We start from the raw sequence: 72,089 nt of genomic DNA on the forward strand, positions 1-72,089 counted from the left end.
CTTTTTCTTTGATTTTCGAAAACACTTTCGAGACCAATTTCCATTGGTTTTCTTTGAGATCTTGTTCTCATTATCTTCACTTACGTTAACTGAATCACTCATTAGATTCATTCTTATAGGTTGGATCGCACCAAACACAAATTGTTAGGTCTTTTCGTGTTTGCCTGCTATGATACCAATTGAAAAGGCGAGGGTAACCAAATATACCTCAAGCTAAAACTTTTCCTACATATAAGTCCTTTCTCCGAAAGTGATTGTCTATGGACTGAGTCTAGACAATAGAACTAATCGGTTCACACTTCGTGTGATCATCTATGGATACGAGATCGATACTTTACAACAACGAAGTATGTTTACTTGATACAAAGGTTCGGACTTAACCAAACACAATAGGATTGCTTATCAAGTAAATAGAAATTAACGTTTGTGTAATTTACTTTAATTATAATAAAACAATTATAATGCGTAATATAAAAGTAAATGACACAACAAGATTTTGTTGACGAGGAAAATTGCAAATGCAGAAAAACCTCGGGACCTGGTCCAGAATTGAATACTCTCAGGATTAAGCCGCTACACAAAATTACACTAACCTCGTATAGTTGAGACCAAGTAACTAACCCTATAGTTCACCTAGTTCCGTTTGTATTCCCAAGCCTCCAACTTATAAGTAAGTCACGTACTTGGATCAATCCCTTTGGTTCGTATTCCAAACAGTAGAGGAACAAGAAATTTGTTTGGTATCAACTCTATCCAACCAAGTGATATGAGTCGGACAAAGGCTCTTCCGTTTATCTCAACATAAACTCCTTCGTCAGGTTTAGATCTATCTTATGTTCAATCACCCAAAGGTAATAGATTAATATTAAGCCAAAAACACCTTTAATCCGAAGAACCGTGTTGATGCCGATATATTCGATTAATCAATCTAATCTACCACAAGGATAAACCGATTATTAATTGGATCCTCTTTTACCGAAACAAGTATTGTACACACCAAAGATTGTAAAACCCAAGTCAGATCTTCAATATCTTATTTGTCTTCAAATCTTCTTAAATATTCAATAAATACCCACACACAATCACTTGAATCTCTTGTGATCAATCACGCACAGAACGGAGTCTGTTAACAATGGATTATCACAAGATCGTCTTTAGAATTAACAACAATCTAAAGATCCATGTCGAAACTCTGAACTAGTTTGAGTGAATCTTATATGAGAAGATAAGATTCTCAAGAATAAACATACTAGGTGCAATCATATTTCATCACCGTTAGTCAATCAAATCAATCGAAAATAAAGATAAACCGCAATTATCTAGTTTCCCACCAATGGGTCGCGCTAGAGCTTCTCAATTTCAAAGAAGACTTTAAACTGAGCGGCCGTAAGAGATTTCACCTAATTAGATTACTCTCCTCTCTGATAGGCGTCTACACAAGTAACAACAACAAAAGAGTAAATCTGTTGTTACGAAGGACTAGTTTGCTAGAAAGGAAAACTTCGTGTATTTATATACAAGGAAGTTTGGACACCAAGGAATTTCCAAAAACGAAAATATTCTCAAGATATTCATTAAAGCACCAATTAGGTTTCCATAATTCCTGGAAATACTTTGTCCAGAAATAACGATCGAAATATCTCGGAAAAATCTAATTAGTAAATGCACATTACTAATGTAATTTCCCTACAAAATGAAATTAATAACCTTAATTAAAAGATTCTTAACTTACTTATGTTTCGATCCTGGGATTCTCTTCCCTTAGCCGCCAAGGAATATCTTTGAAAAATTATAGAAATAAACATTCACAGCACATGTTCAAAGTTTGCCGACATCTTTACTTTGTAAGTTCTCTTTCACACTTACAACATTGAAACCGATTTTCCACACTTCCAAACAAGTTTAAAATTGGTTCATCTAACTTTCAAGAACTATGTGATTGATCAAACCAACATTCAATCACAATTATGGGTTTAACGGTTCTACCAAAACAAGTTTCGGTTCTACCTCCATGTGAGTACTACGCATAGTCACACTAGCTTCCCAAAGATTCGGTTGACTAGGTACTAGGATCGGTTGTCCACATATATATGGTATTTAACTTATATGTGTTGCACATGTCCATAGGATCGGTTCCTGTTAGAGAATTGCTCGGTCGAACTCGCATGCGTTGCTATCTCAATCATGTTTGTCAATGTTAGTGATCAAAACTATAAGTCTTGATTTATAGTCTACTATAGCTAAGTCTCGGACTAGGATAGAAAGTGTAGTTGAGCTCAAGGACTTTATGGTGATTCATCATACAAGAAGAAGAACTACTCAAGGAACCGGTGGAACTTCTCGACAAAAAGGTATGTGAAGACTTGAACTTTTCTGTCACTCAAAAGTCTATCTACTTTATCTCCTACTTCTTGAGACAAAAAGTCGTATGTTATATATAGACTTAGATTATACACATTTGGTATTTCGAGCCGAGTATACCCCAACTATATATATCTCAAAATATGTGTTGGTAAGCGTTTCGCTTCGACCATGTTTATCTTTACCTAGTGACGAAAGTCATGATATGTTTCAATCACTTTGAAAATTGCTTTGACGAGAAATGATGTAACAACTATATAACGTCCTCTAAGAATGTTTCAATGGTTGGAATGAGAGTTTAGATTACATAACCAATGATGGACATAAGTATTGTTGTGGAAACACATATGTGCATAAGTCATATTCCTTGAACCAACGTTTGCGAACTTTGTTGATCAAGAGAAATCGGGAGAATGGATTTTTGCCAAGACCACGAACTCAGTCCGCGAACTGCCGAAATTCTCATCCCGAGAAATTCTAATGGAGTTGAAAAACTTGTTACGTGAGTACCAGTCCGCGAACCCAGTCCGCGAACCGGCGGAAAGTCTTTGCCGAGATTTTCTGCTGGAGTTTGTAAACTCTGAAGATGATTTCTGAACTTAAACTTATAAAGACTAAGGAATGCAAATTCCAAATCGTGGCTATAAATTTCATGAACCGATTCAAGTGAATCAAATCATATTTGCTTCAATTGTGTCTTGTGTAGTACATAAGGTTTCCTTGCAATTGAACAACTCTCTAACTAGTTCATTTGAAGTCATTTGAACTAGTTATGGTGAAGAAGAATATGGTTGGTATGAAATGCTCATATGGTTAACCTTTTGGTTAACTATTGTTGAACCAACAATGTACACGTTTGGGTACAGTTAACAAACCTAGAAGCGTACATTTCATTTGTGTATAACAAGCTAAGTTTTCTATGTAACGGTTGAGAAATATTAGTTTTCATCTAAATCATGTTTTCATCTAACAGTGGATATTGTTTGCTTTGTGACCAAGGCGAAACCCTGATTTGAAAAACTATATAAGGGGACATTTAGCAACTCTGCAAAACTAATCCCCACACCTCACGTGTGATACTAGCTTGCGTGCTAGAGTCGTTTCTCCTTTAACCTTTGGTTTTCTTCTTCTAAAACCAGGTTAACGACTTCATTAGGATTGTGAAGCCGGACCGATACTACTTTTATCGTAGTTGTGTGATCTGATCTTGCATCTTCTATCGTACGAGTACAATCAGATTAATATCTCCGATAGGCAAGATATAAAAAGTACTCACAAACATCTTCGTCTCATTGTTTGTAATTCCGAAACATCTTGCTTCGCTACCATACGATTAATATTGTTGTAAGGTGATTGATTTATCTAGGTTGTTCTTCGGGAATATAAGACCGGATTATCAATTGGTTCCTGTTCACCTTGATTATTATCAAAAGACGAAACAAAAACTTTAGGGTTTTTTCTGTGGGAGACAGATTGATCATTTGATAGATTTGTCTGTGTGCGACAGATTTGTTTATTGTTAAAGCCTGCGATTTTGGGTCGTAGCAACTCTTACTTGTGGGTGAGATCAGCTAAGGGAATCAAGTGCACAGTATCCTGCTGGGATTAGAGGCGTAGGGAGTACAACTGTACCTTGGATCAGTGGGAGACTGATTGGGGTTCAACTACAGTCTAGTCCGAAGTTAGCTTGGAGTAGGATAGTGTCTGTAGCGGCTCAATACAGTGTGTGTTCAATCTGGACTAGGTCCCGGGGTTTTTCTGCATTTGCGGTTTCCTCGTTAACAAAATTTCTGGTGTCTGTGTTATTTCAGTTTCCGCATTATATTGTTTTATCGTTATAATTGAAATAATACAGGTTGTGCGTTAGATCATCAATTAGAGTAATCCAACCTTTGGTTGTTGATTGTCATTGATTGATCCTTGGATATCGGTCTTTGGTACCATCCAAGTTATTTCTTGTGTTTGATTAAAGACTCGCTGATTTCTATTAGCTCGAGTAAATCAAAACAAGAGAGAGATATTAGCTCCTTGAGATACTTTTACCTAGATTGAGTGTGACTGTCTAGTTGATTCTCTAGAAAGTATTTCAGAGTTAGTACATACATATTGCTAAGCGAAATATTGGGTGGTGTTGTTAGACCCACGCTTTTTCAGTTCCTCTTTCTGTTATAAACCTTGCTGCACCCCATACAAGGATCGGTTCCCCTTGATGTACTACACCCCTTACAAGGATCGGTTCCCTTTCCCTTACTAGGATCGGTTCCCTTTCCCTTACAAGAATCGTTTGCCTTTCCCTTACTAGGATCGGTTCCCTTTCCCCAAGGTCAGACATAATCCGATCATACCACAGGTGATTACTTAAGATTGGTTTTACTAATAAAAGTTATACCAATACATAAGTCAGGACTTTGTGAATAGTTCTACCAAGAACACAACAAGTTGTGAGCGGTTATACTCTATCACACATATTAGTTGTTCATAAGATATGCAATGAATAACAAAACCAATAACTCCTGGAAATTTCTTTTTCGGTTCACAAACAAGTTTATGAACTTACTTCCTTAGAACACATGTAAACATTATTCCCTATGATGAAATCCTCACCTCATACCCATACATAATCACAATAGAATTCGAATGATTATGGCAATGTCTTATCTACAAATTTTAATGGTTATGCAATAAACCTCATATTGTATTCCTTAATAATATGTCTATCAAGAGTTCATATATGCTTCGAAGTTATGTTTTCAATATGCACGACTTGAAAGATACGTTAGGGAATGAAACAGTTCAAGTCAAATATCACTAACCTCAAGTGGAAGGATGATTGTTGTCGTTGTAGCTCCTTGCTTTTTCCAATCTTCAAGACTTCACAATACTTGTAATGTCTCATATCCTAATACTTTCAAGCTAACCTATACTAAGTTTAACTCTAGTACGTAATCAAGCGAATCTTAACATGAGTTTTGATTCACTAAAATATGACAACCAAACTTGACATACCAACGCTTGGTGGGTTCAACCGAGCAATGCTCTAACATGGTGAAAGAAAATGATCCGATCGGGGATCAATGGCTCAGTCACCAAACGGCTCAGTTACCAGTTATCACATGACAAGGAGTGACTGGGGACTTCTCGTGGTCAGGAAGGCGTCGCCCATAAAACTATGGCGGACATGCCTATGGCTAGGGTTTGCACCAACAACAGAAGAGCAAACAAAAAGAAGAAAAACGGAGATACGTACCTGGAATATTTCCGCCTGCTTTATTGCTACCACTCTGCCGCTAGCACCAAGACATAGAAACAAAGCCAATAATACGAGCGCTAACAACTTGCGTCCTTCCAGCGCCGACAGCTTGCATCTTTTTCAGCGCTAGCAGCTTGCGTCCTTCCAGCATCGACATCTTGCATCTTTTCCAGCGCTAACAGCTCGCGTCCTTCCAGCGCTGGTGGCTTGCATCTTTTCCAGCGCTAATAGCTTGCGTCCTTCCAGTGCCGACAGCTTGCATATTTTCCAGCGCTAACAGCTTGCATCCTTCCAGCGCCGACAACTTGCATCTTTTCCAATGCTAACAGCTTGCGTTCTTCCAGCGCCGACATCTTGCATCTTTTCCAGCGCTAACAGCTTGCGTCATTCCAGCGCCGGCAGCTTGCATCTCTTCCAGCGCTAACAGCTTGCATCCTTCCAGCGCCGACATCTTGCATCTTTTCCAGCGCTAACAGCTTACATCTTTACAGTGCCAGCAGCTTGCACCCTTCCAACGCAACTTCTCCGCCCATAGCCGATTGCACCAACATCTCTGTGTCCCAAGCCGAGCCAACATCGTTGATGGATCACCAAGCCAAGATGGCGCACGCCGAGCCAATGCTAGAGGCTCCACTTCAAAAACAACACCAGCGGCTCCATGTCAAGCCGACGCCAACAACTCGCGTCCTAGCCAGCAGCGCCATGGGCCATTCCTTAGCCGGCCGGGGCAGCGCCATCCCCCTTTCCAAAGCTAGTCAGAGCACCGTCTCACAGAACAAGTTGCAGTGCCATCGCTACCAATCAGTAGCCAAAGTTGCAGCGCTGACGCCAACATTCAATAGCCAAACCAAATTTATGCAAAGCCGCGAATGCAAGGATCACAGATTCTTCATGCCTCCTAAGAAAGTGACATTAATACGCCACCTGTCAACACCAGCGACGCAGAAAATGTCCCTTCAGGCGTTACACCTCCAATCACCAGATCCAGAGCCGCTTCCGCCACCCTCAACGTTTCTTCTAGTGTGACAGCTCCAACCGTTACCAGAGCCGCTGCTACTCCACCATCAGGACGAGAGATTGGAAAAGCCAGAAGAAGCCGACCTCCTTTTACCGCTGTTGATTTTATGGAAAGATGAAAGGATCTCGTAAGGCTCAGACAGACATGGATACAACTCAGAAAGAGATACCTATTTTCCTCAAGACACTAACGGAGCGTCCACCACAAGAGTCACGTCAACCCCATATGGAGATGGAAGGAATACTGTTAACATCCGGTGCATGCAATTTAGCAGGACGTGCATTTGTAGATGAAGAGGCTCGCGTTGCTCTTGTACGCCAAGTATAAGGGAGCCAGCAATCCAATTTCATCACACATAAAGATCAGGAACGACTTCTCCAAAATCGAGGCAAAGAAAATCAGCAACCCTCCTGAGTTCACAAAGACTCTCTTACTGTCAGGAGCTGCATGATTTCCGGGGACTTCACCCACAAAATCGTGATGTCTATGATGAAACACTTATATGAGATTCTATATTTCCCCAAGGCGCAGCGTCAAGACATATTTACATCCCTCAACCGCACTGCATCAAGAAAGCAGCTGTTTCCAGCCAGAGAAGCCGTTCCCAAACCCCAACCTCTCCTGGAAAGCACGATTTATAGATGAAACTGGGGACTCCTAACCACTATTCGCTTGAAGGGTTTCTAGTTTGACAGCATGATGATTGACGAAGCCGCTCCGCTTCAATGTCCTCCAGCAGCGTCTCCACTTCAACATTCGCTCTAGCAGCCGTTCCGCTTCAGCGTTCTCTCCATAAGCTGCTCCAGGATCCGAAACCGAAGCTTCAGCGTTTGGATCCTTAAGTTTCAACGTCCTCTCCAAGAGCCGAAGCCGCTTCAAAGCCGCTCCTTCCTGCCAAGGATCGTACCGTGGCCGCCACTCCTTCCTGCAAAGGGTCGTGCCACCACACTCCTCATGTCAAGGATCATGATCGCAGCCAGCGAATCTTCATAGTCATGGACACATTTTGATCCATTCCGCCAAAACTTGTGATCATGGACAGTTTGCTCGCTTACACATCCAGCCAATCCTTTTACTTCTGTGGATGCCCATACAATTCCAGCCAACCTACTTTGTTCCCACGACAATGTAGTCTCTTCTGATTACATCTGCTACCAAGAACTGTTGCCGCTCATTTTTTGATACCAGCCAGAGATTCACCGTAGCAGCAATCACTACAAAGGTAACCCGTACTCTTCCATATTTTAGTTTCATGTGGAAGAAGTAACAAAATCACCAGTATGAACGCACGATGGTGATGTCTTTATCATGGTCAACCCACTGACCATACAAGATGGAAACATGTAAACTATACTTGGGGACTGAGGATCTACACGGAATCCCTTCACTGTCAAAGCTCAGAAGACACAGTCAACCAAAGGCCATAGCCACAACAAGGTCATCTAATCTTCAAGGGTGTAGCGCAAGAATATCATCACCTCTCTGTCTAGATGACGTCTTCAACACTTTACGAGGCCGCGGTGGATCCCAAGCCTGCTCAGAGGAAAACAACTTCAGAAACTAAATAAAAATGCGACTGGGGACTGCTCATCGTAGTCCATCCCGACGACCACCAAAGACCCATGAGATAACTCCAGAGACGAGACTGAAACATTTTCTTGAAAAAACATAGGGATCCACGATAAACAACATAACTCTCTCATTCCTACCTCTTCTCTATCCAGAGTATTTCATCCATGTGTTATCCTGAGCATCCCAGCGTCACATCCAGAAGAGTATAATAAGCTTGTATCAAATCCCGTGGACATGGATTCAAGGCGATGCAATGAAAGTAGGATACACATGGGAACTACCAGCATGGGACGCTTTCACTCCCCTCAACCTAGTTATTTCTGATTTCAACATCATCACTGCCTAAATTTTACGAGTCGCAGGAATTTCTCAACATGAAGCCGTACATGTGCATCAAAGACTCTAGAAGAACGCCACAAAGATACGTTCACATATTCGGCCATGCCATCGGATCTAACAGAAATATAATTGGGGACTGCTCACCGCATCCCATTCCATGCGATAATCCAAGATTCAGAAGCTGGTTCGTTCGAAGGATGTATCTTGGAACAAAGTCCTTGAAGACTTGATAACAGCACATCGACAACATAATATCTCCCAACACATCTATTTCATCCACATCATATCATCATCGCGATCAGAAAGTCCAGACACTGAACAACCTAAAGTCAAGGATGGGCCGACAACGCAACCACAATCCCCAAGATTATCCCTGACATGATCGTTCCCGAGCATATATTTCATCCATCCATCCCAAGAATTCAATGGAGTTCGGCAAATTTTGGAATCTACTGGAGAGACACTACAGGCAAAAGCACGGATCCAGGCGAGCAATAGAAAACAGAAGAGGCTCGATACCTCTTTTCATGCGGATAGATTTATAGAGTTTGAACAGAATAAAGATTCCTTTTTGCTCCATGAACGGGAATAGATGACTGGGCGCGACTATGCCACCTCGGGCCCGCAACATCCCTCCTGAATTCTTCTTGAGTTTTGCCGTCAGACTGTTTTAACTTCCTAAATGAGCTCAAAACCTAAATATTCCCGAGGAGGGAGATAGGAAATTATTTTTCGTTCAGAATGGAGGGGCGGACCGTCAAAATCCGAGTTCGTACGAGAATTATACAACGATTTTAGTAAGGAGCGCTAATTAGGGTTTCAGCATGCCAAACCCTAATTTAGACAAAGTTGCTAGACGCCATCACCAACGTTTGGTAGCCGAAGTACTGAAATCAGTTCCCATCCTTCCACGGATCTGAAGCCAGTCGTCATCCTTCCATGGAACTAAAGCCAGTCGTCATCCTTCCACGGGACTGAAGCCAGTTTCCAACATTCCGCGGACTGAAGCCAGTTTCCACCTGGACCGAAGAAAGTTTCCACCTCTACCACTCTGCGGCCTAGCTAGCAGCACCACGAGCAGAATCTACATAAATCCACCAATACAAGAATCACGAATTCTCCTTACCTCTCGAAAAAGGTTAGCCGGATCTTCCTGACCATTTTTTTATGACTTGCCATTTTGATTTTGTCCTTTTCTGTCACCATCTTATGCTTACCTCGGAACAATGCCCCTGTCCGAGCTAAGAAGGGGCTTAATGTTGATGGTGGTTTTTAGCTTAGGGTTAAAATCGTAAAACCTTAGTCAGACAGTGATGTCACACTTGAGTAATAATGTCGCCACTATCACATTTATTGAACCATTCAACATGTCTGCGTAAAATTACTGGGGTACCTTTTTTATATGCCATGCTCCACGGCAGAGCCCTCGGTACTGACTGGAATCATCTCTGCACATGCCAGTCACGCATGCTACCCAAACGTGCCAATCACGCGTGCAACATATTTTAAACTAGAGTTTCGACACGCTAAACCCTAATAGCCATATCTCCGCGCCAAAGGCATGCGAACCATTCTAGCCGCACCACCGTGCCAATGGCATGCCATGTCAGCCACATCTCCGCGCCAAAGGTATTCCAACCATGCCAGCCCCACCATAGTGCCAATGGCATGCCATGCCATACACATCTCCGCGCCAAAGGCATGCCAACCATGCCAGCCGCACCACCGTACCAATGGCATGCCATGCCAGCCACATCTCCGCGCCAAAGGCATGCCAACCATGCCAACCGCACCAGCATGCCAATGGCATGCCATGCCAGCCACATCTTCGTGCCAAAGGCATGCCAACCATGCCAGCACCACCACCGTGCCAATGGCATGCCATGCCAGCCGCATCTCCGCGCCAAAGGCATGCCAACCATGCCAGCCGCATCACCGCGCCAAAGGCATGCCAGACGCACCACCGTGACAACGGCATGCCAGCCACACCTCCGCGCCAAAGGCATGCCAACCATGCAATCTGCACCACCATGCCTACGGCATGCCAACCATGCCAGCCACACCTCCGCGCCAAAGGCATGCCAACTATGCCAGCCGCACCACCGTGCCAACGGCATGCCAGCCACACCTCACGCGCCAAAGGCCCAACCATGCCAGCCGCACCGCCGTTTCAACGGCATGCCAAAGCCATGCCGGCCATGCCTCATGCCGCTGGCTTCCAAAACGGAGGGTTGCAACAATCAACGGCTACCCATCCCTCTGAGATGCAAATCTTAGCCGTACATGTTCGCCAACAAACGCGTGGAAACTTCTGGCCCAATGCAAAATTCCACGGTTTATGCCAAAACCCTAATTTGGCCGCGCCTAAAACATGCCAAAGCCATGCCGGCCATGCCTCCATGCCGCTGGCTGCCAAACAGAGGGTTGAAAAAATCAACGACTACCTTCCCTTGAGATGCAAATCTCAGCCGTACAAGTTCGCCACCAAATGCGTGGCAACTTCTGTCCCAATGCCAAATGCCACGGTTTATGCCAAAACCCTAATTTGGCTGCGCCTAAAACATGTCAAAGACATGCCGACCATGCCTCCATGCAGCTGGCTGCCAAACGAAGGGTTGTAACAATCAACGGTTACTCTTCCCTCTGAGATGCAAATCTCAGCCGTAGAAGTTGCCACCAAATGCGTGGAAACTTCTTTCCCAATGCCAAATTCCACGGTTTATGCCAAAACCCTAATTTGGCCGCGCCTAAAACATGCCAAAGCCGTACCGGCCACGCCTCCATGTCGCTGGCTGCCAAACGGAAGGTAGCCACAATCAATGGCTACCCTTCCTCCTGAGATGAAAATCTCAGTCGTCCGAGTTCGCCACCGAACTAAAAGACTTGTGACGACTATTTTTGCCACAACGCCAAATTCTTTGGCTTGTGCCACCAAAACCTAACTTTGGTCATGCCGCCATCCCTCCTGAATTCTTCCCGAGTTTTACTGTCGGGCTGTTTTTACCCGCTAAACGAGCCCAAACCTAAATATTCCTGCGTGGAGAGATAGAGAATTATTTTCCGATCAAAATGGAGGTCCGGACCGTGAAAATACGGGTCCGTACGGGAACTCTATAGCGATTCTAGTAAAGGGCGCTAATAAGGGTTTCGGCATGTCAAAACCTAATTTAGACGAAGCCGTAGGCTGTCAGTAGCTCCCTTCCAAGCCGCAAGCGATTACCTTCCAAGCCGCAAGGGATTCCCTTCCAAGATGCACCCTGCCAGCGTCTCTCTTCCAAGCCGGAAGTGACTCCCTTCCAAGCCGCAAGCGACTCCCTTCCAAGCCGTACACTGCCAGCGGCTCCACTTCACGCCAAAGTCATGCCATCCATGCAACCATGCCCATGGCATCCAAACGGAAGGTTGCAACAATAAACGGCTATCCTTCCTCCTGAGATGAAGATTTCAGCCGTACAAACTTGCCACCAAACGACTTGTGGCAATCTCTTGGTTACAGTGTCAATTCTTGGCCACGGTGCCAAAACCTTAATTTGGCCACGCCAAAGCCATGCCGGCCATGCCTCCATGCCGCTGGCTGCCAAACGGAAGGTTGCAACAATCAATGGCTATCCTTCCTTCAGAGATGCAAATCTCAGCCGTACGAGCTCTCCACTAAACCAAACGACTTGTGGCAACCTTTGGATACGCTGCCAACTCTTTGGCCACGACACACACTTAGCTATGCTAATTCTTTGGTCACGGCACCAAACCCTAATTAGCCACGCCAAGAGCATGCACAATCCATGCCAACACCGTGGCCACGCCACTGGCTACCAACGGAAGGTAACCACAATCAAAGGCTAACCTTCCTCTCAAGATGCAAAATCTCGGCCTTCGAAGGTCACCACCGAATCGGCAAGCCTCTCAATCTTAACTTGACAAATAATAGCAACATGTTACACGTTTTCCACGAAAACACTTGATACATCAAAACATGTCACAAACTGGGGGATGCTCATCAGGGTATTGGTCTGGCGGTTTACAGCGTACGGCGTACACTATGACCCTTACAAGAAAGTGTCATAAGAGTGAGGCGGTTAGTAAATACAAGGAGTAATGTTGAAACGTTCCCTTCATTATGGAAACATCAATTCCAGGCGTTACCCGTTACCGCTTTCTTCCATTTACTCAACTGTTTCCACTTCTTAAGAGACCAGGGTACGTTTCGTTGCGACTTGTATATATATGCCTCACCTATTTCCACCAAAGACAAGTTTTGGTCAGGAGAATACAACACTCGGGAATCACTTGTTAGCTTTCCCATCTGTTAGCTTTCCACTTTTTGATACAAGTCGTTAAACAACTAATCTTCCCGAATCAACTATTCTGGTCTCAACACTCTCTTCGGTTACCTCCCTAGACGAACCCTTCCCCTTCACTTTGTGACCGAAGCAAGTCTGGAACGGTCATTTCTTGGTTTAGGCCGGATTTGTACAGATTGATCTCTCGAATCAAAGTACTCACTTGCAGTACATTGTTTAGGTTTTAGACTCGTTTCTCACCCACACACTCAAAATTACTGAAATCAGCAGAAACTGTTTTCACCCTCAAACACCTGCTTTCCTGTAAGTTGTCACTGGTGATAATTTATCTCTTGATAAATTTTTTCCCTTTCTCATTTAAAAGAAATTCGTCAAGAAACGCATTGTGTGATCATCTGCCAAAATGTGGATTGGGTTGCGTAAATCCACCGATTTGGGTGTTTTTCTCACCCATTCCATATAGGGGTGAGAAAAAATTCCGGAACCGCGGATTTCACCCGTATCCTCTGTAAAATTACGGGTGAAACCCAGTCCGCAAGATCTATGGGATGGACACGGGTGAGATTAAATCTGCACTTTTAGCGATTTGGTTGTGGTTGGACTTTGAAATCTGCGGATTCACCCGCATCGGCTATTACCTTACCATATCGTGAAAACTTCTATAACCCCCCTACTATATGGGTTCAACATAGGGAAGCCCCACAAAATGGATCATTCACTATCAACTCCATACTTTTACTTTTTAATATTTCTAGGCCCAAAACTTTTAATTTTGGGGCCAGATTTTGAATTATCCCGGATTGCTGAGGTCATCATTTTTTTTAATAAATCTTTTAATTCCAAAAATAACCTCCAGTATTTATAGAAGTTTTATAATGAACAGAAACAAAAATCAAATCAGATTTCTCTCTACTCTCTCTCCGGTGATTTTTCACGAATTAAATCAAATTATCTTTGCAGCTTAATACCGGATATTTGTTTAATTCGCTGATGCACACCTATTTGATTTCGCTGTATTGAAGACTAAAGGAAGAACTACATATTCGTTATTTCCTAATTTGTTGAATTGATTCACTAGTTTTCAGATCTGAAAAGGAGGAAGACGCTGCATTGAAACACAACAAATAGGTGTGTTTCAGTTTATCTTTTATGTGTTCATTGTTTGTATTGAGCTTCGATATTTTGATTTGTATCTTTTATTGATTTTTTTTTAATTTTTTTTTGGATTTTGTTGAGTCTGAGAAGAGGAAGAAGACAGGTTTTGAAAGAGAGAAATCATTATAGGTGTTTTTCGATCTAGTTATGGATGTGAATGCTATTATTTTCTGAATTTTTTATTTCAATTTTTATGATTTGGATCTTACTGATTTTTTTTCCCGATTTGGTTGATACTAAGAACAGGAAGAAGAAATAACATTGTTTTAGAAGAAGTAAAACATCAAATCTAGGTACGAATTTTGTTTTGGTTTGATTTCAACTTTGTTTTCAAATTTTTTTTCGATTTATTGTTGTTTATTTTTTCTTGCATGTCCGATCTGAGGATTTGTTGTGATTTTCTTGTTTATTTGTTGTTGATACTGAGAAGAGGATGAAGAAATAATTTTGTTTCAGAAGAACAACTTCAAATTTAGCTAGACATGCTGTTTTTTATAAGATGTGTAACTTGAGGTTACACATAGTATTTTTAGCATGTGTAACCTGAAGTTACACATATATGTCCTGTAGCATGTGTATTTGTAAGCGGTTGTAGCATTTATATATTTTTAAGACATTTCTTTTATTTTTCTTTTGTTGATTATGTTGATTGAATGGCTGATGAGAAATAATTTGTTATTTTTCAGAGAAAAATCATAATTGATTTGATACTCATGGTTTTTGGAAAGATATATGTGTAATTTGATGCGTTGTAGAGTCGAAATGTATGAGCATTGGACATTTTATGGTGCATGATTCTTGCAAGTCTTAATTCTGGAATCGTTTGCATATGGAATTACCAATGACAAGTCAGGTAATGTTTTGGTATTTCATGTCTTTACTGCAATCTATTTATGAGTAGTAGTTGTTTTTGAAAAAATGTTGTTTGTAGCTTTTAGAAAAAAGAAAAAAAAAGTTTAGAAACCTTTATTCCGTGCATGTTGAGTAATTGTTGATTACATAAGTTAAATACCATGTGTAACTGCTGACTACAAAAGCATGCATAATCGCTGCTAAATGTCATGTATAACCGAGAAGCTAAATAGCATGTGTAACTCTTGGATACACAAGCTAAATAGCATGTCTAACTTCTGAGTTTTTATGAGCATGTGTAACTGCTGATTATAGAAGCGAAATATTATAGCATGCTTAACCGCTGCTTACAGAAGCAAAATAACATGCCTGAACCTAAAATCATACATGAAGTATTGCATATGAGTTTTTTTTATATTATAGCACAACTATGGGATGTAAAAACTAAACTCCAAGAACTTTGATTCTTTTTAAATTCTCAACATTCTCTGAACATCTGTAACTCTTAGTCACATGAGAAAAATGCATGTGTAACTCTTAGTCACATTTAAGAACATCTGGATTAAGATCTAGTTTTCTTGTCCACACTATCAACATATGTGACCTTATTATTGTCCACAAGCCTTCCTGGTTTGTATCCAACTCTCTGTATACGCTGCCCCCTCGTGAATTGCATCAATTTTATTTCGTATCACAGTATACTCAAAAATTTCTTATTACACAATTCATTTGCATGTGTATATGGAAGTTACACATGCTAATTGGATGTGTAGCTTATAGTTACACATGCTAATTGTGTTTCTTTCTTCTTCTTCTTCTTCTTCTAAATTACATTGTTTTTGTTTGGTCTTCTTATTCTTTTATGTCTTTGAGTGCAAGGTTAAAATATCTACTTTCTGAAGAGTAAAAGGAAGGTGTTGAAAGTGATGATGCAAGAGTTTCTATTGTATATAAGATTAGCAGGGACAATCAATCATGGAGATATCGTTACTGCTTTTTTTATGCAGACTTTTCGATCACCGGATATAGTAATTTTATGTTTTTTTCTTCTTGATCAATGAATCCGTTGACTATTTGTGTGTATGGATTTCAATAACAGTCAATTATTGTAAATGATTAATTGAGAAAATAATTGTAAACAAAGAGCAATGTGTGTATTCATCAAGTCATTTGCATTAGTGATTTCTAAGTACACAAGTCATATGCAGTGTAACTCCTAATTACACTACGTAGATGCATGTGTATCTGGAAGTCACACATGCTATATGTAAGTGTAGTTGCAAATTACACACGCTAATTGGATGTGTAGCTTATAGTTACACAAGCAAACTGAAAGAAAGAAAGAAACATACTCAGACCTGGAAGAACTTGAAATCAGGTACACAAGCTATATGGATTTTTTTTTTGCGAGTTACACATGTTATATGGATGTGTATCTGCATATTACACAAGCTATATGGATGTGTATCTACGAGTTACACATATAAACTGAAAAAAAAAACATACTTGGACCTGAAGAATCCGGAATATTGAGTTAGGTTAATGGATGTGTAGCTGCGAGTTACACATGCTATCTGGATGTGTAGATTCGAGTTACATATGATAACTGGATGTGTGGTACATAAACACAGAAAACAAACTGACAGAAAGGAAAATATCAAAGCTAAAAATTGAATTGAAACACTCCATTAACCCTGCAACCAAAATAGATTGTACCATTAAGCTAATTGTCACAACTTATGTACATCCTTCCAAAAGAAAGGTATCTACTCTCAAAATAATTAACGATTTACAAGAGTATCCTCAGCTCACTTCTCAATAAAAAAACACGGAGCTCACATTTGAGTTAAGCTTGTGAAGTTCAGGCACATGAAAACAAGTCGCAGATGCTACCCCACCATGTCTTGACGAGGTTTTAAACATCTTTTCAAATGTTGAGAAACTGAAGCATCTGAGCTGCAGTAAGATATGCATAGCACACAGAGGCAACTGGAACAAAAACAAAAATACAAGTCACATCATACCCAAAAGAAGTAACCACTAATTTTTAACTACTACATCAATATCATGTGAGATACATACTTCCAATACCTCCAAGATCGTGTACATACTTTCATTGCCATTCAAAATCAGGTAGATACTTTCAATATCATGCATTGAAGATACTTGTAGGTGTTTCAATGCCAATATATATGTTTAACTTCTAAGTGAACTCTAAAAACAAATTTTAGGGTTAGTATATACACATGCTAATTAAAAGAAAAAGGAAAAAAAATCAAAGCTGAAACAAGCTATATGAATGTGTAATTTCGAGTTACACATGCTAATTTGATGTGTAGACGGAAGTTACACATGCTAACTGGATGTGTAGACGCAAGTTACACACACAAATTGGATGCGTATACGTTAGTTACACATATTGTACATTATCACGTAGAAAAAGTCATCGTACAACATTGTTGATGGTGGTTTTTAGCTTAGGGTTAAAATCGTAAAACCTTGCATCCGACGTCACTCTGTAAGGAAACAGTGCCGTGAGTGCTAACCTCTCCACCAACATATTCATTGAGTCATTCAATATATTTACATGAAATTTATCCAGACTGGCAAATGTAGCAACTATCCCGAACACTCTGTAAATTTCGGCACCTCGCCAATACAAGACTCACTGAGTACTTTCCTGTGTTATGTTCCCCGGAAGAACCCTTAATATCGTACATTGTGGTAGTGGGTCATTGATGATGATCCCTTTGGCTTTACTCCCCTGCCCCTTGGGTTTCGGTGGGAAGCATTCAAATTTTTACCGTCTTTTCTTTTAGTCGGTTTTACAAAACCTATATAAAGGCTAAGTCTCTTTGTTTAGAAGATACAATCTTTTATCAATCAATTATCAATATGATTATTATCTTTATCAAACCCTAAAGTCTTGATCCGAAAATCAGATTTTATTAAGTTTCTGACGGAACTATATCAGGAATAGAACACACTTTCTAAAGAAGAAGAAGCAAGTCAGGAAGACAAAGCTTCGCTTGTTTCTCAAGTGAAAGGTCAAATATCATCACTCCGGTATATTATGATGATCTTATGAATTTACTTCTTGTTCAAACAGACCCATGTACTGTGGAGAATCATTGTGTTCGAACTGGTGGTAGCATGAAGAAATACTTCCTGATATTTTTCAAGTTCTTCGAATTCTTTTCGTCAATCTTTGTGCATGCTGCGAACATTCTACTCTTCTTCGTGATTAGAATATGGTACATTTTCCTGGAGTTGTTTTGTACATACCAACTTTGGACGAAAGGGTCGAGGAGGATAACATACTTTGTCGCGATTAAAATTTGCAGTTACACGGATGTGCCGGTGGAAGATGACCAGGTTGGTCGTGGAAACCTGGTGGACATGCATTCAGTACTCTATTTTACATTTTGGACAGGTACTGGTGAAGTTAAACAGTCCTGGACTTCGATGAATGAGTATTAAAAAGAGGTTATGGAAATATATAGTGTTTAAAAGACCACGTATGAAAGATGCTGTTTTACTGTATAATTCATGGGATGTTTTCTTTTGCAAAAATGGTATGGTGGAGTTTATCGAGTCCTTACAATCTGAGTTGACTACCGAAGGTTCTCGATCCAACATTGTCACTTATGATTCAGTGACTGCGACTGCTAGTGTGTATGGAGGTGAACTGATAATAAATTCTGGATACCAGTGTGAATGCCATACAAAGCTCAAGGGAATTACCATCTTATTATCTGGAACTTTTTCCATGAAGGGTGCTCAGCTTCGTATCACTGCTGCCTACTCAGAACTTCATAATAGGAATGGTGCCAGCATCGTTATAAAAATATTGATATTTGGTCTTGACACAAACATTGAAATCAGGAAGTGTATTCTAACTAACGGTGGTGCTGTAAAGAAGAGTTTTTCAATCTTTAATAGAAGCTTCAAAGTGCAGATCTGCTTGTCGACAACTGTTGTTGTGGATATTCAAGAATGGAATTTTGGAGATGTTTATGCCGTGCATCACTTACAGATACCGGGAAAGGAAACTGGAAGAGAAATTGTGTCGGTTAGTTTATGTTACTCCCCCGATATTGTCCAGTTTAAACAAAAAGATCAATACCCCTGGGTAAATTATTCTTTAGTGTCTGGATTATTGAGTTGTCATGCTATTAGCTTGCATAGTAGTCAGTTTTGGAGTATTGATTCGCCTAGTACAGTGGACAATGGTAAACAATGGAATTTGTTATCCATCATGATCCTTGCTAGTGAACGTCATGTGGAATACGAGAGAACATTTCTAGAGTTTGTGAACTCATTTTGTGGGTATACAATTTTGCACTTAGATGGAATCCTTGGAAGTAGTAAATTTGTTAAGACATCGGTCGAGAAGAGCTCCAGGTTTACGTTACAGCGGAGGTCCAGTAATGATTGGAAAAATATGCCGCTCATACGAACCATAACCAGTAATTTAGTTGGAGAAAAGGAAGTACTGGAGTATATATGTTGGGTGCAATAATCAAAAACAAGGAAAAATCAAATAAGCAAAAGTTATTGATACTTAGTTCCTTTATAGTGAAAGTGATTGATTTGATGAAACGAACGAGCTCCTCATATCTCCGCGCCAGCAACAAAACAAAACTTTGGAAAAACAGAGTGAGTCATGTGTTCAACACGTTGCCCTTAAGACATTAGCGCCCGGCTACACTCAAGAGTGATGCTAACCATAAAGGAAAATCTCGAACACTTGAGAAAACAGTATAAAATGTTTTTTCCCTTAAGGGTCCCTCTAAATATAGAACAACCCCTTACCCATAGATTTTACAAAAATAGTGAATTTGTTTATATAATTGACAAATACAACTTAAGAAGAAAAAAATCCAGATGTGGGATAAAAGGGCTTATATAATTTCTTAAAACTACTAAAAATTGGAAACTCCACAATGTAGGGCTAATAAGTTTCATTCACAAAAGAAAACAATAAATTATAATTTTATTAAAATTTTAAAAAATTATTTTTTATTAATCGTTTTCCAACATCCTACTGATATTTTTGATGGGGGATCATGTCTATTACACGGAGCAAAGAAGACAACACCGGCAGAACTTTCATATTGTTGTCATGGGAGAAGTCAGCAAAGCTACACTTGCTTATTTGGTTAACGGTGTGGAATCTATCAATGGCAAGAAGGAAGAATTATATTTGACGTGGATCCCAGACTTAAAACATTCCAAAAGAACCTTCCAAGTACAAGACGAAAGAATGGACGAACGGTCTGAGCGTTGATCGTTGCTGGTCAATTAATTTAACTTCACAAAGTGACAACAGTATTTTTCAAGACTATGTAGGATGTTTGGTTTTGTCCGAGGGATTTTGGGGTTATCCACCTCTTGAGTAATTACTTCGACAGAGGCACAAGTAATCTCAACCATAACTGAACAGTACTCTGACATGGGAATTAAGATGAAAGATCAGTTTATTGACTGGGGAGCATTAGATTACATTACCAATGGTTCATTCTTTCCGCCACTTGTTGATGCATCATTGGTCGGAATACTTTTAGATATTACTATTAATGCTAGACGTCATGGCGTCATTAGAAGACTTGGTTGGTGGGTTCTAATCCATTTATTGGCGGATACAATTGGTGTTCTCATGAACGTCGCTACTTGCATGGTTTATATTATCATCTCTCGTAACGTGATTTTTGTCTTTGACCGTGTGAAATTTAAGCACAACTCTTATCATTCTTTGAGACATATTTATTGGATGTTTCGGTTTATGATCTCTAGAGCTACGAGTTTTGTGTTCGATCGTGGAATGCCGATAAAAATGATATCTATATTTTTCATGGAGGAAAAGAATTCGTATTCTTTGATGATGTCAGCCCGATGCCTAACGAAATATATGGAGATAATGAAGATCTTGTTATTAGCTAACTCGAGGACGAGTTTCTTTCGAGAAGGGGGACTGATGTAGGACATCTGCGTCTGTATTAACAATCATTGTTGATCCCTTACGTCTGTATCAACAATGACTGTTGATCCATTGCGTCTGTTTAGTTTTCTTTCTTTACAAGTCTGTTACTTTCCTAGTTTAGCTTGAATTCCTTTTTAGTTTCTTTTAGTCGGTTCTACAAAACCTATATAAAGGCTAAGTCTCTTTGTTTAGAAGATACAATCTTTGATCAATCATTTATCAATATGATTATTATCTTTATCAAACCCTAAAGTCTTGATCCTAGAATCAGATTTTATTAAGTTTCTGACGGAACTTAAACTCTCTTTCTCAGCCCCAGCAACCAGTTTGCTTTCACCTCTATCAATCCTGGTTTGTACTACATTACAAAGGCTTAGGAGTAGCATGGTCATATTTCCGCTTATATTTCTTTTCGGCTTGACTTTTTTGCCTGTAGAATACCGATTTAAGCGACAAAAAGCAATGGAATAAAATGCATTTTTAAAGTCAGGGCATATAATCGGTTTACTCGATGTACATATGCAATCCGATTCCAAACATATAAAATTAACAATCGGATTTTTGCAAGTGCTAATGTAAACCGATTCAGGAAATTGGTTTACTTGATATACATATAAAGTCCGTTTCTGAACTAAACAATCGGTTTTTGTAAAGACATATGTAAACCGATTCCAATAAAATAAGATCCAGGAAGATTGGCTACAACAATCGGGCTATTTATACACTAACGTTCCCCGATTCCTTTTCACATGCAGAACAATCGGGCTATAAGTATATGAACATAATCCGTTTCTAACAAGAATCAGGTTACTTCGTGATTAACGTAATCCGATTCTGTGAACACTGAAATTTTTTGATTTCAAAATTCTCGATTTCTAACCTATTGCATGTTACTAAAACCTAGTTTAGAGGATTGGGTTGATAGAAAAGTACCTGATTCGACCCGATACGATCGGCTTCGGCTTGTTGTTGCACTTCCTTCGTTTTATTTCGAATTGCTTGAACAAGTCCGGGATTGTTGGCACTAGAATGATTCCTGTTAGTAGCATACTTAGCTCTTGTTGGTTTCGACATTTTATGGAAGAAAGAAAACGATTAATCGTTTTTGATCGACGATTTTTGGTTTCAAAAAAATGAAAAAAGAGTGAGTGGAGGAGATGAATCAGTTTTTATGTTAGAAATAAAAACTGATTTTTGTTAGTTAGGTTTATTAAGGATTGATGGGGATAATTTAGTAATATTACTATTTTTTTGAGGGTAATTTTGGTAGTTTACATAAATATTAGACACCCCTTATCATTGTGAATTGGGTAGATGAAGTAATCTATAGGCCCCAATTTAACCAAGTAAATTTAAATCAACAACGGATTGGTTGCTCCGTGGATGGAATGTTTAAGTATTTCCCCGATAGGTTGTGTGTTCGAGTTTTTTTTTTTTTCTTTTTTTTTTTTTTCCGTATGAATTTTGGGCAGGAAAAAGAAGGCCCTCGGCAGAATTGGGCCCTGTGCGGTCGCACACCTTGCACACCCTCAGGCCCCGCTCTGCCTGAAAGAATCTACTGATGAATATCAGTTGATATGAATAAGAGAAGATTAATTTAATCCCCCCCAAGTAGGGCTGAGTTCCGTCAGTTACTATGAAGCCCCTACTTCCACCTATGTCTTTGTCTGAATTAATCGGAGCTTCGCCTATCCTTCCAACCAGTGCTGCTCCTTCAGGTCGTTCGACTCCACCTCAGTCACATCCTTGTTGTACTGAACAAAAGTCATTAAAAGTCCTCCAAGAATCAAGATGCACATAGAAAATGGGCTATAATACCCAAACATGGCTAGGTTGAGGATCTTGGTGAGATTATATTGGGATCAAACCTATGACCTCCCGGAGGGTTCTTGATTAATGGTGGGGGATCTTGATGAGATTATACTGGGATCGAACCCAGGGGCGGAGCTAGAGTAGTGCAAGGGTGTACACTTGCACCCCTGCCCAGCTAGCTTCAAAGCTCTTTTAAAGTCCAATTAAATATACAATGTTATATACAAGCTTATTTTTTTGCTATTTTGCACCCCTAAAAAGGTTTTGTAACCCAAGGAAAATTTTTGCACCCCCTACTTACGAATTCTAGCTCCGCCCCTGATCGAATCTGTGACCTCACAGTTGGACTTTTATTTACGGCTACGGTGAACACTTGTGTTTCGCTTGAATTTAAAGTTTCTGTACACATATATGTGTTCATGATACAAACAAGGAAAGACGAAAAACAATGGGAGTTGGGATCGGCAACAGAGAACCTTTAACTCTGAGATAGAACGGTGAAAAGGAATTTTAGTGTTGGAAACTTTTGTTTTTGCTTGATCGAAAAAATAATTATACCGTCTTAGAAAAGAAGAATATATACAAATCGTCTGCCAGTGCTAAAGGTAGAGACTAGAGAAAAACAAATACATTGCATCCAAACAACGACAGACCTACAGCTGGGCTAAAGGGGGCTTTAGTCCGGGTAGGCTTCCCAGTCCACAAGTCAATTTTTTTTTTTTTTTTGCTCGACCAAGGTTTTTTGCCCGGGTCTTAAAAGGAAATTTTTCTTTCTTGGATCCGTCCCTGCATCCAAACATACACGTAAAGATGAACAGTATCTTTAGTTTTTATTTGACAGGGAACAATATCATTAGTACTACAAAGTGAAGATGCGAGAAATTAAATTTGTTCCACCAATTTAATTACGGGAATCATTCCTTATATTTTTATTCTCACAGGCTATCTCATACTTCCATGTACAATTATTAAATTTGTTTCTGGCTTAGATAATCTGTTGCAGATTCCTCCTTGTGTCAACCATTCATAACACAATACTTGTCTTAGTGTTAACTGGTAGGCTGGTTTGATTCGTCTACATGACTTATTGTATTGCTTTTAATGATCCGAGGCAAATCGTTGGATCCAAATTTTACCTTTTTAGTCATTTTCTTCTTCTTTTGATTAGATTTTACCTTTTTAGGCTTTGGTACAAATTTTGGATTTCAATTGAATTTTTGGATCAGGAATTACATTTTTGGAAATAGAACTAAAGGTTTCCACGAATAACTCTTGAACAATGAGACTTGAAACTCAGTCCAGCCTTCAAAACTAGACAAGAAGCTAACTAACAAGTAATCTGCAGCATATTCATGCTGAACTTACATGGAAGAAAATGGAGGCCCTATTTAAACTCATCTTATGAAATCATCCCAGCTGCTTACAGGATGTAGGCACAAACTGGAGTCTTTAAGACGAAACCTGGATAACATCCTACTACACCTCTTCCTTCACACAAGATCTGATAGACATCACCATGGCAACTGCTGTTGCTACTTGTTTTGTAATATCAAGGATGCTGGATATTTCCTATAATTCAAAGTACCAGTAGGTCAGCATTGGTTAATCTACCTGGAAACACAAGGAAAAATTGTCCCGTTAAGAACCTCTTTCTCTGTAATATATGCTGCCAAGCTGCACATAAGGAAATGCAAAAAGTTAGAAAATATCAAAATACTGTGGTCCAGCATCAGTTAGGTAGATACCAGTTAGACAAGAAAATAGGTTTTACAAGATACCATTCCAGAGGCCTGTAGCATGCCATCAGAGACGATGCGAGATCCAGATAAGAGTGTGCCAAGAGCTATCCTGCATGATGAAGTACGTACTATGTTGGTAGGTGGCGAGGCCAGGAACAAGATAGTGTTCGTTCAGAAAGAGTAGAAGGAAACTAATCCTGGAATTAGGTACATATTGTTTCCCTGGTTGCAGTGCCCAATTCGACTATCTCCTAAAATTTTTAATGAGTACGAGGAAGAAGAGCACAAGAGGTCAAAACTTGAAGCAAATTCAGTTCAATTGCATTTATATAATTATAAAATGGTAGCGCCCAATGAACTCACTAGCAATACGTTTAAGATTCCCCTATAAATGTTTCCTCACAAAATAATTGGTGAATGAACTGACAGGTGTTTTACTAGACAGAAATTGTCAAAATGACACGGGAAGCTTGTTTAGAGTGTGATATATTTGCTGACCTCAGCATAGAAAAAGATGGCAATCTTATACAGACATATTACAGACAATAAGTTTAAATGGGCTGACTTCAATGAGCATATATGTTACATAGCATCTTAAATTGATCGTACCTAATTCAGTATCCTAGAAAGGGCTCCCACTTGCAAATATTATATCACCGCCCAGAACCGAAAATGCTTTGTCAGCGGTGCATTCAGCTGGCAAACAAAAGTTATCAATGAACCAGAGAATTACAAGTCTAGACAAAATATATGAATACGTTATGAGCCTTAAAAATACCGTTTTTGGTAGGGTTTGACATGGCAAAAATAGCTGGTCTGGGCAAAGTTGAACCCTTGAGGGCTTCCAACACCTGTTGGTGAATAACATCAGTAACAAGTACACAGAATCTATAAGAAAAGGGTAAATCAGACATTAAATTCTTCAGGGGAACTAAGTTATGTAAAGGACTAAGATGATAAAAAAGGATGCACATGACTGGAGAGGATAAATTCTTAGATCTACCCTCATCCCAGAATTTGAACTTCGACTATTTGGGGTTTTAAAATGTAAGTTACATATCCTACGATTCTGAAGCTTAACATACTCACATCTAATAAAAGCAAGCACATGTGCTAGTTACAAAAAAGTGAAAAACACAATTAGACAGAGCATTCAATCTATCATATTCTCTTTACCTCAGTTGAAAATAACTAAATAAGCCTCCTACTGCGGACAATCCAATAAGCATACCAGGCTTTACTTGATGAACCTGAACAGCAACATGTACTATCAGCTGTGATGAATGATAACAAAAATGGAAGTTATAAGTAGCAACGACAGACACAGCAAGTAAACTTACCACATCTACTAGCTTGTTCCTGATTGTAGCCCCAGGGGACCAAGTTCTTTGACTGTCCTTGCAAATGGCAGTGCATCTGGATCGATATTAGGACGTTCCTCGGCAAGAAGTTCCTTGATTCGTAAAAGAAACAGTAAGAAAGAAAATTAGATGCACTGTTTAAATTCTAAACTATAAATACTATATGCACCACAACTTGAAGATCATGTCAACTTTTATGTTGGATATTGCAATTATTCTTCCAATTCTACTTTGGTCTTTCACTGCTGATTGTAGACGACTATCTACTCCACTAATTTTCTTTACCCGAGTCCTAATTTTCCTTCCATAAAGTTGTAAAAACCAATTGGAAAAGGAATAACTAGTAACTCCAATATAATTTGAGTTCTTTATATCACATATATTCTCATAAAGACACAATAAGATGTTGCATCATCAGTTACCTGAACACCATCATTGAACATTCGATACGTATTTCTGTAGCAGTGCAACAATTTAAAGGCCCACTTGGCCTGGAAATCTTTAAACTGCTCAAGCACAGTTCATTAGTATCAATCCAAATGAATAAAAAAGGACAGTTTAGACCATAACAACAACTGTAACATGATAGTAGTTTCACAGTACCTGTACTAATAAATGGCGGTTTTGTTGCAATCCCAAGTCTGGAATGAAAAATAGCAACAACTATTAAGCACAAACCAACAGCTTGCATAAGAGCGAAATGCATAAATGAATTCTTACACACAGGATCTTTGAGAAGCTTTTTCATTGTTAGCTCCAACATCAATCATCACAGGAAGCACCTGTTGTGAGTGCAAAATCAGCGGAGCATCAGAAAAATTACCACACAGCATCAAGCACCAAACTTGGAATACTCGAAACACAATTAAACAAACCTATTTTTAGGAACTAATTCCAGAATAATATAAGAAATTCCCAGAACCAGCCATCGGTACAAATACATGAAAAGAAAAACAGTATGAGGTTTACTCTCTGAGGATTTATCCCAGCAGCAGCGACATATAGATCTAGCTTCCCTATTGAAATTTCAATTCCCTGAACTCTAAGATCTCCAAGACCTAATATTCTGCTTCCATCTGTCACCACAATCATATCAACCTACCAGATAGAGTGAATTTTGTCAATAGCTTGTTAAGTTAATACTACAAGATAACAAAATATTATAGAAAAGCAACACATAACTTAAGAAACGTCCATCCAACAAGAGCTATATTTCTTGCAAAAGCAATAATAAATTATGGAATAACACTGCCTCTGTAGCCTGAGATGTTTGAATAGTAGAATGAAAAAGGATATCAGGATTGACATGATTCCCAAGCAATAGTAGCTGCAGTCTCTTAGTGGCATCCTTACAGAGATCTAACACGAAAAAGCATGTATTTGGGCACAAGAAGTATAAGTAACCTGCTTGGCTGGCCAATTATAAACCAAAGACATCATTTCTCCACGATCTTGAGCATTAAAATACATTCCTCTCGGCCTTCTAAACATTACACTGTAATTCTGGCAAGGTAGCCCAGCTGTTGGTGTATACATTATAGGTGCTTATTCCGCAATATTGTCAATCAAAACCTGCCAAACCCAGAAAGCCGTTAACATTGAGTTAAATTACCATCAATAACCATTCAATTGTAAGACCTCTACCTAAAAAGTTACTACTAAGTAGAAACCCAAATTCAAATATAGGAGCACAAGCCTTGTAGTACATAGTCTCATTTCTGTCAGGCAACCTGTTAAGGATACGTTACTTAGCCAATGTATATGGATCATTTGGTCCATATCTTGCTTGCTCCTCCAGCCTTTTGAAATCAGCCACTGTCAATCATTCAAAATAACAATATCCGATTATCTTTTCTTGTCCCCAAAATGAAGCAAATATCAAAGACAATGCGTCAATGACTAAATCAATATCTTAGCATCTTCTTAAAGCAACTACCCATATTCAAGTTTCCACTGGGAAACTAAACAAGGTACTATTATTACTACTAAACTACACTATCAGCCCATGTTTGTACCAGCACGTTAACCTGCACTGTCAAATTACAAGGTTAAGGGAGATATTACCCGCAGATCCCACTAGCCTAGGCCTAGCAACCTAGGGGAGTGAGTTTAGTATCTCATCGCTAAAGTTGGCAAGTTCTTGCTATAAGCAGTAGTCCAACCTAGGTAGAAAGAGCACTATCACTACCATTATAGTTTTGCTAACCATTTCAATGTTGGAGACTAAGATACAGAAATTATGGAACAATACACCAACACCATAGGCAACTTAGAAACACATAAACTACGTATACTTTAAACCAACTCAGCTGAGATTCTATAGAAGACCCATCCCCCACAAACTCTAACCCCGAAATTCATACAAAATTTAGATTCTAACTTCATCATGAACTACTCATTTCTAGACTGGTAGTACTTCCCAACCTCGCACCCATGAACACTATACGTAAGATTGGGCATTTTTTTTGAAATCACCTAAACTACTCATTCCTGATACTTCGCAAGCTCACCACCATGACTAACAAACGACAGATAGAATTGGGCATTTCCAAAAAAAAAATAAAAAAATTCAATTTTTTGCACAAATTAATAACAACCCACATTTAGATTTCCAATTTCTCACCAGAGAACAATCAGATCACCTAAAATTTCAACAAAACATCAAATTCAGAGACCGGAAAAAGGCAAATTACACAAACCTTAACATCCTGGGCTGTTGGTGGTATTGAATCTACCATTGTTAGGGTTTGGTTCTGGTCTGTTTCTCTCTTTCTGAGTGTGAGAGTGAGGATTGAGAAGACTAAAGAGATATTGAGGCGGAATTATCAAGGTGGAAATTAGAAAAAAACAAAACACTTGCAGAAGAAAAAGAAAATGGCCCATGCAGGTCTCGAACCTGCGACCTTCGCGTTATTAGCACGACGCTCTAACCAACTGAGCTAATGGGCCAAGTTTGTTTATTAGACAACGAATTTATTGGTAGCCGTATAATTGAGGCGGATGTAAATGAAATGTGTTTGTAATTGACGGCTCAAATTTTTTACAGACTTACTTCAAATTACATGTTATATTTTGGCTATGATAATGAGTTGGACTTCGTTTACAACGGAAGATGTCGAGTCACGACTCATAAGACAATTATTGGGGCACATCCACATCCTGAGTCACGCGACGTAGATTTTTGGTTATCAGCTGATTTTCAGTTACGTATATTATTTCTGTATGGGAAAAGGCTTTTGGTCTGGTTGCAGATTTTGAATTACAATTAAGTTTTTGGATCATGAGTTACATTTTAGGTTATGTATGGGAAATTTTGGATAAGCGGAAACTGAACCCATAGATCAGATATATGAAAGATTGAAAGTACAATGAATCTTTTTTGAATATCAGGATACCTTCTTTGATTCATAAGTTCCACAAGAAAAGTAAATGAAATAACCGTTTTTGTCGCATACATGCATAAGAAAAGAATTTTGCAGGTGAACATCATCTTGATTTGATAATAAGTTATGGAGCCGTCCCAGTGATTGTACCTAAAGTAACTGGAGTGCGTACATATGTTATTGGATAGTTTCGAACCTATTCATGGAGTTGTACTATGTGAAAGCGAAGACCTTAAATCCATCTCTATGAAGCTGAAATGTCCGGCCTTTCACCTGAAAATGTGGATGAGATAAGATGTTTACACACCAGTGATACCGCCATGGTTCACAAAAAAGATTCAATAGAGTTGGGACCACTACATAAGAAAATAAAAGAGAAAATTCATCTCAATAGATGCCAAACCTATCTTAGTTCCATGCCATATGGAAATAAACCTTTGGGACTTGATGAATAGCGTATCTTAAATTCTTGAACATGCGACCTTTTCTGTAGCCTATCTCCATAGTAAGCGGATATCGTGGAAACCTTAAAACTTTTTATGACCCATCACTCAGGAACGATCAAACATTGTTTCGCTGTTATTTTAGTCCACTCCAACATCCTAAAACAAATCGATTAAATTGTAAACATATCCTTTGAAAACAAAATGAACCAAAAATATCACACTCACAAACAAGAAGTTGGACTAAAATAGTTTTGGGTTTGTGTTTGGGTTTGGTTGTGGCTATAAATATATATTAGGTTCTCCACTTTATAAGATAGGGTGTAGAAATGGATGACATAAAAGCGTGGCAAAAACCAAATGAAGTAGGTTAGTCATCAAAAATATATGGGAACATCATGAAAATACTTGGACATACCTAATCTTATAATAACAAAACTCCAAAACATTTGAAAGGGTTTTCAACACAAACAAAGTGTTACCACTTTACTGCAGTAGCATACCGGATGTGAGCACATTATTCTTGTGTGCAGTTTTTGGTACCAGTATTTAATGGAACTTACCAGCCCCTAGCTCATTACGAACGCGCAGCAGCGTATTAGTACTACTCTCCTGTCCGGTCAAAAACTAATACAATCCTACCTAGTTATTACTAAAACAAAACTTAATAGAGCTTCAAGTTTGACATGATTACATTCATTTGTGGGAAACTTAAGAAAATGCCCACGTTGGGAAATGTAATTAAAAAAACGCCCACGTTTTTCTGAAACTTAAGAAAATGTCCATGCCGTTTGTTTTTCCATCTGGGCCCACCAAACCAGTAAACGCTCATAGACTAAGTCAATTTTTCATTTAACTAGATGAGATTGCGCAATTACTAAACTGCCCATTCCTCTAGAAGATCATAATATCATCTCTACCGTCAGTTTGATTAATCAACGGCTTATGTATAAGAGATAAGTGAGTGGGTTCAGTAGAGGACGTGTCCATCTAATGTGTGAACTGCGTAGAAACAGGTGAGTGGTTTGAGTGGAGGACATGCCCATCTATCCCACCACATATCTTTTTGTTTGCAAGTATCGAATCAAATTTCTTAGGTTCATTCACTTATGCTACTGTAAATTACAGAGAAGTGGAGATGGTATTTTTCGTCTTGTCACCTTGTTTTCTTTATCTTTCGGCCGATTGCAGTAGATTTCTTATTCTGATCCAACATCAACAGATTGGACATTTTTGAACATGGATTCAAATTGGGTCTAAGCAATAAAGCCTGTCAATATGGATTTGCTTGAGAATAATTTATTAAATTAGTTCTGAAGCCGATTGAAACAAGATCTAACGTTGGTTTCATTGATTTTCATGGTTGGGTTCACATTCAATTTGAATTCACGACAACATAAGATTGAATTTGCGATTCTTGGTACAGATTCATTTTAAGAGTAAATTTTTTGAAATGCGTAGTTAGATTTTTAAATGAATTGATGATTTCCAACTGATGCAAACCCAAATTGGATATCCAAGGTAATCTGATTCTTCCTTCTAACTGTTTGTGAAAACGCTTAACAGAACAATGAGTATGGTTTGATTTGCGGCAATTCTAATGGTTAATTAACGTATATCGATTAACAATAAGTATGGTTGAATTCTGATGTTGAAGAATCGAAGAAGATGAATTGTGATGGGTTTTTGGTGTGAATGATAATGATATTACTGATGATGGTGTTTCTGAAATGAAAATTTGGCAGCAGAAGGGTGGTTGTTGTTGTTGGTCTCTATTGAAGATGAAGAGGGAATTAGAATAATGAATTAGCTGGTCGTGCAGGACAAGGATTTGAGAGGAACAGGTTGGGTTGTGGTGATTATCATGGATCCGTGAATGGGTTAGGACTTGAGATATAATCTGGTGATGGATGGATTTGAAGAATGTGGTGGTTGTGTTCATTGAAGAGAATTGGATGGAACTGCAGATAGCTAGCCAGTATGGTTCACCAATTGGAGTTTTGAGCTGAGGTTGGTGTTGATTAGTGTTGCAAGTGGTCGTGTAGCTGATCGCAGAAAGCTGAAGTGCTGGTACTGTTACTTGTTGTGATTGTGATGGTGTTGAGCCAGGAAATGAATTGAATGAGTTGAACTTGCAACGAATGGTATTGGAGAATATACATGCATGGATTGCAGTTTGGAATGGGGCCGGGGAATAAGATGAATAATGTGTTGGTTTTACACGGAGTCAGCTTGTGACTCATTTTGTGCACCAAGTCAACTCGAGTTTAACTGAGTCACCGGTCCAGTTCTGGCCAACCCAACTGAATAAAGGGCTAAAATGTCTATTTGCGTGAGCGATTTAGGGCCACCCGAACTCTAACGGCCGTTGATCGTTTTTTTGAAAAAACGGATGGAAAAACTAACGGCATGGGCATTTTCTTAATTTTCAAAATAACGTGGGCATTTTATTATTTACATTTCCCCACATGGGCATTTTCTTAAGTATCCCTTCATTTTTTGAACGTAACATTACCAAAATAAACTTTGCATTAACTTAATCTGGGATTCCTTCATCTCCCCCAAAATTACATTTCACAATCCATAAGAAATACAATCGTGTTACAAACAAAATCCCAAAGACAAATTCAAGGGTTTCAAATAAAGCATGATGATACTAAAGTCATCTTCTTCTTCATCGTCACCAGTATAGACTTCATTCTCATCACTCACTTCATTTTCATCTCCACCGTCATCATCCTCCTCCTGTTCCTCCTCATAATCATCATAACCTTTTTCTGGATATAACCAAGGTCCATAACCTCTCTGAATTTCGTCATCCTCCTCCAAGGCGTCAACATCAGCTAACACTCTTGATGGATCGACTCCTTCATAAGCACCACTATCATCTACATATATATATAGTTAACAGTGCACTTTTCATCAATGGGTACATTAGCTAAATCATCATAAACACAAGAATCTACAGAGTGTCCTATCAAACCACATCTATAAGATATATTAAATCTTCATACCTAAAAAACACCCAGACGACTTCATCAAGATAATCCCTACATAATACCCCATTCATCCGCATCGCAGAGAGATAAAGACACACTTGGATCATAGTCTGGTATTGTGGTCATCACCATGGCGGCACAAGCAAAGACGACAACTTTGAAGAGTTGTGATGGTGATCAAATCTTTGTTATTGACCTGGAAGTACCCCCTGCAAATCTTCATACCTAGAAGATATACCCAACCCCTTCATCAAGATAATTCCTACGTACATGTGTTGATAAAGACCCAAACATCACTTGGTGGAGGATCTTTTTGAGATTGTATTGGGATCAAACCTGTGACCTCACGGTGGGATTTTGGTTTACGGCTGCTCAATTTGAGCTTCAAGGTATCTTTTGCAACACTTGTGTTTCGCTCGAATCTATAGTTTCTATACGCATATAAGTGGTTTAGAATCATGCATATGCTCATGATTTATCAATACCAAGATAGGATGGTGAAAATGACCTACTGCTGGAAACTTTTTCTTTGCTTGATCGAGAAATTAATTATACTTGTATGCATTTAGAAAAGAAGAATACATAAATCATCTGCCAAAGGTAGAGAAAAGCAAATACGTTGCATCCAGACATACGCGCCAAGATGATCAGTATCTTTTTTTTGTTTTTGATCGAAAAATAAGGATCAGTATCAATGCAAATATTTGGGAAATTAAATTTGTTCAACCAATTTAATTATGTATAATTGCTAATTGCATGCATAATTATTACTATATATCTTATTTTGGCTCAGATTATTTGTTCCCAATTCGTCCTGGTGCCTCTGTCTCAACCATTCATAGTAACACGACACGCATCTTATGTTTTAGCTGGTAGGGAGGTTTGACTCTTCTACATGTTTCAGACATGACTCGTATTGTCCTCCTAATGATCTGAGTCGAATCGTTCGAGTCCGATTTTACCTTGTCCCCTTATTATAAAAGTAAAAGTAAATCTATTATTTGATTTGTCCGACTTTGTAAATTTTAAAAATTTGAAATCTTTTAAGAACAAGAAAGATGAGACCTCATAACATTCATTACGTAGAATTTCTCGTTACCAGGGGATATTTAAAAACAGTCTCCTAAAATGCGCAAATATTTACAATTTCTTTTTTTATAGTGAAAATCCCACGCCATATTATTACACTTTTGCTGCTCTTTATACTGAATTGAATAAATAATTATTTTTTTCGATGAATTAGTGGCTCCTGTCTGGATTCAAAATCTCTCATTCCCTGTCCAAAACCATTTCTTTTTGTCACGGATCGTGAATCTTGGTTATTTTTTTTTCCATTATAATCCAAGTCGATTGGATTTGGATCATTTCATTTGGATCATTTTATATTCCAGATTTTGCCGGATACACCTGCCATTGTAAATTGACTGGTCAAATGAAGACGTTGACAGTTTAGTTTAGTCACCATCCCTTAATATTCGAGATTTTGCGGGTTACACCTGCCATTATATACTTAAGGATATTTGTCTGTTTTTGTTTCTCTTGACATTTTACTAGGAAGCCGAGTGCAAATATAGCATAAAATGACGTTAGCTAAGACCATTTTCAATGAGAAGAGGGAATTCAGTTTTTTTTGGTTAATTAGCCCTTAAATTTGAATTCCAAGACCAAAAAGACAAACAAAATATTGACAATGTTCTAATATCTTTGAACAGGCCGTGGATTATAACCCCAAATGTGTCACTATCCATCTACGATAAACCCATCAACACAAAAATAACACAAAAACCCTATTTGACCTCAACTGTCTAAACTACCCATCAATATATTTTAGCCCACGAAAATAAACCGCACCTCATTTACATCTCCTTTCTTTCGTAACAGTTTCTGAATCTTCTCTTCTCTTCCCCTCATAAACAAAAAACCTAGATCTGAAACCAATTTTGATTCCTTCTTCTTCTTATACCGCAAAACAGTTTTGTGAACTCAATAACAAGAAAGCCAACCTTAATTGAAATAAAATTAGGTTTAAGTTTTTCATTTTGATTTTGACGTAAATCAAAAAATGGTGAAGAAGCAAGAGAAAAAGAAAGATGAAAAGAGGAAGAAAAATCTTAAGAAAACGGTCAAATTATCTCCAAAAGGTAAATCGAAACCTAATTTTGTTTTACTATTCTTCGTTGTTTCATTGTTCTTCTGTGATGGTTGAAAATCAACATGCATGTTTAACCTGTGATTTTTGGTTTCACAAATTTTAGTTTCGTCACCGATTTTGCATAAAATAGCTTTCATCAGTGGTTTCATAATTAGGTTTCTGTTAGTGTCATAATTAGGTTTCATTCCCTTCAATATTGTTACTTTCGTAATTGATTTTCTGTTAGTTTCATAATCGATTTTCATCAATGGTTTCTTTGATGAAACCAAAATTGGTTTTCATCATTTTCATATATGATTCACTTTACTGTGTTGGTGATTTTCATCAATGGTTTCTTCGGTGAAACCAAAATTGGTATCATCATTTTCATCTATGATTCGCTTTACTGTGTTGGTGATTTTCATCATTGGTTTCTTCGATGAAACCAAAATTTACATCAATGGTTTTTTTTTGTGGAACCCAAAATTGGTTTCATCATTTTCATATGTGATCGCTTAACTTTGTTGGTGATTTTGTTCAATGGTTTTGTAGATGCAACCAAAATTAGTTTTATCATTTTTTTTTTATTATTCGCTTATGGTTTACTTTTGGTTTCACAACAAGGAAAAAAAGAGAAACAGAGCCGTATAGGTGTTGTTGCATTATTTGTGTGCGCTAGCACCTGAGATAAAAGCTTTGATACACAACAAAAAACTGAATATGAAGGCTCTGGTTTCATGTCCATTTTGGTGTTTCTTCAAGTCGCTCTATGATGGTATATCCAATTAAGAGTCGTATGCTGGAAGCTGCTGCAAATGAAACCAAGGCCGATGACTTCGTCAAGTTATTCTTTTTCTACCTTTTGGTTTGTGTATTCGTCCCCAACAAAGGTGGGTAAACTCTAGCTGCAAAGTACTTGTACTTGGTATTTGAGATGAATAAGGTGTGTTGGCCGGACGTGTTTCATGAGTATCTAATTGAGTTTCATGAGTATCTAATTGAGTGGATAATAACATCCAAAGACGTTGAAAATGTAGTGGGTTGCATCATTTAGCTGCTGGTAAGTTAAGTTTTGTTTCTTTTGATTCATAAGTTGTTTGTTTTTAACGGGTTTGATTCTTAGTTTGAATATTGTTTCTCATTCTTTTTTCAGTATTAGTTGGCAGAGATGTCTTACATCGCAGAACAAAAGGATGGGACATGTATCCAAGGTTTACTAGATGGAACCTTGGTGGAATATGCTACCAAATATTGGATAAATTCGAGGAGCTTAGAGAACACCCAGGAATTTAATTAAAGGTAAAGAAGACTTACTATTCTGATAAACCAATTTTGTTACGTCAAAATTCTAGCTGAAACCAATTTTGGTTACAGCAAAAATGATTAAGTTCTTAGATTTTAGTTAAGCTCAACCTTAAGAACGTTATTTCTGTTTGCATCAGTCACCTTTGAAGATCATATTCTTAATACAACTTAGTTAACTACTATAGACTAACAGATAGTCATTTTTTGAATGAATGTTGGCTTACCTTTTCTGTGGTAATATAGGTAGTAAAAGTGATAAATGGGTGGGAGCGATTGCGTTGAACTAGCTCAATTTTAATATTTGATCACTTTTTTGTAGTATGGGTACTTATCAACATCTTCTTTAATATCAACTTTAGTAGTTTTTTGAAAGTCTTCTTGGGAACTCATCAACATAGAAATGTGGTAGTTTCCGGAACGACTGTCATGTGTGCATGTACTCTGTGTTGACTGTTGTGATATATGCACTCCTGTTTTAAGTGATATCTTAAACTCTTGATGGCTTTTTTGCATTCATTCCCTTATACTCTTTGTTATATGCATATCTTTGTTTTACTGCTTGAACTTCATCTCAATCTGTATCCATCTATATTGCTTTACTATTTTGATGAAACCAATTTTAGTTACATCACCAATTCTAGCTGAAACCAATTTTGGTTACAACAAAAATTCTAACCAAAACCATTTTTTCTTGTGCATTGCAGATGAATATCGGTCGCTGCAAGGGTTCATTCATGCTGACAAACAAGAAATGCGCTTGGTCGAGCGCATAGAATAAAAAGATATTGTTGTTGAAGAAGTGTCGGTTGGTGATGTTGAAAATGTTGGTCGTGGCAGTGAAGTGCCTGGACAAAAATGAAGTCAATGTTGGTGCTGGCAGTGAAGTGCGTGGACAAAATGAAGACAATGTTGGTGCTATCGGTGAAGTGAACTCTTATAAAGACAAATATCAATGGGCACAAAATCTGATTGAAAAGCTTAGGACCACTGGTAAAAAATGTGCTTTCTGAAGAAGAAGAATCGCTGGAAATAATACTCGCATGTGGTGCCCAATTTATTAATTTTTACAGTTTTTCTTGCAGATTCAGTTTTACTTGAAGATAATCTTTGACATCATAAAAGATAATGTTTGCTAAGAAGAATCATTGCTGGCAATAATACTCGTAGTAGCTACTGTGTGTAAAATGGTTATCTACTGATTGTAATGGTGACAAATTACAGTTTATATAAAAAGATATCAGTTGTAGTCCCCTAAACTTATTCTACAGAAATATGATGTCTAATTTTTCTGTAACAGCAGGTCTTCAGAATTCCAATAATTAATTTTATCTTAGCAAACATTATCTTTTATGTTGTCAAAGATGCAAAAGAAAAATGACAGTAAAACAGTGATGAAACCAAAAAAAGGTTCCACCAAAATATGATGATCCCAAAAATGGTTCCAAAAAAATATGATGAAACCTACTTTGGTTGCACCAAATTATAAAGGCCTGCAAAATCTGACAAATTTCATCAAAACTACTTATTCTCTGGCAAGATCTAAAATGAAAACTTCTGCAACAAATTAGCATTGGTTTACTTGTAAAAAACATGAAAAAGAACAGTCAAAAAAATATCTAATGATATCAAGTCACTAATTAGTTTCTTCGATACATGTGGTTTGTTAAGAAATCCACCACTACGGGTATGCTAATTACTTGATTCCTTAGATAATAAAAGGACTTCCTTCAAAATTATCAATAGACACGGCATATAAATGCCATTTACATTTCTCCTCATCTTTCTTAGCACAACATGCACCGATCGATCCTCAACTTTTCATTCCTTGTCATTTTGAATGAATAACCTGATGTCACGTGATATTTCATTATATCACAACGAACTTGTTGAACAACTCCGGGAAATAATTGTTCAACACCCTTAAAAAGGCCTAACCAATGCGCAGACCTTACGGTTCTTTCACTTTATTTGTAACATCATAATCAACTCTTGGCTTCTCAAAAATATAATTTCAGAACTTCGTGGCTGGTCAATATCTATAATCCTTGAACTTCTTGAACTAGAACGCTCAGATTTATGCCTTACATGCAACTGAAGAGTTGGAAGGTTATGAAACAAAGTAAATAAAGCAGCTGATTGAAGATCAAAATCAGATTGGTTTACCTTTAGCTGATCACCAACTATGTGAAAGATTTCCATAGAAAGAGGAGAGAATTCACACCAACTTGAACATATACTTGCCTTCATATTAGCAACAGATTCTTTTAGACCAATACGATACAACAATGTATCCTCTTTGTGACAGATAACCGCCGAAACAGGCTTCATAATCTGTAGGACAAAGTATGAAAACGAAAAAGATTTCACTAGATGAGAATAACAGCAACAACAAAAATTGAAAAACATAATGAAATCGTAAATATAATAAGGGTTTCATTCCAATAGATCGTAGATTTCATAAGAACATCAACTGAACACAAAAACATCAATAAAACACAAAATCATAAACTTAGGTTTCATCATCAAAAGAAACTCTAAAAGATCACAATAACAAATCAAAAACAAAAACAAAATCAAATACCTGAAAAGTGATTGAGTATGTGATGAATGATTCGAATACTACGAATTACTTAATCTGAAGATGAAGATGATCAACACGAAGGATTCTTCACCTCGATTTTCAATTCGAGATGCAATTTTAACAGATAAATCGAGCCTAGATACAAATTTCAACCAAATCACGAATAAACCGTAACTCCTGATTTCTCTTCTTCAATTAAACTGAAATGAATTACCAGATATTCTCTTCTCTTGTTTTAACTAAATTTGTAGTTTCTCTTCACTTATTCAATCAATTTGAACCTAAAAATTACTCTCTCGATGAAATCTGCAGAAGAAGATCTCGAATCTTTGAATTGAAACATAAAAGAAAGAAAAACACGAAGGTAAAATAAGAAGAATGTCTCGAATTTTTTCTGAAACTGATCTCTTTGGAGAAAATTTCTTTTTCTCTCGCTAAATATTTCTTCCGCTAAACTTTCCTTTAGAATACACGGAAGGTCATTGTTGGAATTTAGAAATTTAATAAAAACTAAATTTACTCATTATAAAAGGAAATGGAGTTTTCGTGTCATTTTTTAATCAAATAGTTTTTATTTACTAAAAATAATATGGCTGGATTTTTTGTACCACATGTTTGGTCACCTTAGTTTTATTTGACTAGTTTTGATCTTTGAATCTAAAAATACTGTTCTAATAACCAAAGTTGGGTATTATACCCAATCGTTTGTCTAGACATTTTAATAGCTGACTATGATACCCTTTCCCGTCTAAACTGGGGATAAAAGTCTCAATACAACAGGTGAACAGATAAATTATCTCTGTCTACCATGGCTACTCTTCCCAATCTAATATATTCTCTATATGGTGGGTTTTCATGATTTCTTACTGTTCTAGTTTCATGATTTCTTCTTCAGAACCTGTACTACCGCCAGATTTCCCTATTGGTTTAAAAATTTAAACCAAATTAGGTATAGATCCGATCAATGTCGGGATGATTTGTTACTGGTGGCGTATGGGTTGCGAAATTCTTTGATAACGAAAAGTAAAAAAAAAAATTATCTCAAATTCACGATTATTTGGAGCTAAAGAAGAAAATAAGGTTATAATTAGGTGCTGAGATTAAGAGGAACGTTGGGTATGGATTTGTTTCCGTTTTGGGGAAGGTTCAAGCTTGAAAAATCAATTTACAAGCTGAATTTGTTGCCCAGAAACAACTTAGAGTCATGGTGTTTGCAGTTGGTTATTGTCGAGGATTGTGTGGTGTCTATATTCGAGTTTGCAGGGATAAGAACAACCATAAACAGAGGCGCAAATTATAGCAAAAAAATACCTCTGCACCACCAGTTTTACGTCCGTGAAATGTTCGAAAAAATTCATTTTTTCACCCAGGCGCAAATTGATAAATTTAGATGTTTAAGTTGTTATTGCATACGAATGAATACATGATCTAATGATCAGATTTCAAAAAAGGACTGAGGTTTTTGTAATGGGAACTCATTTTTTCACGTATTTTTATTTTGGTTTGGGATGAAGAGTAGTTGGATCACTTGATGTGGATTATGTACATGCTAAGAAAAAAAGTATCACTAAAACTATAGTGAAGAAGCAGGACATTGGGTTTGTTAACAGGATGCACTCGAGTGTATTATGTATATTGTGTAAGAAAAATAGGTTTTGCCTAGATGCACCCGAATGCATAATGTATATATATTTTTTTAATTTTTGTTGTTCTACTTATTGTTCTTCTTTAATACTTTTTTTTGGTTGGTACTTTGACAGTGAATGTGATGGTTATGATGGTGGATTTATTGCTCCAAATCATGATCTAATAATTTTGATTATGTATAATATATTGCAGGTGATTACTAAGATAAACCTAAATTTATAAGCGAAGTACACAAGAAGCACCTGAGTGCACAATGTATAATCCTGACAGGAAAAGGTTTTGGCTGGTTGCACCCGAGTGCATGATATATATTTTTTTGATTATTATAAGGAAAATGTTTTGGTCAGGTTGCACCTGGGTGCATAATGCATATTCTAATATGAAATAAATTTTGGCCAGGTTGCACTTGGGTGCATAATGTATACTCGGTGTGGGTTAAAGTTTTTTTTTTCCTCTAATTTCATATCGACAATGGATCTTGTTTTATAGAGATTTTCGATCCCTTTCCAAAAATATGAATTTTATTAAAATCCGACTTATATTTGGAAAGTTAAGACATTTCTCGCGATTAATTTTAAATTGGAGAGAGAAAATAAATAAGAGATAGAAAATGATGTAATAAAGAATAAAGTTTAAAGTAAAGGGTATATATGACTAAATTTTTTTTGTGTCTTTTTCATTCAGGCTCATGGTTGGGTTGTCCGCCATTCCCTATTTTATGGTTTGTGCTCATATGACCCATTTTCAGAAGGGAGTTCCCCTAAAATCCCATGTGGCACCGAATAAAATCGATGTGAGAAAGCCATGTCCTATGGTGTTCCGCTCAATCAATTTACCGATCGTTATTTTTATTGGGCGACCGTTTGACATCTTCACGATCGGGGAACAGTATACCGGTAGCCTTTTCTCTCATTAATTAAAGCTTCCCACTATTACCGTTTTCTTCAGTATGTAGCGTTTCTTTGTACCGTTTTATTTTTGTTGTAGCTTTTTTACCATAATCATTTTATCGGCCGGTGAAATGAATACTGATCGGGTGAGTCTTCGTGGGACCCATGGATTAAATAGAATAGCGTCGAGATGATGAATGCGGATCGGTGAAAAGAACACCGATCACTAATTTGTTTCCCTATCACTAAAATGTTTGCTTATAGGTGTACAGTTCAAAACGTTTCCCAAATTCTCTTATTCCCCGATCAAATTTCCTTCTATAGGGTAGGGAAACTGGGTTTGAGGAATTCCTAACCCCTTGGACATGACAATTTCCATATTCAAAGGTACAAAAGTAACAAATCCCTTGTTGGAGATGGTCCAAGAACAAACATTATGGTGGCCATATCGTTGTTTTATCTCTAAAATGTGGGACTAACTCTTTCCACACTCCAGTAAATTCCTGATTAAGCTTTAGCATGCTACATATGTATTGCAGGCTGTAGCTTTTAGCATAAATATGGAACTATGATTTTGGGTATACTGAAATCTTATTAGGCATACTGAATAAAGATAAAAAAGGATGTGAAATAACAAAATCAGATATCCCCTTAACCAGTCTTTTTTTAATGGCAAATCTACCCTTTACGTATTAGTGTTAGTAATCTGGATTAGTGATTAAAACTTTTGTTTAGTGATTAAGATAATTTTCAGAATTATAAAGGTTTGTTTAGATGAAAAAATTTGGGGAAAAAAAAAATCAAAGTTTTTATTGAGAAGGAGAGAAGGAGAAAGTGAGAAAATTTTTCTTCTTGATTCAATGGAGGATGAGGAGGGTCATTCTTCATCTAAAAAACCTAGGAAAATACATATCAAGTACAACAATGATCCAGAAATGGCTGATTTCTTAGACTGTGAGAATGATTTTACACAAACTCAAACTCAAACTCAAACTCAAGATGATGATTTTTATGAGCCAAATCCATATGATGAATACATAGATGAGGAACCAAATGCTTCTAACACACATATACACTTCTATTTTATGTTTAATCTCACTTTTGTAGCTTGAAATCATCAAAAAATTGTATTTTTCATCATGGTTCGGCGATCCAGGACTATGTTCGGCTTAAAAATATAAGCCGAATCCACTAAATTGATGAACAGTTCGGCTAACTGAATTTGTTAACGTTATACACCGAACCTTCATTTTCCAACTTCCAACCTAGTTGCAAGATCCTAGTTCGGCTTATATAGTCAAGCTTCCTTGTAGGCCTTGAAAGTTTCTGGTATGTCTAAAATAATAGTTCTAAATATGAGTGGGATACCAATTTAATTAGGCCTACATAGTCAAGCTTCCTTGTAGTTAGTTTTTTCAATCGTAAATCTTGACTAGCCTAGGTCGGCCCACTATAGTGCTTGATCTAACCGGGTCCATGGTCAATGTTAAAGAGTTACAGTAAGATGATGGTTCTCCCATATCGATTACAATCATCTACGTAATGATCACTAATTTACTGTATTCCTCGTACACAAAAAAGGGACAACCATAAAATTGAGGGGCCATTGAGGCAGCTGAATTGTCCACGAAGAAAACCTGCTCAGCACATACTTAACCATTTAGCCGCCCCTCCAACTCTATCCATAATGGGAAGTGATTGGAATAGAAAACCACATACATTGTACCATCTATAATGCCTGCCTTGCCATACTGCTTTCCACATACTTCACACCAAAGAGGTTCTGTAATTTTCTTGTTCCGCAATTTTGCTGCAGCTAATGTTTATTTGTCAACCTTGGAAGCTGCTTTTGTAACTGAGCTTTCTCTTCTTGGGCAGGCAGGAAGCTATAAATAACTTTAGGGTTTCCGCATAGACAACTATTCGAGGAAGTAGTAATATCATGGTGATTGTATTACTTTTGATGGCCTAAGTTCTCGGTCTTAGTTTTGCACCACTAAATGGAGGGCTTCATCTTGATACAGATTAAAATTGGAGTACTAATCGGATTAGTCTAATCCTGATCAAAGCATGATTGATTAAGATACGCCGTGTCTTCATAATCTTTGGCATGTTTTAGGGCTTGGCCATAGCTCCGTATGAGATCTTTTCATAATTATGACTCATATAGGTATTTCATAACTTGGGAGTAGATTTTGCTTTTACTTACGTAATGCAACAAAAGCTCAACTGCTCGACAACTCCATATTTAATTAACACCACAGCAACAAGGAACAGTTACATTGATTCTTAGCTATATGCATTTTTGTTTTGTTTTTTTTTTTTTTTTTGACAAAGAAGAAGGCTTTGAAAAATTTACAAGGAGAATCAATTAAACAACTGAGACTAAGATAAATTATGAAAATCAAAAAGAGTAAAATAACATGCGTTACTCCATGACATGTGAGTTGTTGTACACCTCCGAAACTGCTAGTTTTAACTCTTCAGTGGGATTGTCCACATATAATTTTAAATGATCCTTTATCAAATCTGTTGGGGAATATTTTTCACGCACAATGAACTCGTTAGTTTGATCACCAGTAAAACTAACGATAAATAAAGCTTACCAATTCCTTTCCATATAATGATCCAGATTCATCAAGTTAGCATAACCAAATTAGCAACCAAATAAAGCTTCCGATGTTTATTATATAATGGTTCCCTTGCATATATAAATAGTGCCCTAAAACTCTTCGTTTAGGTTAATACTGTTGGAAATTTAATCTAGAGATTAAATATCCATTAGATTAAATATATGGTAAAGAGACATGAATATGTATAGAGAAAAGATGAAACAAAATGATCCAGAAGACACGTCCGTTGGTTTTCAAGTTTGAAACCAAAATCAGTTAATATCTTAAAAGGTGTGACTGTAAAGAGACTCGATATGAAGGGACACTTAATGTGTATGTTCAATGTCTATATATGTTGTCAAACACACCTTGTTGGGATAGACAGAATTAGGGCTGCACATGGGTCGGTTTGGGTCGGGTTTGACCTCACCCACCACCCAACCCACTGATGGTGGGTAGCAGAAGTTGTCACCCACAACCAACCCAACATAACAATGGGTCGGTTTTCACCCGACCCACATTACAATGGGTTGGGTCGGGTGGGTGGTGGGTTACCCACCATAAAATACACATTACAGTTACATTGCATCAAAAAAAAAGTTACAGACTTACCTAAGACTCTTACAGATGACAATTAAAGAACTGACCCCAAGTCAAATGTAAACAAATGATAATTATAATCCAGAGAAGTAAGAAGTTGGTGCAAAGTTGCAAAGTGCATACAAATTACAAGAAATGAGTTCAATTGTTCGAAGCTCAAAAGATAAAAGACTATTCAAGGAAGTGATTGAAGAAGTGAAGACTGAAGTGAAGTTAGCGATTTAGGTTTAGGCATTATATATCACCACTTCGGCGGCTGTGATTCATCTAGGATAGGTAATCTAAGGGTTAATATTAACTAAGAAATATTTAGGTGGGTGGGTGGGTTGGGTCGGGTGAGGGAAGCTTTGACCCATAGTCGACCCACAATACTATGGGTTTTGATGTTGTGACCCATAGTCGACCCGCTCCTAGGTGGGTTGGGTCGGGTGTGGGTAATTTCAGGCGGGTGTGGGTTGGGTCGGTGGGTTGAGTCGGGTTTGTGCAGCCCTAGACAGAACTCTCTCATAGTTTCTCTTAATCCTCTGCAAGTAGACTTGCCTGAGTTCCTTCAACTGTCACACTCCTGTTTCCACCGGTGTCTGTGCCTGAGGTGGAGTGTCGCCTATCCTTCCAAACAGTGCTGCTCCTTCAAGGAATTCGACTCCACCCTACGTGATCACATCCTTGTTGTATTGGAGAGAAGTCATTATAAGTCCTACAAGAATCAAGATGCCCAAACATGGATTGGTAGAGGATTTAAATGAGATTGTATTGGGATCAAACCTGTGAGCTCATGGTGGGATTTTGATTTACGGCCGCTCAATTTGAGCTTTAAGGTATCTTTGGAAACACTTGTGTTTCGCTTGATTTTAAAGTTTTTATACGCATATAAGTGGTATAGAATCATGCATATGTTCATGATTTATCAATTCTAAGATAGTATGGTGAAAATGACTTTTAGTGCGGGAAACTTTTGTTTTGCTTTATCGAAAAAATAATTATATCGTATTAGAAAAGAAGAATATATAAATCATCTGCAAAAGGTAGAGAAAATCCATCCGTATTGATTCGCGGATGCATTAATGATAGAATCATTTCGCGAATACATTGCATCAGTATCTTCTTTTTTTTTTATTAGAAAAAGAGGATCGGTATCTTTTATACAATGTGAAGATCTGGGAAATTAAATTTGTTCAACCAATTCAATCATGCTTGAAGAAATTGCATGCATAATATAAACAATTGAAAGTAAAAGAAAAATCTTGTTACTTTAAAAGTAAAAGAATATCCATCATTTTTCAACTTTGTAACTTTAAAAAAATTTTATGTTTCTCAACAACATATAAAAATCCTGGCGAGATTGGGGTATACCCATTTTATTCCTATCGAAACTAGTGTGCTAAGGGTTGTTTAAAAGGTGTTAAAAGACCAAATTGCCCATACTATAAAACCATGCCGAACAAAACATATTAAAAAAAAAAAAAAAATTTTTTTCTACACTCTAACTATACATGTGAAATCAAATAAAAAAAAACGAAGAATCAAAATGAACCAAAAATCGGCAGCGTATTTTTTGTCGACCTTGTCGACTAAAATATAGTCGACAGGTATAAGGTTGAATACCATGCCGACTTTTCATATCTGAATTTAGCAGTTACAGGGTCGGCAAGATATCCATCTCTATACCATGCCGACTAATCATGCATTTGTAACACCTTCTCTGTATGTCAAAAATCCTATAGTCGGCAGAGTATCTTTTTATCGAACTTGCCGGCCATAGGTTGTCGGCATGTTCTTCATCCGCAGACCTTGCCGGCCAGATATAGTCGGCATGTTCTTCATCCGTAGACCTTGGCGACTTTTCATATTTTCAGAACTGAAAATGTTGATTCCTTCTACAATTTTGAGTATAAAATCGCCCAGCAGCTCTACAATCCCATATTTATAAGTGTTTGGGTAGTACGATTTCATTTCCGTTACAAGTAGAATTCTTAAAAAAAAAGAAAAAAAAAAGCTCAAAAATCTACCCACATCTATATGTTCAATCTAAAATAAAACCTAATTTCAAAATTTTAATCAACCAATTAAATAATTAAATTAATTATCCTAATCACATTTATTAGTGTTAATTAATCAAGGGTGAATTAGCCATTTTTGTAAATATGTGGAAAAGGGGCTTTGTGTTTTACTTCAAAATGACCTTATTTTGTCTCATTTGGTATACCCCAATTAATTTGGGTATACCCACTCAAGCCAGGATAAAAATAGCACTCCATAATATTCATTGTGCAAAATTTTTCTTTACTATGGATAACGATAAAAGATATCCTAAAATGCACCTACAAATTTACAGATTTTTTGTTGGTTAAAATCGCACGCCAAGACTATAAAAGGTATTGTTGGACTTTGCTGCGTTTTGTACTGAACTGAATAAATAAATAATTTTTTCCAAAATGAATTAGTCCTCGTTGGATCCAAAATCTCTCATTCCCTCCGCAAAACTATGTTTTTGTCTCGGAACACAAATCTTGGTTGTTTCTCTTCCATTATAATCCGAAAAATCGTCTGGAGTTAATCATTTTATATAAAATTTTATATCTTTTTATAGATTTGTTTATACTATGAAATAGAATAACATCCGTATTATATAGCACACCCGCCTCTACCATCAACATCTCTCGTTATAGCTACGAACGCTTCACGATAAAGAAAATAAACAATTACAGAAACAACTTTTTATCGTGGGGAAGGTACGGATGAAAAAAAAACAAGTGTTTTTATAAGCGTTGTTTATCAGAGTACTTTTAAATATTATCTTCAAATCTAATAATGAAAGTATAAATTATACCATGATACCATGCCGATACTTTTAAAGAATATTATGAAGTTTATAGGCATGATGTGAACATGGATGGTGAATCAAACATAAGGAGTATGCATGATGTTAACGTGGTTGGAAAAATAGATGAAAAAAATGGAGGAAAAAGAAACTAAATGAAGTTTATAACATATGCAATTCCTTGAAGTTGAAACAATAATTAAATTACATCTCTCCTTTTATAGGCATGATGTGACTCGGATTTCATGACAAGATGTAAAAGCGCCATTTCAGGACTCAAAATCTTTGTAAATCGTGCCTTCATTTATAAAGGAAACAATTATTGTTTCTTTTTTTTAATACATCTTTGACATGATGTGAAAACATAGTTTGAGGGTTTATAATGCATTTTAAATATTATATTCAAATCTAATAATGAAAATATAACCTAACGAGAATCCTCTCTTATCCCTTTTCTTGTCTATCCTTATAAAGAATATCATTTTTCCTTCTTCCTCCATCTTCGTTCAAACGAGGGGGCCTGCGACTGGAAAATTTCGTCCCCCTTTTCAGACGGATGGGATCACAACCCTCGGGAGGATCCCAGGAAGTCACGATAAGCTCTAAAGAACGGCCTTCAGTACCTGAGGAGAGATGTTGTTCCATGGGTATGACATCGTCAAGTTTGATCCTCCATGAGGCATGAAGTGCCTAAAGATCCGTGTGTGATAAATCTCGAGCAGGGGCCGGGTCCCGTAGGAAGAATTTCAAGGCGTGGCATCGTGTCAGGAGTTGATAGTCATGAGAACCTTCCGTAACCGCCGAGGACCGACCCGCAAGAGGATGCTTAAAAGAAAAATTAACTTTGATCGGCCAAGCGCGCCGGACCTTTAAAAATGTAACGATTAAAACTAGCAATGATGTGTGAAGTATCTGTAATCCCCGAGGGAGGGAATCTAAGGGGGACTCCTTGGTCAAACCCGATTTGGCGAGCCGCACGATCAGGGTTGTAAAACATGGCTATAAATTTACCGGCATGAAATCCAGGGAGATAGCCCGGTAATACCGCCACCACCGTGTCAAAATATGATTCGGACAAAAATTGCGTCGAGTATAAATCTGCATTGAAAGGCGCTGTGAATCATAGTGGGACGGACCAGATCGGCCATCGTGATAGGGGCATGGCTCGAAATCCTTGGCTACATCTAAGAACTTTTCTATATCAGCCTTCGGTACCTTCCCTTTATTGCGCTAGAGGGCCATGCGAGGATAACTATACTCGACGGGAACCTTCCTCACCGAACCATCGACCTGATTAACATCCTCTTCGCGGTGAACCTCCAAGACATGGGGATCAGGGGCGTATGGAATAATGTGTTCCCAAGACCATACAAGCATGAAAGAGGCAGGGATAAAAGTCTCGATTTTATGCATCGACCCCACCATCGGAAGATCTTGGTAGAACAAATCCAAATGACGGTATGAGACACCTAGGAACATAGGAGCAAGAGGAAAGGAGACCCCACGGGACAATAACACCGCCATGGGAATCAGCTCGTTCTTTATTGTATCCTGGGGACTATGCTCAAACACGTCGTGCCAGAGACAAATATTTCATTGTCTAACAAGAGAAATTTAAGTCTGAAGGACGTTATCATATTTGGATGCACTCGTCTAAACCAAATCGTAGGTTTCGGATTACAATGTCGATCTACTTTATAATCGGAAATCCATTTTTAAAACGAGACCGAAGAAATAGAAGTAAGTACACAAAATCAGCAGATTTCGAGTTCCTCATCAGTTTCTGAGACTCGGGTTTGATTTTAATATAAGCTTCAGATATTTCGATGGATAACAACACACAACTTGTGTCTTGAAAACATTATAACATTGAGATGCACTTGTCTAAATCAAATAGTAGGTTTCGCATAACAAGGTCGGTCTAAGTTATAATCGGGAATCCATCTTTAATACGAGTCCGAAGAAATAGAAGTAAGCGCACAAAATCGGAAGATTTCGAGTTCCTCATCAGTTTCTGAGACTCGGATCCGATTTTCTTATAAGCTTCGGATATTTCGTTGGATAACAACACAAAAACTTGTGTCTTGAAGACATTATCACATTGAGATTCCCTTATCTAAACCAAATAGTATGTTTCGAATAACAAGGTCGGTTTAAATTATAATCGAGAATCCACATTTAACACGAGACAGAAGAAGTAGAAGTAAGCGCACAAAATCGGAAGATTTCTATCTCCTCATCGGTTTCTGAGACTCAGATCCGATTTTCTTATAAGCTTCGGATATTTCGTTGGATAACAACACACAAATTTGTATCTTGAAGACATTATCACATTTAGAAGCACTCGTATAAACCAAATAGTAGGTTTCGGATTAAAAGGTCGATCTACTTTATAATCGGAAATCCAATTTTAAAACGATACCGAAGAAACAGAAGTAAGCGCACAAAATCGGAAGATTTCGAGTTTCTCATCAGTTTCTGAGACTCGGATCCGATTTTCTTATAAGCTTCGGATATTTCGTTGGATAACAACACAAAAACTTGTGTCTTGAAGACATTATCACATTGAGATTCCCTTATCTAAACCAAATAGTATGTTTCGAATAACAAGGTCGGTTTAAATTATAATCGAGAATCCACATTTAACACGAGACAGAAGAAGTAGAAGTAAGCGCACAAAATCGGAAGATTTCTATCTCCTCATCGGTTTCTGAGACTCAGATCCGATTTTCTTATAAGCTTCGGATATTTCGTTGGATAACAACACACAAATTTGTATCTTGAAGACATTATCACATTTAGAAGCACTCGTATAAACCAAATAGTAGGTTTCGGATTAAAAGGTCGATCTACTTTATAATCGGAAATCCAATTTTAAAACGATACCGAAGAAACAGAAGTAAGCGCACAAAATCGGAAGATTTCGAGTTTCTCATCAGTTTCTGAGACTCGGATCCGATTTTCTTATAAGCTTCGGATATTTCGTTGGATAACAACACAAAAACTTGTGTCTTGAAGACATTATCACATTGAGATTCCCTTATCTAAACCAAATAGTATGTTTCGAATAACAAGGTCGGTTTAAATTATAATCGAGAATCCACATTTAACACGAGACAGAACAAGTAGAAGTAAGCGCACAAAATCAGAAGATTTCTATCTCCTCATCGGTTTCTGAGACTCAGATCCGATTTTCTTATAAGCTTCGGATATTTCGTTGGATAACAACACACAAATTTGTATCTTGAAGACATTATCACATTTAGAAGCACTCGTATAAACCAAATAGTAGGTTTCGGATTAAAAGGTCGATCTACTTTATAATCGGAAATCCAATTTTAAAACGATACCGAAGAAACAGAAGTAAGCGCACAAAATCGGCAGATTTCGAGTTCCTCATCAGTTTCTGAGACTCGGATCCGATTTTCTTATAAGCTTTGGATATTTCGTTGGATAACAACACACAAACTTGTGTCTTGAAGACATTATCACATTGAGATGCCCTTATCTAAACCAAATAGTATGTTTTGCATAACAAGGTCGGTCAAAATTATAATCGAGAATCCATATTTAACACGAGACCAAAGAAGTAGAAGTAAACGCACAAAATTGGCAAATTTCAAGCTCCTCATCGGTTTCTGAGACTCGGATCCGATTTTATTATAAGATTTGGATATTTCGTTGGATAACAACACATAAACTTGTGTCTTGAAGACATTATCACATTTAGCTCCACTCGTCTAAACCAAATAGTAGGTTTAGGATTACAAGGTCTATCTACTTTATAATCGGAAATCCATTTTTAAAACGAGACCGAAGAAATAGAAGTAAGTACACAAAATCGGCAGATTTCGAGTTCCTCATCGGTTTTTTAGAATCGGGTCCGATTTTCTAATAATCTTCGGATATTTTGTTGGATAACTACACACAAACTTTTGTCTTGAAGATATTATAAGATTGAGATACACTTGTCTAAATCAATAGTAGGTTTCGCATAACAAGGTCGGTCAAAATTATAATCGGGAATCCATCTTTCACACGAATCCGAAGAAAAAGAAGTAAGCGCACAAAATCGGCATATTTCGAGTTCCTCATAGGTTTCTGAGACTCGGATCCGATTTTTTTATAAGCTTCAGATATTTCGTTGGATAACAACACACAAACTTTTGTCTTGAAGACATTATCACATTGAGATGACCTTATCTAAACCAAATAGTATGTTTTGCATAACAAGGTCGGTCTAAATTATAATCGAGAATCCATATTTAACACGTGACCGAAGAAGTAGAAGTAAGCGCACAAAATCGGCAGATTTCGAGCTCCTCATCTGTTTCTGAGACTCGGGTGCGATTTTCTTATAAGCTTCGGATATTTCGTTGGATAACAACACATAAACTTGTGTCTTGAAGACATTATCACATTTAGATCCACTCGTCTAAACCAAATAGTAGGTTTAGGATTACAAGGTCGATCTACTTTATAATCGGAAATCCATTTTTAAAACGAGACCGAAGAAATAGAAGTAAGTACACAAAATCGGAAGATTTCTAGTTCCTCATCGGTTTCTGAGACTCGGGTCCGATTTTCTAATAATCTTCGAATATTTTGTTGGATAACTACACACAAACTTTTGTCTTGAAGATATTATAAGATTGAGATACACTTGTCTAAATCAAATAGTCGGTTTCACATAACAAGGTCGGTCTAAATTATAATCGGGAATCCATCTTTAACACGAGTCCGAAGAAACAGAAGTAAGCACACAAAATCGGCAGATTTCGAGTTCCTCACCAGTTTCTGAGACTCGAATCCGATTTTCTTATAAGCTTCGGATATTTTGTTGGATAACAACACACAAACTTGTGTCATGAAGACATTATCACATTGAGATGACCTTATCTATACCAAATAGTATGTTTCGCATAACAAGGTCAGTCTAAATTATAATTGAGAATCCATATTTAATACGAGACCGAAGAAGTAGAAGTAAGTGCACAAAATCGACAGATTTTGAGCTCCTCATCGGTTTATGAGACTCGGATCCGATTTTCTTGTAAGCTTCAAATATTTCATCGGATAACAACAGACAAACTTATGTCTTGAAGAAATAATCACATTGAGATGCACTTGTCTAAATCAAATAGTAGGTTTCGCATAACAAGGTCTGTCTAAATTATAATCGGGAATCCGTCTTTAACACGAGATCAAAGAAATAGAAATAAGTGCACAAAATCGGCAGATTTTGAGTTCCTCATCAGTTTTTGAGACTCTGATCCGATTTTCTTATAAACTTCATATATTTCGTTGGATAACTACACACAAACTTGTGTCTTGAAGACATTATAAGATTGAGATGCACTTGTCTAAAAATATTAAGCAAATTTCAAACTTTTTTAAAGCCAACGAAACCTAAAAAGATTTAGAAAAACAAAACCAAACTTAAAATAGACTTAAAATCAAATATTATATAATCAAGCAAATGTATGTTCCCAACTCTGAATGTATAAAACTGGTTACAATTTTGGTTACAGTTGATTCTACTAACAAAACTCAAAACTAGCTAGTAGAGGTGCAGTGGTCAGTTTGATTCATCAGAAATTACATTGTAGCTATTCACGTCTTCTTGGCACCATAAACATTAAGCAAACAAGCCAAATTGGTCTCCTCGATAAGAACGTCTTGAAAGCTGTCAGGACTAGGCTTCTTAAGATCGTCTACCTTTGTCGTTAGCCCCTTTGGTGAAGGAATAACAACCCACTGATCAGATCTTTTCAAATCTTTGGAGTAAAAACCTGGCTGGCTTCTTCAACTAGAATTGCTGGTTCGTCATACATTTTACTGGAACTTCTCATACTGTTCAACTTTACCAAAACCAAGTTGGAATCTGGACAAATATTGATTCCACTTCCTACCTTCACCCAGTCACAGTAGAACACAGTCTAATGAAAAGTAATATAGTCCAATTCTAGGATTTGGTTAATCACTCCATACCACTTTGATAGGTGAGCTTCAGGAGATTTATAACACTTGTTCCCCCGAAACGTGGTGTATGCCTCTACGCATACACCACCATCTTGAGTATCATGGTCTTCTTCATAAGATCTAGGAGAAAACATAAAACCATTTACGCGATATTTTATAAACTCTGTTGCTCCAACAGGACCTTGTGCCAATCTCCACAAAACCGAATCTGTTTTTTTCTCTTTCACTAGCTATACAAAATGAAAATAACAAGTCAACCAAACTTTAGATAAAAACAAAGGCTCGCATCGGAGATTCACTAAATAACAAATGTGATAAATCAACCAAAACAAACTAATGACAGCATGTGTTTTATACACCCACGTTTGTAGTTAAGTGAAGGACTCTGTTTTTTGATGTTTCTAAAATTCCTGACCTGGCAATAGAATAGAGAGCTCCTCTGTTTTCTCTAGAATATGCAGGCTGTCTCTCTTTTCTTCTTCTACTCTAATCTAATTCTTCTCTCTCAATCACTAATCTATCTATAACAACAGTCAATGAATTGATATATACGACCCGTATTTCAATTTTCCATATCTATAACAACAGTCAATGCACAACAACCGTACCTTTTCAACCAACCATGGAATGAACTTTGTTTTTGTTTCTACCTCATCCACTGTGACTTCCTTACCAGTAGAAATCTAACACGGGTAAGAGGGTGTTGCAAAACTCCGTACAAATAACATAAACCATATTATTATCCAAACAACATTTATTTACTTCTCGTTAGTAAATTTGAAGAAAAATGTGTTGTGCAGTAAATACATACCTGTAATAGGCATCAAGACCCAGAGGGTTTAATCGAAAGAGTACCCACCTACGTATTTGCACAAATTGTACGTTGGTTAGAGTCACTTCCTTATCTTTATGCATAGGACCCACATCGCTGAACTCTGAATCTGGTCTTAAAAAGGCTTCCCAAGTAGCTTTGTGATTTCCAGTGCTTGCATTTGGCATGCACTCCATCGCACCCGTAACTGACTCTTGTAAAAGACGGGACATTGAAATAGACCCTTCAATGTATCTTTTGTTATTTGGTATGTTTTTGCAGTCCTTCATTGCCCTGTTTCAGTTGCACATGTATATATCAGTTAAGTAAAAGACTAGGTACATACCTAATAACCAACACCACGTGACTAAATGAACAATTCACCTTTCAAAAGGATACATCCACCGAAACCTGACGGGTCCACAAATCAAAGCCTCATCTGCCAAATGAACCATATTGTGGACACTTATATCAAAAAAGGAAGCTGGGAACATCCAAGACTTATCCAATGCTCATTATGGCATGTGTTTTTCACCCATCTCTGTACACTTTACCAAATCTATCATTTTCGAACATCCAAGACTTAACCAATTCTCTCGGCATTCTGAAAAATCAAAATTAACCACATTAGCATCTCATCTGGTGTGAAAAAAAGCAGAAGTCTGCGATAGCTACTGGCATCTTTAAATATAGATTTATACAATGAACATTTATATATAGCTAATTAAGCATAAGATGTTAACGAGTATTGAATTTTTAATGCTAGTTTCAAAAGTTTGAACATATAAATCCAGCCCTCTTTGTGGACAATTTTGACAAAAGCCTTATCCGCCTGTTCATGAAATGCAGGTTCCTTTTATTTTATTTTTTTGCTAATTCGCAAATTTTATTAATGGATAGCCAAAAGATCAAAAAGAAGACAGCTTAAAAAGCAAGTTAATGACAAAAAAATAAATCAGAAGAAATTGCTTCCCTATAACTATAATGTTTAAGCACATCTAGTCGGTTCTAATGGTTTCCAATGATACAAGTAAATGCTGTGAGGCAGCTGCCTAGTACGGCAGCACTAAGAAAACAATAACCAAACACATAACGACCTATCCACACTCGGAAAAAGGGGTAAACAATGAAAAATGAATAACACACTGATGCGTTTCTAAGAAGTAAAGTGATAGGTCTAGAATAATGCAATTAAACAGAATGGACACCGAAATGATTATGCCCCTGCATCAACCACATAATGGAGCCTGAGATAATGAAACGCACAATTTTATCATCTAGCTAGTGTGCAAATCAAAAAGTTACCTGAACAACGTAGCAAAGTCAAAATGATAAAATAGTGGCAACAAGCTAACATTTGCTGCATTATTGAACTAATGTACAATACAACCTACACGTAAATTTAGTCAATGGAACTCAGAATGCTAAACTGATCAGAAATTTATAGCTTTCTCGATCGTTAAATATATGAGAAAATGAACTGCAAATGTTCCGACAGCGTTGGTACACATACGTTGGACGAACACTAACACAAGCAATAACTCATGTCAACAGTACACTTGAGGTAATGACACAGATGAAGTAAGAATTGCAGTATGCAAAAAAAAAAAAAATGCAAGTCTGTAAACTAAGTATGTACACCTGCTCACTGACAAGAAGCAGATGCATGTGCAAACACAATACTTTGATGTGAAATAAATGAACCTAAAATGAGCTACGAAAGTCAAAAGAGCGTGAAATATTAAAAAAATTGGCCAAAAACGTTTAGTGTCGCGAGATTTTAAAATTTGAAACACACCGAAATGATTAGCGCAGCGCACAATGAAAAATGAATGGAACTGTGGATGGATATCGAAATTTAGCTTCAACACATAATTACATGAGACAAGGTGTTGGATTTCTGGTATATTTCCTCAACGAAAGACCAATAAGCTAGTACTTCAATTTAAACACTAATTGGTCACTGTTAATTTATCTCATCTTTGTTTTCAGGTTTCACATCAAAAACCTACCAAAACTTCGAAAAAAATCACAACAAAACTATGTCCTGTAGCTTAAGCTAAACACTCTAAGTCTAGGAATTTGCACCAAAGCTAAACACCCTAATCCACAAATTTACCATATGTTCAATCAAACGGTTAAATAAAGCAAACATATTTTGGGCAGTATCATGCATTTAGGTTAGTTAATGTAAATCCAATTTCTAAACCTAATGTTATAATAATCCAGACAACAACCAATTCACATAGCATGAAATCTAAGAGACTCAGTATTAGACAATCTTAAAGCAACAAAAAAAAAAACCAACCTATAATTGATCAATTTTAGCAAAATTAAACGATTTGGGAGATCAAAATTAAACGTCTAATTCCTTGATTGACTGATATTCAATCCTCTAATTCCTTCGACTATCGTTGTTAGACGATTTGGGAGATCAAAATTGAACGCCTTTGTTGGTGAAGATAATGGAGTTCTGTCGGAAAACTTGAAGATAAGATTTGGTCCTTGAAGATATCGAGTTGGGAAGTAGTTAAGTTGTCGCGGTTCCCATATCATTTTGGTTCTAGGATACAAGTTCTCAGGTTCTAGAACTGAAATTGGTTCCAAACAAAAGATTTATAAAATCCTATAATTTTATTTTACATTTTCTAAATTTTAAAATAAATCATAGTGTTAGCTGTAAAATTGTGTTACCACTAAAAATGACAAAGGGGTGAATTTTGGTATACATGGATTTCGGGTAGGAATATTAGAAATAGTGATTTAGTATAAATGTATTAGGGATGTATAACTAATGATCTCACACTTTCAATAGTTATTTAGTTTTTATGAATTATATCCAAATTATGGTAATTATTTTTTAATTTGCTAACCCTTTATATAAGTTACTAGATTTATAATGATCATTTGAGTTACCAAAAAAAAATTTAGTTAGGAATCCTATTGTTAAAAAAACCCAAATATGGTGCAGTGGAAGTGTCTACTCTTCCAGATTACGTTATATCTCAGAAACCGTAAGTTCTATTTTTGTTACAAGGATAGAGGAATTAGGTTAGGTATCTTTCCCACTACATGAGATTTTTGTCATAAAGGGACTGAAAAAGGGTGATGTTTCTCGTCCTCCTAAAATCCTCGTCAATTCTAAAAAAAGGAACATGTGATCAAAAGGGTGAAACATGATCAAAAAAAGAATCGTTTATGTCCATAAGATGATGACGTATATGAAAAATTGACTGGTCAACTAGATTTATTTTGACTGGTCAACCACACTACATTCGAGTGTACAGTAGGAGTGCACCCTCATCCTTGACTGGTCAATTAGACACAATTAACTGGGGAAAAATCTACCACGGGGGATTTAAAAGGTATAAAAACGCTGCAAAAAAAATCCAAATATGGTTTTGAAATTTTTTAATAAAAACATTAAAACGTCGGAACTTCACCCTAAGTCTCTATTTGACAAACAGCTCCTACTGCGTGAAGAAGCCAAAATATGCTTGGATCTAGAAATTGGTAAAAAAAAATGACAACTTTCTTTTCTAGCCCATTTTTCATTTTTTTTTTATATTAGAAACCCATCAATAAAATTAGATATATCAGAAACCCCTAATTAATTATACTTGAAATTGTTTACAATAATAACCTTCATCCCATATTAGGAAATTAATTTGTAAAAAATCAAAAACCGTTAGGAGAATAAAAAAGGATGGGAAATCCAATTCCAAATATTACTATTTACAGTTTATCCTGGCTAAATTGGGGTCTATGCCACTTAATTGGAGCCTATAGATTACTTCCTCTACCAAATTCACAATGATAAGGGGTGTCCAATATTTATGTAAACTACCAAAATTACCCTCAAAAAATATTAATATTACTAAATTATCCCCATCAATCCTTAATGAACCTAACTAACAAAAATTAGTTTTTATTTCTAACACAAAAAACGATTCATCCCCTCCTCCACTCCCTTTTTTTCCATTTTTTTCAAACCAAAAATCATCGATGATCGACGATTCAAAAACGATTAATCGTTTCTTTCTTCTATAAAATGACGAATCCAAGAACTAAGCATGCTACTAACAGGAATCATTCTAGTGACGACAATCCCGGACTTGTTGAAGCGATTCGAAATAGAACGAGGGAAGTGCAAGAACAATCCGAAGCCTCTCGTATCGCACAAGAGGAGGAAATGGGTCGAATCAGGTACTTTTAAATCAACCCAATCCTCTAAACTAGGTTTTAGTAGCATGATTTAGGTTAGAAATCGAGAATTTTGAAATCAAAAAATCTCCGTGTTCACAGAATCGAGTTACGTCAGTCACGAAGTAACCTGATTCTTATTAGAAACGGATTATGTTCATAAACTTATAGCCCCATTGTTCTGCATGTGAAAAGGAATCGGGGAACGTTAGTATATAAATAGCCCGATTGTTGTATCCAATCTTCCTGGATCTTATTTTGTTGGAATCGGATTACATATGTCTTAACAAAAACCGACTGTTTAGTTTAGAAACAGACTTTATATGTATATCGAGTAAACCGATTTAAGGAATGGTTTACATTAGCACATAACAAAATCCGATTGTGGATTTTATTATGTTAAGAATCGGGTTTTATATGTATATCAAGTAAACCGATTATGTACCCTGACTTTAAAAATGCATTTTATTCCATTGTTTTTTGTCGCTTAAATCCGTATTCTACAGGCAACGAAAGCAAACCGAAAAAAAATATAAGAAGAAACATGACCATGCTACTCCTAAGCCTTTGGGACCTCGTCGAAAAGACAGTCAATATTTGAATGCTTCTCACCGAAGGGACACGGGGAGTAAATCCAAAGGGATCATCATCAATGACCCACCACCACAAGGGGAGCAACCAACACATGAAGAATCTGATCCCAAAACACCTACTGAACAAGAAGGTGGTGACGAAGAAAGTGATGAGGGAGTTAATGAGGAACAAAGTGGTGGCAAGGAAGGTGGTGAAGAAGAAAGTGATGAAGAAGAACGTGGCAAGGAATGTGGTGAAGAATAAAGTGATGAGAGTGAAAGTGATGAAGATGCCCGTGGAAAGAAAGGTGTTGAAGAAGAAAGTGATGAAGAAGAAGGTGGTGAAGAAGAAAGTGATGAAGAAGAAGGTGACGAGGAAGGTGATAAAGAGATAAGAGAAGTCGTTCAAGAACAAGAAGGAGACCCTAAAGGAAAAGGTAAGAAGAAAGAAGTTCCAAAGAAGAATAAAGGTGACCACATGCCCGACGAGCTGAAGATGTTTGCTCGCGGCCCTGATGATCCACCTTTAGGGATACCAGCTGATGGAGAAAATGTGTTATGGGGTTACAAAGTCAGTTGGGCCGGCGTCGTCTACAATACAATAGTAAGTACCTAAACCTTGTGCCATGTAATGTAAACATTATTATCCGTGTAGTGTTTTGTTTGTTGTCCATAGTGGTTGTTTGGTTTTATAGGATCACAAGCATGTCGTTCGTCTTATGAAGCCTGGAACCTCAGTGAGTAAGATGAGGCAATGGCCACTTATAGCTGATGAATTAATCAGGGAAATGGTCGATCTAGTCAATTCTACGGGGTTGCTTTCTGCAGTCAACAATTTGGGCCACCTTACTTACGACAGACCTCTTTGTTCCGCCTTTGCCGAGAGATACTACGGGGAAACGAATGCTTTACATCTTCCGTTTGGAGAAATGACGATAACTCCAAATGATGCGAAGTTCATTACCGGGCTAAGCATAGAAGGTAAAGCCGTGAAGCACAAATATTACGCGCAAGAGCTTGAGTGGGACAAGATTTATGCGTGGACAAAGGAAGTGTTCCAATGGGATGGGGAGAATACCAAGAAGGAGATGCTAGTAGGTAAGGCAAAGCAGAGGACATTCCATCTCTCGAGGCTGAGGAGCAACTTTATGGGAACAAAGAAGCTTCGTCATGAGGGAAAAGCGGTGACGCCGCAACGTATCATCGCCACGGCCAATGCGTATGTCCTCTATATCCTTGGAGCTGTTATCTTCCCCGAAGTTTCCGGTGCCCGTGTGAACGCCAACTTTATCCAGCTGTTGCAACCATTTGGCAAGATACAAGACTACTCTTGGGGCACTGCCATCCTTGCACACTCTTTGACGCAGTTGAGAAAGGATTCTAGGGCTCAAAGGAACCAACTCGGAGGGAATATGGCTTTTCTGCAGGCGTGGATATATTTGCACTTCCTAATATTTGCTAAAAGATATTTTGAGAACAAGTATTGGGACGGTGAGAAGTATGGAAACAAGTACACCTACCAAAGTAAGCCGAAGAAACAAAGAATGGATTATCTGAATTTGAGACGCCAGTTAGACAACTTGACGACGAAGGATATTGTCTTTGATCATGACAAGGAGGATTTGGCTAAAGGAAAAGGAAAGAAGGCTGGGTGCCCAGAGCAAGGTGAATATCATGGGCCTTTATTTCACCCAAGAGGATATGTGATCTACAACCCGTCGAGAGTCGCAAAACAATGCGGTTACATACAAAAATCCCAAAGGCGCACAAGGATTTCAAATTCAATGAGATAAAAACCAAAGAACATGATAGTGATATTGTCATTGTTCACCGACCTTTCCTATCATGTGATTATTGGGATAACAGAGTGTTTCACAAATATCCTTTGGTTAGTCCATCTCGAACAGATGACGAGGCAATTCCGGGTTACATGCCGTGGCACCTCAGTGTTTCGCATACTCGAGTGATACGAGTAGATGAGAGGCCCATGATAGAGGACAAAGATACGCCTCTCCAATACTTGGTGCGTATTGTTACTCAATTACGATTTTTTTAATGGTTTTAGCATTATATATTGAATGTTTGTTTTTTGAAATTGAAACAGAGAAGACGAGTCGAATACTTGATAACCCGGGAAAGGCTAGAAATCAGGAAAGGGAAAAATGTGAAGGCCAATGAAAATCTAATTGATTTATTGAACGGTCTGGAAGATGTAGAAGCTTGTGCAAAGTTTGGGGAGCAGGATGAGGATGATTCTGAGGAGGAGGAGGAGGATGAGGAGGATGATCCAAAGAAGAAGCGAAAGATAAACCCTACCAAGAAGATGTCTGAAGGTGCATCAAGCAGCGCCCAACCTAGTAAACGAGGACGCGGTGGACGTGGTTGTGGCGGTGGACGTGGTCGTGGTGGGGATGTTCATGAATGAATGGTTGTATTCATGTTTATGTCTTTAAGTATGGATAATTATGGAGTCAAAACTTATGTCTTGTCTTAAACTTATTGTCGAATTATGTTTGGTTACACTCCTAGTCTATGAATGACTTAATCTGGTTTCTAGTTTATGAATGACTTAATGTATGTGGAAAAAATGGAGGATTCTAGCATTTTTTTCCTGTGAGAATCGTTTTACATATAACTATATGTAATCCGATTCTGACAGTTTCCCAGATGTTCATCTTTAGAATCTGGTTTCATGTATAAATATGTAATCCGATATTTATGAAGAAAAGTTCTGTAACTTTCAGAATCGGTTTATATCTACAGATATGTAGCCCGATTTTTATGAAGAAAAGTTCTGTAACTTTTGGAATCGGATTACATGTACATATATGTAATCCGATTATTGTGAAGAAAACTCCCGTAACTTTTGAAGCAAAGAATAAAATTACATGTGCAGTATTAAAATCCGATTATTCAGAGGCACAATTAATATAATTTTGCGGGGACTTAATCGGACTATATGAACATACATAAACTCCGATTCTTCTATTTGAATTTTAAAAAAATAGCCGTTGAGTCCTTATCTATATAAGGACAACCTCTTTCAGCCACTCCCATATCACAAACTTAGCCTAGAAAATGGAGTGGGAACCGTTTGAAGATTTGTGTCTCGTTAAATCCTTTGCTAATACGTTCCGTGAACGTCCGAATGAAATTTATTCAATGTTTTGGAAGAGAGTTAAAGAGTTCTTTTACGGACGTACCGCGAATCCCAAGAACCGCAAATGGAGAGACTTGGCATTTCGATTCCAATACATTAAAGGGGCAATGCGAGAGTACGTTATAGTTAGAAATATGGTGTACCACTATCATCCACGAGCTCCTCTTAGGGAAAAAGTGAGTAATGCTATCATTTTTACACCCATGGCAACTACACCATTTCACATACTAACATATAAGAATTCATTGAATTTCAGCTGGAACGTTTCAACAGGATATGGAGAATTCGTAACGGGGAAAGAAAGTTCATTCACCACAAAGAATATACGACATTGTGCCGACGTGCTCGGGGGTTTATTGATGAGCATTTGATGTGTCAAATTCTAGAATTCCCATACTGAGCTCTATATATATGTAGTGGGCTAATTTCCTAAACTATGTAATGAATATTTTGTTTTTGAAAGTAAGGCATAACCGGTTTACATGTGCATTATAAAAGCTACGGTTTTTGGAATCGGGTTATGTGGGTATTGATCAAACTCCAATTCTGGGTTTACATCTTCCTAAGCATAAAACTCAACCCAGAATCGGTTTACAAATGCACTAACATAAACCGATTCTGGATCTAGTAAAAATTAGTTATTTTTACAAGTTTTGGTTATCGATTAATGAAAGTTAATTTCAGGATTAACTTGATTAAACATTATTTAATAATCCGAATTAGCACTAGTTTAATAACAGTATATTGTGCATTAATATAAATATTGGATAAGGGGTTTCTATGAATTTTCTCCAAATGACCCTATTTTATCATGTAGTTATAGGCCCCAATTAAGTGGCATAGACCCAATTTAGCCAGGACAGTTTACCATGCCTCATAAACTTACTCTTTCATTAAAAGTCAAAATGTTTATCCTAATAAGTTTCCTTAAAAAACAAAAAACATTTTAGTTTAAAATTTTATTTTGACTTTTTTGAGTGGAATTTTTTCGAGACTGAAAAAAATAATTTTTCAAAGAAAAACACCAAGGGATAAAACCTAATATTCACGTAAGGAAATTTGAAAAACGAAATTTTCACAAATAAAAAAAAAGAAAATCGAATTTGTCACATACAAAAAAAGGTGAAAATCAGAATTTTCACAAAAAAAATAAAGGTGTAAATAAATAAATTCTACTAAATATCCAGGTGAAAAATCCAAATTTTCACGTAAGGAAAATTGAAAAATGAAAATTTCACAATAAAAGAGATATGGCAAACGACTTTTTCTCATAAACGAACGGTGAAAATCGAGAATTTCACAAAAAAGGAGAAGGTGAAATTAAAAATTATCACATGGAAAATAGAAGATATTTGGACTAGCTTTCAAAAAAGATATTTGGACTAAGGGCAATTCCTATAGAGAAGAAAATCATCCACATCTTTGTGATGGTCTGCATCTTATGGACCAAAAAGAACCACTACGGGAGAAATTATCATCCATATGTTTGTGATGTCCACATGGTACTCCATTCATTTGAGGAGGATGTTACGGAGTGGTCCATCCGATCGTTGGTCCACCGGATACCCCATCTGGACATTAAGTGTCCGGATATATATATATATATATATATTTTGCTTTTTCACTCATCCGGTCACTAAGTAACCGGATGAAATAATTTTTTTTTGCTAATGCGGCTACTAAATGATCGGACATGAGCTTTACTTTTTGAATGAGTATACACATTTAGATATTGCAACGGTTTTTGTTTGAATTAGCAACGGTCATAAGTGTTGCTTATTTCTATTATTTGGAGTTAAAACTAAATATTTTCTCATCCGGTCATGGAATGCTCGGATGAAATTGTGGTGATTTCCTTTCTTTGAAATCCGGACCAGAAGTAACTGGATGGATTAGTTTTCTGGAGTTTACTCATGGTGAATTTTGGCTCCACTAGTTACTGAGGGTTCATATATATGTAGATACTTCTTGGGTTGTGGATGATTTCATCTCCATACCATAGGAGTTGCCCTAACTAATTAGTTTAAGGTACATAATTGAGAGAAACAATAGGTTAAGGATCTAATCAAACAACGAAGACCAGAAGGGTTGTAATGGAATATTAATACAAGATCAAACAAAACAAAGAGAGACGTACTTACTGGAAAGTGCAAACAGCTAAAAAAAAGTTTATATAGGATTAGAGGAACAACCAATGCAAATAGAAAATGAAAAAACGATTCATATGAACTAAAAGCCTAAACTAGCTAAAATTGATTTGTCCATCAGCATTAGATGCGCGGAGTTGCTAGGGAAAAAAAGTTTCATTTGGATTTCTCAAGAAATTTCATGAGACAATAGTGTTCAGCTGATGCCAGGGCCGGTCCCGAGTATTTTTTGCCCCAAAGCGAATCCAAACAATGTTTCCCCCACCCCTTAAAAGAAATATGAGCAACAGCGTAGCTACAAAAGGTTGTGCCATCATGAAATGCCAACATACTAATTAATGATGATTTATTATTGTCCACGAATACTGTATTCAAAATGTCAAACACATGTACGCTGTCCAGATATTCTCATAGAAAGAACTCAAAATGCCAGAGTGTATAAGAGTAGTTTGTAACCGTAACGTTTTTTAGTCTTTAAGTACCTGCCATATGTGCGTGTTTCTGGCGTAGGAATAATTCAAGTAAGGTTTGAATGTTAAATCTTATTAATGTAGTTGGAAAGTTATCGAATAGCGAGAAAGGATGCTCTAGGTGAACATGTTGTTAACAGAATGGATATTTCTGGCAAAAATTTCGGAAGAAATATGGAGTAGAGTTGCATCAAACAAAATCCCAGAAAAATATAATGAATTGATATCGTGTTCCAATAAAAATGACACAAAAAACAACATTAACAAAGCACTAATATTAAACTAAAATCCTAAAGCTTACCTTGAGAGATAGAGAGAAATCAAGAAACTAGTTCAAAAACATTCATAAATCCTAGTAACACCAAGTGAAGTGATTTTCAATCGATTGGAAAGTTACTTCCTCTATCTTTATATTCATCCCAATTCTTTTCTCAGCTAGCAGCTAAATACTACAGAAAACTCCTACTTTGTTGCCCTCTTTGGCTTGTTGCCCGTAAGTGGATTTTTCCCTGCTTCGGCTTCCGGACCAGCCCAACCGATGCTGAAAGTTTGAGGAAAAAAAGGAAGAAGAAAGAGTAAATTATGGTTGTTTTTAAAGAAAATAATTATTAGTAATTATTACACGGATCATGTTCTCGCCTCTTCACAGGGTGTACAACAAGGTGATCCTTTATTGTTTGTTCTTACCCTTCACCCCTTGTTAAACAAATTGTCGTGCAATGTGAGCTTGAGCTAAATGGTACTTGGATGATGGTACCTTGATTGGAGATACTTTAATGGTTGCAAAGGCTTTGAAGATTATTCCAGATTATGGGGTTGAAATGGGTTTGCATTTGAATATAGCCAAGACGGAATTGTTTTGGCTCTCTCCAGACTCTAGAGCTCTGGTTCCAAGTGTTTTCCCTACTAATATCGGTATGACAATTAAAGGAGTGAAACTTTTGGGTGATCCGGTCAGCCTTGACGCTCAATTCAACAAATATTTGGTTGCTAAGAGGGTGCGCAAGACTATGGATCCCATTGATGCTGTAGAAAAATTAGAAGACCGTCAATGTGAATTGCTTTTGTTTCGAAATTGCACTAGTGTATCGAGAACAACTAGACCTGATTTTTTACAAGAAGCTCAACACTTATTTGACGCTCGTCTGTTTCAATTCCTTAGACACACCATCACTAGAGCTGGCCTTTTCTACGGACTCCTTCAACAAAGGCTTTCTACCTTGCCATTCAAACATAACGGTCTATGTGTGTTTACTATGCAGGATACCAAACAATATTGTTTTCTTGCTTCTTGTTTACATACCCTAGAGTTGCAGTCCACAATTTTGAGGAATGTTGGTGTCAGTGGTAGTGGCCCAGCTCTTCAGTGAGCTTTGGATTCCTTCAACTCACTGTGTGCTGCAGTTTCTCCTGTTTTCTCTAGTAATTTTTCCACCCATTCCATGAACTCCTTAGCAACTATTTATTTTGACGTAGTGAAGGAAAACATACCCACCAGTTACGCTATGATGGAGCGTGATTCTGTTCTATGACATTGCAACCAAACAAAACATGCCTCGGATTTTCTGATGGCGATTCCAATTGATGGTCTTAATCAACATTTTGGAGCTAGGAAGTTTAGTACAATTCTCCGATACAGATTAGGGATCCCTCTTTTCAAAGTGGATGGCGCTTCTCTTTTGCAAAAGAGATATGGATGTTTTTGGTGATCATGCCCTGCATTATGCGAATGAAGCTAGGAAGGAAGGTTGGCTCAAATTTAGACATGATTTGGTGCGAGATACTATTAGGGGCATGTGTTACCGTGCGGGTGTGCCAGCTAGGAAGGAAGTTGACTTGGGATTTCTTGCGAATAATGACACTACTTTGAGACTGGATGACATACTTGTGCATAACTGGGAGAATGTATATGATGTGTGCTTGGATGTGACTGGTGTTTCCCCTTTTACTTGTGGTGGAATTCATACTTTTACCTCAGGCCTTACCATTAAGAATGTTGTTACTCGCAAGAATGCTAGATATTTAGAAAAGTGCACCTCTCATGGTTATGGTTTTGGGACACTTGCTTTTACCACCTTAGGTGAGTTGGGTGATGATACTATAGACTTCCTGAAACGCTTACGCAACTGTATTGCTATCCATGATGCCAATATTCGGGTCGGAAAATTTCTTTTTCATAGGTTAGGTGTAGTTATTCAAAAAAGTGTGGGAGCTCAGCTTGTTGTTAGGCTTCCGACCAATTTCTTACCAGAAAATAGTCTTTCTGAATTGTAGACTTTTCCTATTGGTTTTATTAAGCATGAATTATTAGTAATATTTAAAAGATAAGTTTTGAAAAAATAATTTTTTTTTTTACGAATATGTAAGTAACTAAGATTAATATAGACCATTTAAAAATGTGGGAATATAAATTTAATTCGAAGCTATTAGTTTTAACTGTAGATCTCATATATTGGGCTACATATATATGCCATCTTAATGATGACTTTATGGAAGAGAGAGCAGAAATTTCTAAATTGACATTTATCGATTTACCTTGAGAGCTCGAAGCCTCGGACAAATGTAAAGTTCATAAATAGGAAGCTTAATAACGTTTCAAGATGATTTTGTTCAAGTTCATAAATAGGAAGCTTTTGTTTTTAGTAGGCAGATTAACGAGAGAAACAAAGAACAAATAAGATTGTTTAATCTCAACCGAAAATCTGTCTCCTAGTCCTAGGTGATAAATACTTTTTTTTTTGCTTTATATATTATACATATATATGAGGATCGAGAACCTAGGCCAAGTCAAATACGGGGGACGAGTACACATTATTTGCCATTGCCATTTTCAACTGTACTCCGACTCAACTATCTAATCGACAAATTATATCCAGACCAGAGGAAATGGGAATGCCTCATTACCCTAGTTACCCCTACCAGTACAAATCGAAGGAGCCGCATTAATGTTGTAATTGGGCGTACCGAGCCAAGTGAGGAGGGCCTTTATATAGTTAGTGATCAATTAACATAAAAAGATTGTATTTGTGTCCATGGTTAGTCTATATTACTTGCTATAATTATCCCTCTCTTTTAGTCCAATTATTTTGTCCTATATTTTAGAGACATAATTGGAAAGAAAATTTTAATATAGCATATCTAAAAATCTGTGCCTTAGAATTTTATAAATTTTATCTCGTTGGAAAGATTATGGTAAAATCTAGGCAATGAGTACAAACAACAATATCAAATTTAGAATTTTTACAAAAAATTCGGAGGTATTTATCATTTTAAGCACAATTTTAGAAATTTAAATGTGTATCCATTATGCAAAGTTGCAAACCACCATAAATGATAGATAATTGTTTTTGTAGCCATATTTTGGTTTATGCATCACCTAATTTTCTTTTGCAACCAATAAAACGATGTACTCCCTCCGTTTTAAGAAAAGTGATACTTTCACTTTCGCACAATTCTCTTTTTTTTTTTTGATAAAGCAAGAATTTTAATAATCAGCAGAGCTGAGAATTGATGTCTTTTGCCAAAAGGCTACAAATAGCAACTGAAAATTTTTGATCTACTTCAACAACATTGGTAGATTCTCTTAAAGATTTAACAATGTAATCTGCAACCATATTATCATCCCTACTAATAAAATCAAAACTACAATAAGAAAAACTGAGTGCCAGATGTTTTATTTCTTTGATAAGGTTTCTATTCTCCCATTGAATAAGTAGAGTGTCACCCTTGATAGAAAGAATGACATTCTTTGCATCAGCTTCAACTTGGATTCTTGAAAGTTGTTTGTGTGTTGCCCATAATAGTGCTTCTTGGACATCTTTACACTCTCCTTCTTCTGCACTTAATGCTCCATTTGAGTATGATCCTTTGACTCCATGACAGGTACCTGTAGAATCCCGCATGACAACACCATTACCCAATAGGTTAGTATCACAGTCAAAAAATGCATCTACATTAAGCTTAAAATTGCCTTCTAGAGGTGGATTCCATCTAGAGACTACATTAACACTTGAGGTTATAATATTACTACCATTATCAAGTAAGTGTGAAGCTAAATGATAATGTATTTTGTGCACAGAAGTTAAGTGATTAAGAGAAACTCCCTTAAAAGCTGCATCACACCTATCTTTCCAAATAATCCAAGAACCAATCATGACTGTCAGTAACCATTTGTTATCAAGATTGTGCTAGTTTGACTGAACCAACTTATAGCTCATTCTGAAACATTATTGCAGTTTGTAGCAACTGTATCTATATCAATGTTTACCCCTCTCCAGACTTTCCTTGCATGTCTGCAGGCAAAAAGAAGATGTTCCATTGTTTCTTCATGTTGTCCACATATACTGCATTCTCTATGTTGTTCACTGTTGAAAGAAGCTAACTTGTCATTAGTTGAGTGCAATCCTCTGATACATTTCCATACAAACAACTTTATTCTATGAGCTGCACTGCAATTCCACAACCTTTTCCAAATTGAAGGATCAATATTAATGCCATTCAGTTGAACAATGTTGCTGCACTTAGTGAGCATATTATAGGTACTCTTCACTGAAAACTTACCATCTTTGGCAGGCATCCACAACATGACATCTTCCTTGCTAGAGTCAATGAACAAGTGCTTAATTCTAGCTGAAATGTTAGCATTAAAGAGATTGTTGATAAGATATCCATTCCATGAGCTAGTGTTTGGGATAACTAGCTCAGCAACACTTTCATAGAATCTAAACAAATCATTAGCTGGAAAGGGTGGTTCAGACATACCAGGAATCCATCTGTCAAGCCAGATTTTAATTTTAGCTCCACTATTAATCTCCATAAAATAATGTTGTTTCACAATTTGAAGGCCTTTTGTGATTCCATTCCAGGTGTAGGAGCAGTTTTTTGCTTCAATATACTGATGCAAGATATCTCTATTCTTGAAGTACTTACTACCCAAAACTTGAACCATAAGATGACTGTGATTCTGTGAAGATTTTCCATGTTGGCTTTGTAAGTAAAGCCAGATTGAGCTTTTCTAAATCCCTGAAAGAAAGTCCTCCCATATCTTTTGGTTTACAAACATTCTGCCAAGCAATGGGGTTTGAACCCCTGTTTGACTTATGACCCCAGAACAATTTTCTCTTAATTGCTGTGAGCTTCTTGATAAGATTATTTGGAAGCTTGAAAATTCGCATTTGATAAATAAGCACAGAATTTAAGACATGCTTTATCATAATATCTCTACTTGCTTGTGATAAAGAAGAAGAAGACCAAACTGAATATCTATGCTCAAAATTTTCCTTGATTGCTTTGAAAGACTCTTGTTTAGAGTGTCCCAGAAGTAATGGTGAACCCAAATATTTCTCCTTGAATGTCATAACATTAACCCCAAGTATCTGTATGAGTGCAGCAACAACATCTGGACTTGTATTTTTGCTAAAATGTACTCCAGATTTCTCAAAATTAATCAATTGGCCTGACTGTGAATTGAAATTCTGTAAAAGCTCAAGCAAATTGTTAACAGAAGTATGACTAGCTTGTGTAAAAATTAAGCAGTCGTCTGCAAACAATAAATGATTGATTTCTGGTGCTGAGTTTGCAACTTTGATACCCTTGTTTCTATTAGACTGTTGAGCATGAGACAAGTGTCTTGATAAGTATTCCATTGCCAAGATGAATAGATAGGGTGAAAGGGGTTCACCCTGTCTAATTCCTATAGTGGGATGAAATCGTTCATACGATGATCCATTTAAAAGTACAGAAAGAGAAGTAGTACTAGTGCACTGGTAAATGAGATCACAAAAAGCATCACTGAAACCAAAGTATTGAAGAACCTTAATCAAGAAATTCCATTCTAACCTGTCAAAAGCTTTTGACATGTCAAGCTTGAGTGCCATCCATCCTGTTTGACCCTTTTTCCTCTTCATTGAATGGATTATTTCCGGAGAAATAATAGTGTTGTCACTAATAAGACTACCTGAAACATAGGCATCTTGAAATGGGGAGACAATCTTGGCCATAAGAGGTTTCATTCTTCCCACTATTTTTTTTGAAATAATATTGTAGGAAGTATTGCAAACCCGATTGGCCTATAATCAGCAGCTGAAGTATACTTCTTCTTCTTAGGAATGAGTGAAATGTAAGTATTATTGATCTGCTTCAGATTGTGTTTGGTTTCAAAAAATCTAGAAACCATTTGGGAAACATCTGAACCAACAATTTCCCACTGACTTTTGTAGAAGCCTACTTGAAAACCTTCTGGACCTGGAGCACTCCAATTCTGCATGGATTTTGGTGTAGAAAAAATTTCTTCTTGAGATGGAATCCTGGTAAGCAACAGATTATCCTCAGAAGTAATAATAGAAGGAAGAACATGATAATAACTGTCCTCTAGAATTGGAGAAGTAGTAGTACTGATTTCCATGAAATGAGAAGTAAGATGACTTGAAATTTTTTCTCTTGAGTGTAACCATACATTATTATGATCCTTGATTGAATCAATGTTATTCCTTGTTCTCTTTCTATTGGTTCTAGTATGGAAGTATTTGCTATTATTATCCATGTCTCTTATGAAATGTTTCCTAGATTTTTGATGATATAATTCACTTTTATTTTTATTCGACTTGCTCAGCTCCAAATTTATTGCTTTGATTTGGTATTCATAATCAATACTTTGAGGTTGAGCTTGAAGTACATCCAGTTCTTTTTGGAGATTATCAACTTTGGTGTTTATATCTCCAAAATGTTCCCTGTTCCACTTAGATAAATCTTGCCTTGTATACTGAAGTTTCTTGACAAGTTGAAAACCAGGTCAACCAACAAAACAATTCTTCCATGCATTAACAATAACATTAGTGCAAGAGTTATCATTAAGCGATGTAAGGAAAAATTTAAAAGGTTTCCAGCACTTAGTACCTGCAAAATCAGTGGTTAGCATAATATGACTATGATCACTACCTTCTTGAGTGAGGTGAAACAGTTGAGAATTTGGGAATGAACATTCCACTCCCCATTGCCTAAAGCCATGTCAATCCTAGATCTTCTGGTACCAGTGCCTAAATTATTATTAGTCCAAGTGTAGTCATTTCCAACAAAACCAGTGTCTTCTAAACCACTGTTAGCTACAACATTGTTAACCCAGCCATCCATGGAAGAGGAAGTACTATTGGAGCTGTCTAAAATGTGTAAGTTGAGGTCACCTAACACAATCCAAGGACTACTATTTTTCAGTACTAATTTTTTGTATGAAATTCCATTGTTCTTTTTTCTTATCATATTGAGAGTAACCATACATACAAGTAAGGAGGAACTCTGGTTTGCTAGCATCTGCCTGTATAAGAGCATTAAAAGTATTTAGTCTAGAATCAAGAATATCACATTGAAATCCATTCTTCCAGAGAAGAACTAAACCTCCAGAGAGCCCTACTGGTTCAATTAAAGAATAATTAGGATATTGGTAATTCTTCAATAAAGGCTTAGCTAGACTTGGTTTGATTCAATTTAGTTTCACACAAAAAGATAATATCTGGGTTTTGACTTCTGATGAGAGTACTAAGATGATTTCTAGTATCAGGATTTTTGAAACCTTGCACATTCCAAACAAGAATTCT

General features: G+C 37.1%; 1 protein-coding gene, 1 long non-coding RNA gene, 1 other non-coding gene and 1 pseudogene across 3 annotated transcripts in view; 1 reads left to right on the plus strand and 3 right to left on the minus strand.

Annotated features, from left to right (window-relative positions):
• Positions 1 to 23,888: 23,888 nt before the first annotated feature.
• Positions 23,889 to 32,700, minus strand: LOC113329831 (annotated as a pseudogene).
• On the minus strand, positions 28,619 to 28,692 carry TRNAI-AAU. Its single transcript has one exon. It is a non-coding gene; the product is annotated as a tRNA-Ile (tRNA).
• A 1,995-nt stretch (positions 32,701 to 34,695) lies between the features above and the next one.
• On the plus strand, positions 34,696 to 37,260 carry LOC113329577. Its single transcript, XR_003349943.1, has 4 exons — positions 34,696 to 35,759; positions 35,853 to 35,998; positions 36,709 to 36,994; positions 37,087 to 37,260. It is a non-coding gene; the product is annotated as an uncharacterized LOC113329577 (long non-coding RNA).
• Positions 37,261 to 70,519: 33,259 nt separating this feature from the next.
• LOC113329832 overlaps positions 70,520 to 72,089 on the minus strand; it is a 2,765-nt gene continuing 1,195 nt past the window's right edge. The window contains exons 2-3 of the mRNA XM_026576657.1: positions 71,437 to 71,809; positions 70,520 to 71,269 (exon numbers count right to left, since the gene is read on the minus strand). Coding sequence (XP_026432442.1) covers positions 70,520 to 71,269; positions 71,437 to 71,809 — 1,123 coding nt within the window. The remainder of the gene's footprint in view (positions 71,270 to 71,436; positions 71,810 to 72,089) is intronic.

Source organism: Papaver somniferum, unplaced genomic scaffold (assembly GCF_003573695.1).
Source record: "Papaver somniferum cultivar HN1 unplaced genomic scaffold, ASM357369v1 unplaced-scaffold_117, whole genome shotgun sequence".
Taxonomy (NCBI): domain Eukaryota; kingdom Viridiplantae; phylum Streptophyta; class Magnoliopsida; order Ranunculales; family Papaveraceae; genus Papaver; species Papaver somniferum.